The 69,162-nt window shown below is 46.6% G+C and overlaps 3 protein-coding genes across 9 annotated transcripts; 1 reads left to right on the forward strand and 2 right to left on the reverse strand.

Moving 5' to 3' along the window:
- Positions 1-3,462: 3,462 nt before the first annotated feature.
- Positions 3,463-10,574, reverse strand: ISCU (iron-sulfur cluster assembly enzyme). Its single transcript, XM_032847410.1, has 5 exons — positions 10,405-10,574; positions 8,483-8,596; positions 7,492-7,602; positions 5,459-5,537; positions 3,463-3,983 (listed from the first exon to the last, which is right to left on the reverse strand). Exons 1-5 carry the CDS (start codon positions 10,516-10,518, stop codon positions 3,889-3,891), a joined length of 513 nt encoding a protein of 170 aa, XP_032703301.1. The 5' UTR covers positions 10,519-10,574; the 3' UTR covers positions 3,463-3,888.
- A 1,318-nt stretch (positions 10,575-11,892) lies between these two features.
- Positions 11,893-49,183, forward strand: SART3 (spliceosome associated factor 3, U4/U6 recycling protein). 4 transcript variants are annotated; one of them, XR_004381394.1, is made up of 20 exons: positions 11,897-12,239; positions 21,362-21,488; positions 22,607-22,711; positions 25,998-26,182; positions 27,267-27,372; positions 28,644-28,768; positions 32,505-32,660; positions 33,379-33,517; positions 34,004-34,111; positions 34,531-34,608; positions 34,734-34,792; positions 35,738-35,847; positions 39,096-39,208; positions 40,732-40,808; positions 41,410-41,578; positions 43,976-44,430; positions 44,967-45,119; positions 45,974-46,164; positions 46,913-47,165; positions 49,112-49,183. XR_004381394.1 is itself a non-coding variant. In XM_032847437.1 (19 exons), exons 1-19 carry the CDS (start codon positions 11,916-11,918, stop codon positions 47,088-47,090), a joined length of 2,958 nt encoding a protein of 985 aa, XP_032703328.1. In that variant the 5' UTR covers positions 11,893-11,915; the 3' UTR covers positions 47,091-47,878. The 4 variants fall into 4 exon arrangements, 3 of the variants coding, with proteins under 3 accessions (XP_032703328.1, XP_032703329.1, XP_032703330.1); XM_032847437.1 differs by lacking the exon at positions 49,112-49,183 and having other exon boundaries at positions 11,893-12,239; positions 46,913-47,878; XM_032847438.1 differs by lacking the exon at positions 49,112-49,183 and having other exon boundaries at positions 11,894-12,239; positions 27,321-27,372; positions 46,913-47,878.
- Positions 49,184-50,203: 1,020 nt separating this feature from the next.
- On the reverse strand, positions 50,204-55,047 carry FICD (FIC domain protein adenylyltransferase). Of its 4 annotated transcripts, none has more exons than XM_032847407.1 (3): positions 54,976-55,047; positions 53,124-53,477; positions 50,204-52,124 (listed from the first exon to the last, which is right to left on the reverse strand). In XM_032847407.1, exons 2-3 carry the CDS (start codon positions 53,422-53,424, stop codon positions 51,049-51,051), a joined length of 1,377 nt encoding a protein of 458 aa, XP_032703298.1. In that variant the 5' UTR covers positions 53,425-53,477; positions 54,976-55,047; the 3' UTR covers positions 50,204-51,048. The 4 variants fall into 4 exon arrangements, 3 of the variants coding, with proteins under 3 accessions (XP_032703298.1, XP_032703299.1, XP_032703297.1); XM_032847408.1 differs by lacking the exon at positions 54,976-55,047 and adding an exon at positions 54,662-54,922 and having other exon boundaries at positions 53,124-53,476; XM_032847406.1 differs by lacking the exon at positions 54,976-55,047 and adding an exon at positions 53,718-54,461 and having other exon boundaries at positions 53,124-53,476.
- Positions 55,048-69,162: the final 14,115 nt, after the last annotated feature.

Below are 69,162 nucleotides of genomic sequence, written 5' to 3' on the forward strand. Positions count from 1 at the left end.
GCATAATGCTATGGAAAGACAAGAGAACAGCAAATTATGATGTTGTCTATGACACATATGTGATTAAGAAGTATAGGGGACTGTGGGAGCAGAGAGTGACACCTAGCTCAGCCTGGGACAATCTAGGAGGCTTCCCAGAGGAGGTGATGCCTGAGATGAGGCTCCCAGCCTGAGCGGAGGTTAAGGGAAGACCCCTGGTGAGGGCATTCCTGGCGGAAGGAATAACAAGGGGAAGTCCTAAGGGGAAGGTTCAGCATCCTGGAGCAAATCCATCGATGTGGTAGGAAAAGTATGAACAATTGCGGAGCCAGGGACAGGGTCACTTTTGTTTAGGAAGACCCCTGCCATAGTCATGTGCAACGTGGATCCCAGCAGTGAGGCTGGAGGCAGGGAGACCAGTGGGGAGGCCAGGAGAGAGCAGGAAGGTCTAGACTGAGGCAGATGCTAGGGGGGTGGGGGTGTAGGGTCGAGAGAGGAAGGGACTCAGGAGCTTTTTTGGAGATGGGCAGAAACACCAGCGCCCAGACCCCACCGCCAGGCCATGAGATTTAACAGGGTGTCGGGGTTAAACTGGGCTCCCTGGCAGTTCTGATGCATAGCCAGGTAAGGGCCCTGGTGCTTGGGGCCGAGATGGCTGAGTGAATGGACTGGGGCTTGTCCTGTGTTGGTGCATCTTCTTCCTGTGAAGGCTCAAGGCCCAGGCGAGCGTCTGATGTACGGTCGGTTGGAATCTTTGGTGTTTCTGCCAGAAGGAAACCAGGAAGGTGAAGCCTGGGCTTTGGCTTGAGTTGGTTTAAATAACGTCCACCTCGGAGGGTTGTCACGAGAGGGAACACAATACCAGTGTGAGGGCCTGGCCCAGGGCGTGTGTGCGGGATACACACATCTCCCTGAGGAAGTTTGACTCTGACACACTCAGATCTAGCTTTAAGCTCATTCAAGGGCATGCGATGCCCTCCTGTGGTTGAAACTAGATTTGTTTGGGCAAAGCGGGGTCAGGGGTGTGTGTGGGGGGGGTGGTAGTCTGGAATGTAAGTCACAGAAATTCTTTTAGCTGCACAACCGTGTATTTTGAGGTTTGGGCTGTTCTGGCAATACTGCCCGAGCTGTTTGGGAGCGGCCTGTGACGTGCAGAATTCTGGTTCAACTCTCAGAGGATACTCACCCTGGCAGAGAGATCTCGTTTTTTTAAATTACAAAGAGAAGCGGTGGGAGAATTGCAGTGTTGCCACATATGATGAAGCAGGGAAGGAGACCAGCTTAGCTTGGAGGGGCTGAAATGGCAGCATGTGCCACGCAGACCAATCTGACATGTCTCTTGACATGTCCCCACCTGGCAGCCCTAACCGGAAAGTCTTAGGAAGGCCCTGGCCCTCTCCACGGGCCATGGAGGGAATGGCCTTTGAAGTTCTGTGCACTTCTCCAGGACTCAGAGGACGTTTTGTTTTGTTTTCTTTTTTTTTTTTCCTTTTCTTTCTTTCTTTTCTTTTTCTTTTTTTAACAAAGGAGGTATATTTAAGAGAAGAGACAGCCAGCCCATGCCTGGACAAAAAAAAACCCACCATCAGAAAAAAGCACATCTCATTTTTGAAGAGTTTAAGGAGATCTCAAATGGTTAGCTGGTACTTTAGATCCCAGGGCCTCCTTTAGTGGGATTTTGGCTGATGCAGGACTGTGGGTGCCTTGGAGTGATATCTACAACCCTGGGGCGCAGACAGGGTTCGGGAGGGACAGTGGGTAGAATGTTAGGCATGCTGGGCCAGGGATGGCTGTTCTTTAAAACTCAGGTCACCGTAAACGGTCAGACCATTCGGAATGAACTACTCAAACAGCACACCTGTGCGGGGCAGGACGGAGCCTGGACAAAGCCAACTGCTCCCCTGTGGCTTGGCTCCCCTGCCCCCCAGAACTGCCGGCGGCCACCTGAAGTCACAGGCATTAGAATCACCTGCACAGGCCTAAAGCCAAATGCTGGGCCTAGAAATCTCCATTTTCAACTGACCCCCAGGTGGAGTTTTTTGTTGTTGTTGTTGTTGTTGTTGTTTTTAGGACTCCTACTGTTACAGCCTTTAATGTACGAAATCTGAATTCCATCAGGGATGTATATATACCTAGATCAACTTCTGGGGTCAAAGTTGTGGCTAAATTCATTCTTTATTTCAAGGTTTCAAGTGGCTGGGCCAGTTCTCTGAAAGCTCAGCAGCCTTTCCTCCCAATGAGAGGAGCAACGGCCTGTGCTAATTCCATCACAGTATTAATCACACTGGATTTTAATCACCAGCTTATCACTCTCGCACTAGATTGGGGGCCCCTTGAGGGCAGATGGGCACATTCACTTTGCTGTGAAGTAGGTACCAAATTACTTGCTACATAAGTAATATCCATGTTTCTACTCAAATTGCATACATTTACCCACAATTATTATGAATCTCCAAATATTCTATAATCTGATTGAAGATCCTCACATACAAAGAGAGGGACACCGAGGCTTTTGATGCAGCCGGTGCTACATCATTTTTAACATTTGTAGCTGAGGCATTTTAGTGTAAGAGCTGGTACCTCTATACATAAACTAGTAAAAATTTTAAATTCATCATCTGTTTGTGTTTTTAGCTTTGCCTTCTAGAATATCGTTAGCTCTGTCCCTTCTGGCTGCTGTGTGCGGAGGTCCTCCTGTTGGGGTGATTTTAAAAGCGTCATTTGTAGGTGAGCAGCTCCTTTGTCCTTCAGTGGCAGTAGGCCTTATGCCTGCATTCGCGCTGCTTCCTGTTTTGTCATCTGGGGTCAACCCCCCCTCGGTGGTGGTACTCTGAAAGCAGATTTTGGTAGACTTTGAACAGCTTGTTTTGCCCGAGGCTCCATGTGCTTCGTGGCCTGCAAGACCTAAGGGCCTGCCAATTCCACAGCGCCAGAGGGCGGTCTGGCTGCCACCGTGGCACCGGCCGTGGCTTGGTTTGCATCACTGCTTCCACTGAGTGCGCAGTTCATCCCAGCCTGGCGGCCACCAACTCCACACTTCTACCAGAAGGTGACAAGGCCACCAGCAGCAGGCAGGTGGGTGCCCCCGACACAGGCTCCACCCCCTCCCCCCAGCTGCTCCGTGACTTTCCGCGATTGTCAGGGCCAGGGTTTCTCAGGTTTTAGTGTTTCACAAACCAGTGAAATTATAGAGTATTCTGGACTCATGTTGATTTGTCAATCTACTACTTTGCAAAGAACAACAAAAAGAGATGGCACTCTCCTTTCACCTTCGCCCCCATTCTGTAAAACGTGACCCACGTCTGGCCGGCTCTGCCCATGGGCCTTATTGTCCGGTTTGCTCAGAAAGGTACGCGTGTCATCACAGCCCAGCATCTGGCAGCCCCAAGGGGGCTCCGGGCAGGACCCTGGAGTGAGTGAGGGATCCAAGAGACAAGGCTTTTCAGAGAAAAACATGGTCTTATATCCTTTATTTTGTATATATATATATATATATATATATATATATATGCACATCTGTTTTATGTACAATAATTGGTTCTATCAAATAATCATATCATGGCCTTCTATTGGTAATCTTCCCCAAGACAGTTTCAGGTGAAATTAGGTATTTGCACACTTTGACTACCACACTTGAGAATTTGTGACTGATTTCAGTTAGAGGCCATGCGCACAATTCAAAATATATACAAACGGGGTTAAGGCGCTAAGAGTGAGCCGAAAGAAAGCACAGGACTTACAAGTAAACGGTGTATTTTGCTGGCATGGGAGCCACCACGTGACCAGCAAGCGCTGCGCGTGACTCCGAGCTCTTTTACTGTAGTGGGGGTGGGGGTTCTGAACATCTGTAGCGACGGTGCGGTGGGTGGACACACAGCAGGTCTGACCGCTAGATGCTTCGCCGCGGGCTCATTTCTTCTCCTTCTTCTCTGCCTCTCCCTTTGTGGATTCTTGTTTCAGTTTGTAATCTGCTAGGGCAGCCTTGATTGCGTCTTCGGCCAGCACTGGAAGGAGCACAAGGAAAGAGCCTCAGTCTGTAGACTGTACAGAGAGGGTCTTGGGAATCACACCTTTAAGAGCTAGAGGGCAGCGGTGCTGGGGAAGGGCTTATCAGAGCCCCCCGGTTGGGGGAGTGGGGAGTGAGGAGCAAGCCTGGAAAGCCAGCCAGCCGTTTCCTGAGCCTGATTACACCTGCCCGTGGCTTCGGAGGCAGATTAGAGTTTAAATACCTGGGATTCTAGGCTAGCCTCAGCCTCCTGGAATCCCCTTTCTGTTCTATAAAACTGGGACATTCTCCCTTTGATGGGATAGGGTGAGGGCTTAATAAACTGACATGTTAGAGGGCCACAAGAGATGTCAGTTCTCATCTGCCTCCAGGGAAGTCCGGAGTAAATGTAGCGGATGCTGGCTGAGCAAGCTGGTGTAACGTGGGTCATGCCACTGGTTGACAGGTGGCAACTGCCACATCCTCTGGAGGGATCCCAACTTTGAAAACTTTTACTTTGGAGTCAGAATTATAAGGACTATGGGGGGAAATAGTAAGCAACAGGCAGAGAGGAACAGCTAAAGGTGGCGGTGCCCAAGAAGGCCAAATGAAGAGGCTGGGGGTTTTCTGAAAATGTCGACAAGCTATGGCCTTTATTTCTGCATACTGGGAATCCCAGCTCGGGTGGAAAGAACTCGGGTCATAGAAGACTTCCTGACGACTGTTAGCATGTCCCTGCCCCTGATTTTCCTTGTGAGTCTTACTCTGGCAAGAGGCCTGGCTCTCTGCTGATTTTAAACTAATTTGGTCAGTAAGTTAAGGCTACTGTTTCTCATTCCTCCCTCCCCTAGAAGGTTGAGAGAAGATGGAAAACACTTTAGATTTAAGACAAAGGCCAAACTAGAAAGCCAAGTATAAGTCTTAAGGCATCTGGGCTTTCTCCTAGGACAGCGTACAGGGGACTGTTGCACAACTGGACTTAGTCAATCTGTATACACGGACTCAGACTATATACACAGTAAGAGCACCTGGGAAGGAAGTGGAAACATGCAAAAGAATGATGGCAGAAGCAGAATTATCTCCTTTACTGGTCCAAACTTGACTCCAATGGGTGGGACCAGCACAGATTCTAGAATCAAAGATTGGGGCTTAGGGCCTGGCTTTCCCACTTAGAAGCCATGTGACTGGGGTGCTTTAAGCTGAGCCCCGCTTTCCTGGTAAGAGGGAGAGATAATGATGCTGTCTGTGGACTAGAGGACATTTCTGAGGCTTAGAAATGATGCCACGAAGTGCTCACATGACGCCCAGCACACCCCACCTCCTATTAAGACCCTCCTGGAGATGGGCAGTGAGGCCTGGAGGCTTTTGCTATCTGAAGGTTACGGACACCACAACCAAAACAGCCTCACCATTACTTCACACAAATGCCAGTTGATGCCATTACAGAAGTGCTCCCAGCCATGCAAGCTTGTGGGCATTAGAGGGGAAACTCACTGGAGCAGTGCAGCTTCACGGGGGGCAGACAGAGCTCCTTGGCGATGTCCGTGTTCTTAATTGTCAAGGCTTCTTCCACCTGAGAGGCATGGAGGAGAGCGGGACAGTCTCAGTGAAGCTCTAACTCGAGGAACAGGCAATCAAAAAGGGAGGCCAAAGAGGCCCTCAGAATGGGGTGGTGGGGATGACTGCCATTAAGAACCCCTGAGGACGCGCACTTGTGCGTCAAGGCTGTAGCTGGGGCTCTGCGATATGATGGAGTACACACTCCGTCGTGTGGCGTGGCTGGGGTAAGCACTGCCGGCAAAGACACTTCGACAAGCCAGCCCGTGAGACCGCTCTTAGGGGTCTGCTTCAGGCCAGCAACAGGAATCTGGCTTTTTTTTTTTTATTTATTTAAAGGCAGTGATTTCTCCTATTCTGGTTTTGTGAGGATCAGCTTCGGTGATGTCTTTATACCAAATGTTTAGAATAAATCCGTTCAACCAGAAGTGCTGAATGGTGTCAGGGCGGTCAGAGAGGTGGCAAATAGGCCAGTGGCACTCTAGCATTTGGCAGTGGCACAGACCGGTCTTGGGATCATCCTCTGCCGGAAGAGAATCTATCTTGGCCAAACAGACTGGAAAGGATGCCCTGAGTTTGCTCGAGTGTCCGAGGACACGTGAAGGAGGCCCACATGGAAGGAGCCCTGCTGCCTTAAGAAGAGCCAGAGTTCCCCTTCTGTCCCCCAATTTCCCAATTCTGCTGACTTCAAGGATAATGCTTCACGTTCTGTTCTTAGAAACTCAGAGAGGACCACAAAGTCAAAGGAAGGCCCTATTCCTCCTCTTTCTGATCACAGCTCAAAGGCCAGATCCTGGGAGCACAGGTGCCTTGTCTTGCTTCCCTTTTCCCGGAGCATAGGTCTTAACAAATTGCTTCAGAGGCATCTCCTCCAGATCAGGTTAGGTCTGTGCTCGCCCAGGGAGCTCGCCAGCCAGAAGGCCTGGAGCCACAGGAAGCCGGGGACACGTGGCCCTGCTCCCAGCATTGCTGTAGAGCTGCCCAGCTCCCCATGCACACTCCTCTGTGACTCAGCCCCTGAACCTGGTCCCTTGGGGCTACAAAGATAAGCAGCCCTATATTTTGGCTTTTCTGAGTGGTTTTATGACTGGATTTTAGAAACTCCAGTCCTTCACCAGGTTTGGGACCTTCTACCTCTGCAGCTTCTGGGAAAGAGGCTTTGGCAGAGAGAAGAACAGAAACGGTGTTCCAGCTTGTCTCATTTCCACCCTCAGAGGGCCTGCCGACCAGCCACCAGGATCATTGTTCTATTTGTTTCCTTTGTCTCCATCTTTGGTGTTTCTGATCCTTTAATCCCTTTTCGCACTGGCTAGTTTGTTATTTCATGAATCCTTATAAACCACCTGCAATCCTTTTTGAAACATGATAGAAAGAAATAAACAAGAACACAAACCACAATATAGCCTCTCCCACCCTTAGACTCCTAAGAAATTTTAATCAGCAGCCTTGCAGAAAGCCATAGAGTTCTTTGCCGTTCTTCTCTGTTAGTGGGGGAGGTGAGGATATTTTTCCTATTTAATTAAAAACAAAACTGAACGGGTGCCTGGGTAGTTCTGTTGGTTAAGCGTCCAATTCTTGATTTTTGGCTCAGTCATGACCTGGTTATGAGATTGAGTCCTGCCTTGGGCACTGTGCTGGGCATGGGGCCTACTTATGACTCTCTCCCTCTGCCCTGCCACCCAAAACAGAAAACAAAAAAGCCCTAAACAAAACACCACCCAAACCTCCAAACAAATAAAAATGATCGACAAAAAAAAACCCAAAATAAAAAGCTTAACAAAATTATCCATAATCCCCAATGTGAAGAATTTAATCAAAACCTGAGCAGGAGAAATTAAAGAAATTCTTAGAATATTTTGAAAAAAATCAGCCCTCCCTTCCTTCCCCCTAATAATTAGACCCTTCCCTTAACTCAGAGGCAGGTTTGTCAGAAATGTGATTTAATTCTGTCAATCTGCAAGCAAACTTACCGTCTTCCCTTTTACCCATTCAGTGGCTAATGAGCTAGAGGCAATAGCAGACCCACAGCCAAATGTTTTAAACCTGGCGTCCACAATCTTCCCCTTTTCATCCACTTGAATCTAGAAAAGAGACAGGAGTTAAGCAGTGGTTCCTGGTGCCGTCCCGTAGAACCTGCATTTATAGGGGGTTCACTGAGGCTCTCCCCAAGGGCTTTGGTCTTGCTTTCCATACCCTAAGTTTTAACATTAATTACTGCATTTGCTTTGTTCCAAAGGGCTCGGTGATGAAGAGTAAAATGTAGGAATGATCATCAGAACGAGACAGGCACACCGGGTAAAGATAAGCTGAAAAATATGCCCCCTACCCCCAATTTTTGGTTTTGTGACTCTAGTCTGCTCTTTGGCTACGAAGTTCTCTTGGCTGCTCAAACTGCATCTTTAAACACTGGTAGAGTCTGTAATAAGGTCCCTAGTTAGGGCTTTTTAGTTTGGTATGAAATGACATCTAGTGGTTTCCTCCTGCCTTGTTTGTTTTCCAAGGTAGGCATGGAGACCTCTGGCAAGCTGCCCCTTCACCACGATGAAGCAGATGTGGACAAAACTACAGATTACTCAAAGTGCCAGTCACTACCTTTGTGTTGTTTCCAATCAGGCGGAGGCTTGATATATGGCATTTCCTGTCTCACTGGGGATTGCTAACCGAATGGTTGTGGTTTTCTTTTGCTCAGTAAAATTCACAAAACTTTCTACTTGGCTGAAGTTGGAATTTAAGCTGATAGACTGAGTAGAAAACTGACACCAGAAAGGGTCAGCGCAGTGTATGGGACAACTAAGATTCAGTCCCTACCTAATAATTGATAACTTTGAACCATCCCATCATCTCACAGGAATCCAGGTAGAGACCAAGGGGAAAGCTGTGCATGCAAATGCTTTGTAAACAACGAAGCACTGTATGAGCAAAGGGATTACTGTCATTACCATTAAAGAAAACCAGAGGTACCTGCAGTTTCATTACATCACCACATGCTGGCGCCCCCACCAATCCAGTTCCGACATTTTTTGAAGTCTTGTCAAGGGACCCCACGTTTCTAGGATTTTCATAATGATCAACAACCTGAAATTAGAAGGTTAAGAGAAATCCAATGATTACTCTTTTTTGTCTCCCCAACTTGATGGTAAGCTCCTTCAAGTTTCTTGAAGTCAGCAAGCTGAACCTGGCAGGCAGTCAGTCGCTAAGCATCAGACATCACCTGGGGAGGAAGGCTTACACTTATGTCAGTGAGACTTTATGACCCAACCGTTTGGACCTCTTTTCCAACTACCCTCAGAAATTTGAGTTACTGGAGAAAAATCAGCAAAATCATGTCTTAAATCCATAGGTTTTTTTTTTTTTTTTTTTTTGAAGACTTTATTTGAGAGCAAGAGACAAAGCACAAACGGGGGAAGGGACAGAAAGGGAGAAGCAAACTCCCCGCTGAGCTGAGAGCCCAACCTGGGACTCTATACTAGGACCCTGGGCTCAAGACCTGAGCTGAAGGCAGAGGCTTAACTGACTGAGCCACCCAGGCATCCCTCTATAGAGTTTTTAAATCACAAATAATTAGCTGATCTTTACCACCTAAGTCACCAGATTTGGGCTCAAACAGCATTTCTGGTTATTTCCAAATAAATCCATCTTCAAAGGATGATTACTATTAAAAATTTTTCAAAAAACAAGTATGGTCCAGCAATCGAAGGATTTCCCAGAAGTCTCAAGGAGAATGTTATACGAGGAACAATGCTATGGAATGTATCCATTTGTGTATGATAAAACAGTAACCGTCCCATTACTGTATGTCAAGCCCGGAAATCACTCTGGTGGAGCAGCGCACCCTGGTGGCTGAAAGGCTGCTAGCCCACGTTCGTTGAGGGTGTTTTGTCAACAAAACACACCCCTAGGTAGGGGAGGAGCGAAGTCCCTGGCAGACGAGCTGAAGCCAGGACAGAACAGTATCTATTCAAACTGGCACACAGGAGACTTTAATGTAACTTTGAGGCGTGTCTACCAGTTAGCCTTAAGTCTCCCATCTTCTTCCAGTGTCTCTTCCCGACCGCGGATTTTGATTCCAAGCCCAAGGACCTACAAGATAATACCTCATCTGGACTTTTTGCCCCATGTTGACTCACCGCGTTCTTAGTCGTTTCCAGAGTGGGAAAGTTTCTGGTCTAGGGGACTTTACGCCCCCGGAAGGCAAGGGCTGCAAACTATGCACCTATTCCTATTCCCCGACGCTGTCCCCCCTACTCCCCACCAAAAAACAACAACAACAACAAAAAACCAGGACAAAATTAAAACACTGCAACTGTTTATTACGTGTCTGACTCCACTCGGAGACTGTGAATTCCTACAACAGTAACTGCACCGTAAATGATCTCCATGTGCTGGGCACCATGCCGAGGACTGCACAAGCACTATCTATCTCGTGTAGGGGAAAGCTAAGAACTCACTTTACAAATGGGGAAAACAGGTTCATCGCAGAGCAGGGACTTGCCCAAGGTCATCTGGCTAGGGCAACGGCCTCCCTGAAGCCGGAGCCCGCGCCAGTGTGTCTGTCCCTGGAGTGAGGCTGGCAGGTCATAACGGGCCCTCCTTCCTGGGCTGCTGGGTTTTGAGGCACGAAATCGCAGCCAGCGGCGGGGCCCACGGGCAGCGGTTAGTTTTATCCGTGCAGCAAAGGAAACGCAGTCCAGTCAGAGTCGCGCGAGGGGGTGGCCCCTATCCCCGCCGCAGTGGGGGCTCCCAAGGCCGCGCACAACCCCGCAGCCACTCCTCCCCAGGTCCGGCCTCCGTCGAGCGCCGGCATACCTGGGTACTCTCGCGGGTCCTCGCCATCCCGCCGCCTTACCAGTGCGGGTCCCGCGCATCCCCTCATCTGCCCCTACCTTCTTGTGATAGAGCCGGGCCGGAGCAGACAGTTCCCGGGCAGGCAGGCGCGGACTCCGCAGCAGCAGGGCAGACGCCGCCCGTCTCAGACGGCCCGCTCCAGCCGCCGCCATCTTCCCGGCTTGCGCCAGCTTAGGCCGAGCGCGAGACGGAGGGGAGGGACGCGCCCACGCGTCGGTTCCCGGCTTGGAGCGCGCACCCTTTTACGTCACCGCGACTTCGCGCCTGCGCCCTCCCCCTCCATGCGCGTGTCTGCCTTTGGTCCCGTCTTGACCACGCCCCTCTGGGGTGGGCGGGAAGCCGAACTCAAAGACTGAAGTTGGAGGGTTCGTTCCGAGCGCGGGGTTTTGAATCGGAGGGGTCTCAGGCAGGAGTGGGAGCCCAAGTTTGCGTTCACCAAGCCTACCCATCGCCGGAATGCGGCTCAGTGGATCAACCACTACTGTTCACGGCTCGATTTTGCAGCTTATGAAGTTGAGGGTCAGAGAGGTTTAGTAACTTCTCCAAGATTGCCCAGCCTTATTTGAGATGCAAGCAAGGACAATTCTGGGTTAGAATCCGGAGTCTGCTCCTTCCCGGCTGTGTGGCCCTAGGCGAATGACATAATCTCTTTAAGCCTTGATCCTCGCTTTTATACTAATTCAAGAGCAATTCAAGGAGTTATCCTAGGCTTTGGGGATCCAACAAAGAAAAACACATTAATTCCTTACACAATTAGCCTTGCTAATGAGGGAGAAAGGCAGCAAATAAACAATATTTTCCTACCTCAAAAATGGGAGCTTAATTGCGGAAAACGAACACGCCATACCCTGATTATTTTTAAAGTATGTATGTGTATGTCTACATCTATTTCTCTTCATCAGCATGCTGACATATTTATATGACCAATGCCTGGAAATGAAGAGTTTCTAATGAACGCTTAGTAATGAAATTTATTAATACTGGCTTGCAGAACATGATTTCATACAAGAAAACCCATATGTGTATTTAACGCTTAGGCACCAGGTATTACATAAAAAGGAGGAAGCTCTGTGAAATACGTTTTTCTCGTGAACGGTGCAGTCGATCCTTCCCCGGGTACTTGGAGTTTTCCCTGCGTTTTCGGTTCAGTTGCTGGGGAGACTGAACCACGCGCCTGATCGGACTAGGCTGTAAGGAAGGCTTTCATTCCTAGATTCCTTCGACCTTCTCAAGATGGCGCCAAACCCTTCCCTTCAGTCATCACTCCATGACTTCCTCTACGGCCTACACTTCCTGTTCAAAGACCCAACCTCTGTCCGAAGTTGCGACGGAACACATGCCGTGTTGGGGAGTTCTTATTCTGAAAGAACTTCTATACCTATGTAAAAGCAATACGAAATTTCACGGGTTCCGAGATTTTCCCGTCGTTCGAGGCTCACAGTTTCCCTTTCCGTCGCAAGGAGAGCGGGGTTTAGGTCAGGCGCACGCCGCGGGCAGCTCTTCCTTCAGCGGGTCTTCGGCGGCCGCGAGAAGACCCGGGAGTCACTAGATGCGCAAGATGGCGACAGCGGCCGCAACATCGGCTTCAGAAGCGGAGGCTGAGCCCAAGGCCGGGCCCACAGCGGAGGGCGAGGAGGATGACGTTAAGACGGCTAGGACGAGGAGGAAGGTGTTGTCGCGGGCCGTGGCCACTGCGACGTACAAGGCCGTGGGGCCGGGGTGGGACCAGCCGGAGGAAGGCGTGAGTGAGAGCGATGGGGACGAGGAGTACGCCATGGCTTCCTCCGCCGAGAGCTCCCCTGGGGAGTACGAATGGGAGTATGACGAAGAGGAGGAGAAGAACCAGCTGGAAATCGAGCGGCTGGAGGAGCAGGTCGGTCCGGGGCTGGGCGGCGGGCTCCTTCCCTCAGGTTCCCGGGTCGCGGCTCTTCTCCCAGGTCTCCGGCGGTAGTAAAGCCGCCAAGGCCGCAAAACCGCTATTAATCATCACAGGTCCCGTCAGTTGAGCGTTTATTGCTTGCCGGGTTTTTTGCATGCGATATCCCATTAAACGCTAACAGCGACCCGAGGAAGGAAGTAGTGTATTCCCCTTTTTTAGGGGAGGAGATTGAGGCTTCTCGTGGAGGGAATTCTCTTGCTGAAGATTAACACTTCTGCAAGTGGCGAGCCAGGTCTCGAACTTTGGAACGACCACAGAGCTCCCGCTTTTAACCACACCGTTAAATTGTGGTCAGCAATCGCAATGAAATTGTACTTAAAAGAGATATTTTTTTTTCCTTTTAAGTAGCAGTGCCCACAATGGTGAACTACGGTATGATAGACAAAGCAATGACCGTGACTGTGATGATAGAAATGGGATGGTAGAAATCTCAGCGTCTGGAGGCTGAGGCCCCAGTTGGAGCTAGTCCATGTTTGTGTGAGCTTAGGCACATTTCTTAACTTCTCTGAGCCTCCGCTTTCTCACCTGTAAATTGGGAGCAAAAAGTTCTGCATCATGTAGTTGTAACAGTAACTAATAGCCCAGTGCCTGGCACCTAATGGTACCATGATCTATAGTTTGTAACTCCTGTGTAATCCAGGATCTCAGCAGGAGAAAGGTGGTCTGCTCGGATTAGGATAATTTGAGAGAAGGTTGATAAAGGGACTGCTGTGTTTATTAAAGTGTGGTCAGAGAGATCAGGAGTGGATGTGCAGTACCTCAGGGCTAGTGACTGTGGGACCTTGTGTCTGCTTCTAGGCCTGAAGAGGTGAGGGGAGAGAGAAGACAGACCAGTTTTCTAAATAGCTGTGTTGAGAGGGCACCTGAGAGCAGGGGAGACCTTTAGGCAGGGGTATAGTCCCAGCTTCCCATCAGGGATTGGGGTGAGGGAAGGAATACCCTGACCTCTCTCTCTCCAAACATTTGCTGGTGCCTTCTGCTGGGCAAACCCTGCTGGAAGCGAGAGAGCCAGAGACTCCCTGGATGTGGTCCACACAGGAGGGCACAGGACAGAGATGAGAGGGGGAAGTAGAATTAGGAGGGCAGGGCACCTAGGTGGCTCAGCTGGTAAACCGTCTATCTTTGGCTCAGGTCATGATCCCAGGGTTATGGGGTCAAGTCCTGCATTGGGCTCCCTGCTCAGCAGGGAGCCTGCTTCTCCCTCTGACCCTCCTCCCTGCACACGTGTACTCTCTCTCTTGCAAAAATAAATCTTTGAAAAAGAAATTGGAAAGGCAAACAAATCGAGAACATTTTCGTCTTAGCATTAAGGAAACAGGCTTGGAACAGATGATGAAATGATTTGCCTAGAGTCACTCACAAGGGGAATTGAATTTATCAGGGTTGTCTGTGGGCCAAAAGCCACATTGATAAGAAATCACTTAGCTGTGTGAAGTTGTTAACCTACCTTACTCACTTAACTTTGCTGGTGTGAGATTCCTTATAATGTCCTCTTTGGCAGTCATACTTTTGTTGTGAAATAGTGACGATACCCATCAGTATCACTTGTTTCATTCATCATCACATTTGAATGTCAAAGGAGCCCAGTAGGGGTAGGCAAGTAGTTATCTTTTCTACTTTTTAGAAATAAGTACTCCAGTGTTTACTCGTCTTTTATTCATTCACAGTCTTCTATTCATTCACTACACAAAAGTGTAACAGAGGGTGCCAGGCTGACTCTGTCCCTGTCCTGATGGAAATCTGTGCTTCTGACTTCTTTGGAGCCTTGGGCTTTTCCACAAGCCATTCGCTTACTCTTCTGTGAGTCAGGGGAAATAGGATTAGCTGTTTGAGCGGAAGGGGAAGCTTGGAAGCAGAGTAAGTCCTTGGTCAGAGTAACTAGTTAGCAAGAGAGCAGGATGGGTCAGAGCAGAGATCTCCTGGTTACTGGTGTCCTCTAGTTACGTGCACTACCTCAGGTCACAGAAAGTGGTTTGGAGCTCACATGGTGACCACACTGTGATGTGAATTGAAGAGCCTCTGGCTCTTATTGACCTGTTTGTCATGGGGTCTGGAGATTGATTTTTCCAATTTTTGCATACCTCCCTCCCACCTCATCCCGATCCCATCGCCTCTAGTTCCTGCTGTAAGTGCTCTTACGGTGGAGTGTGACGATGGATAACATCAAGACAGGCCTGTGAAAACCTCAGCCTTGTCATCTCTGAAAATTCCAGTTCTCTGAGTGTATTGTATGGGAGCTCAACATTAGTTGTGGTAGCCATCCATGTAACAAAAGCAAAGATTTCCCTTTATCTGTGTTTGTGTCCTGAAACTAAAAGTGGCACCTCCTGGTGCCTTATAAGTTATTCCAGCTCCCTGAGCCTGCGGTGTCCTCTGTGGTCGAAACAAGGATTGTAGGGCTGTAGTGGAGCTTAAGTGACCAACGCTTATAAAGCTCCCGGCAAATTTGACACACAGTAGGTGCGGTGCCGCGGCCTGCTGTGTGCTTCCCCCGCCCAGTCCGGAATTGCGGTGGTTGTGTCTTCTAGGACCAGGCCTCGTTATTTCTCTACCACCGCTTGGGATCCAGGTTGTTAGGGGATCAGGAAAACAGCACATCGTTGTGTGCACTGGCTAAGCCGTCTCTTTCTTTAAGTCGTCCTTTGTTGTTCATGATGTTCTGAGACCAGAATAGACCAGTATATGTTCTCACTTGTGGGTGCTGAGTGAACTCTGTGGAAAGTCTCATAAATGCATCTCAGTATGCAGTTAAATACACATACTTTCGGAGCACCTCTTACTCTTTATTATTTGGGCCTAGAAGTCAGAAATTTAGACCAAAAGCCATCCTGGGAAGCAGTTTCTCTACTTCGTTGACTTTTATACCTTTTTTTTCTGACCTACAAATGGTATTTGTGTAAGGGGAGCTGTATAGACGTTAGTCACTCTAACAGGACTGTCTCACCCCCCTTCCTGCTCCAAAACCACCTTCAGACCCAGGTGACTTGAGAGCATTGGGTGACAGGGAGAGCCTCTGCCTCTTGTTTAGCAAGACATTTTGGGCAAACCTCACTTCTTTAGTTAGTGTGACTTGGCTGCACACTTGACAGTCAGTTGTGAAACATGAATGTGTCAGGACAAACCACTTGAGAAGCAGAGGTTTACTCTGGCTCCTTCCTGGTACAAATGAAGAAGCCAAGAACCAGGGGAGATTAGAACGCTTGTGTCCTGACCTAGTCCAGTCCTTTTTTTTTTTTTTTTTTAAGATTTTATTTATTTGTCAGAGAGGGAGCACAAGCAGGCAAAGTGGCAGGCAGAGGCAGAGAGAGAAGCAGACTCCCTGCTGAGCAGAGAGCCCGATGTAGGGCTTGATCCCAGGACCCTGGGATCATGACCTGAGCCGAAGGCAGAGGCTTTAACCCACTGAGCCACCCAGGCATCTCTAGTCCAGTCCTTTTTAAACTCATCATGTAATCATGGGATGGGCTTAGCTTGTTAAAATTTATATCTCATGAGCAGGAGAACATTGCTAAAAGTCTTAAGATAAAAATTTTAGGTCAGACTCTTGCCTATTATTGAGTATTGTCTTTTTGCATGTAATTTGATACATACAAAGCAGTTCAGGCCTGTAAATTGTGAAGTGTGGTGGTCAAGTGAACACTACTTACCTCACCACTTGGTCTAAGAGTTAGAACCTGATCAGTACAGTTGTACGTACCTAATAGGCTTTTCCCCTATTCCGTGGTCCTGCCTCCCCTCCTTAAAGCCCAAGTAACTACTTTTTTGAACTGGTGTGCTTCCTTCTCTTTTAAAAAGTATATATTTTTTTCAGCTACATATGTGTCCCTAGGTAATATATTGCCCACTTTTGCTAATTTCTGAGTGTTTGGGAAGTGTATCGTGTGGCGTTTAATCGTTTCGGACGGCTTCCCGCGCGGCGGTGTGTTTTGGGGCTCCTCCGTGTTGCTTGTAGCTACAGTTCATTCATTTTGCCTGCTGTGTTTTTACTACGCCGTTGGAGGGTGTTATCACTTCTTCTGGCATTAGGATTGCTCACAGTTTATTTTTGTTTTATTTTCTTTTACTTTGGTCCTGTTACCAACGAGCTACAAGGAACATTGTTACTGTTGAAATATGCTCTTACTCAACATGTATGTTGAAGGATTTCTGTATATAGGATTTCTCTCTCTATGTATATGTACATATATATGTATAAGGATTTCTCTGAGTGTTTTTCAAACTGGGGTCATAGTCGTGAGTCATGAATTCATTTTGATAGATAGAACCAGTGTTGTTCTGTCATATGTTTTCTGTCTGCATGGGTGTGTTTCTCAGCGCTCTCTTTTTGTTCTGTTGGTCAGTTTGTCTGTCCTGTGTCATTTCCGTGCTCTAAATCATTGTTACTGAGTCTTGCTACCTGGTGAGACAGATTCCCCTCTGTGTATTTTAATACAGTACCTCGTGTCTAGATTGTTGAGTACATTGTCAGAGTGTTAGTTAAATGAAGGAGAGGGAAATAACTTAGTGCTGAAATGTGGCAGATGTTGGAAGAGTAGACCCTGGTGTTCATATGTAGACTTAAGGGAACCCCATATCCCAACTCATACGAAAGCTTTTTGAAAAAATTAAACTTTTCATTTTGAGATAGTTGTAGATTCCCTGCAGTTTTAAGAAATTCTACAGGGATCCTGTGTATCCTTTACTGGTTTCTCCCAATGGTAACCTTTTGTGAAACTATAGTATAACACTACCACCCAGAGGTCGACGTTGATACAGTCAGCACAGATCAGTCATCACAAGGGTCCTTCCTGTTGTCCTTTTATAGTTACAGTTCCTGACCTCTGGCAACCACTAATCTGTTCTCTATTTCTATAATTTTGTCGTTTCAAGGATGTTATGTAAATGGAATCATATAGTATGTAATCTTTTTGGATTAGCTTTTCTTATTCAGCATAATTCCCTTAAGATTCATCTGACGTATGGGGCCCCTGGGGGCTCAGTCAGTTAAGCATCTGCCTTTGGCTCCGGTCAAGATGCCAGGGTCCTGGGATCCAGCCCCATGTCGGGCTCTCTGCTCAGAGGGGAGCCTGCTTCTTCTCCCTCTACCCCTGCTTGTGTCTCCCTCCTGCCCCCGACTCGGTCAAATAAATAAATAAAATCTTAAAAAAAAAAAGGATTCGTCTAAGTTGGATACATGTTGTTCATTTCCTCATTCTGGCTAAGTAGTAGTCCACAGTATGGATGCCCCACGGTTACTGGAACCATTCACCATCGAAGGACATCTGGGTTTCCAGGTTTGGCTACTAGGAATAAAGCTGTTAGGAACATTCACATACAGGTTTTGTGGGTACATAGGTTTTATTTCTCTGGAAAAGTACCCAAGGGTGCACTTGCTGGGTGATGTGATAATTGTGTGTGGAATTTATAAGAAATGGCCCAGCTGTTTTCCAGAGCTGCCATCCAAATTTTACATTCCCATCAGCAGTATCAGCAAGTATGAGTGAGCCAGTTCATTTTTTTTTTTCTTATCTTCTCCAGCATTTGGTATTGTCACTATTTTTTATTTTAGTCATTCTAGATGTATGATTTCTCATTGTGGTTTTAATTTGCATTTCTCGGATAGTTCATGATGTTGACTACCTTGTGCACTTAACTTGCTGTCTTGTGTCCTCTTATGTACTTGTTGGTTCATGTCTTTTACCCATTTTTTAATTGGATTCTTGGTTTTTTAGTGCTGAATTTGGAGTTGGATCTTTTAGATACTTGTCCTTTGCTGGGTAAAGGACATGTGGTTTGTACATATATTTTTTGAATTCTGTAGCTTGTTTTTGCATCCTTGGTAGAATCTTTCATAGAGCAAAAAGTTTAAATTTTAATAAGGGCCTAACTGGTATAGAATTTTATCACAAATGGTTGTTAGATTTTGTCAGATGCATTTTCTGTATCAGTGATACCGTGATTTTGGTTTAGCCTGTTGAGCTAGTGGGTTACAGTGGTTGGTTTTCACAGACTGCGGTATGAACTCGCCTTCTGTACCTGGAACACATCCAACTTAGTCATGGTGTGTGATTCTTTTTATACATTGAATTTAGTTCCGTAAGTTTTCCTCTCCATATTGTGGTAGCTGTATCCTTATTTTGCTGTATCTTCATTTTCTTTTCTTTTTTTAAAGATTTTATTTATTTATTTGACAGAGTTCACAAGTAGAGAGGCAGGCAGAGAGAGAGGAAGGGAAGCAGGCTCCCTGCTGAGCAGATAGCCTGATGCGGGGCTCGATCCCAGGACCCTGGAATCATGACCTGAGCTGAAGGCAGAGGCTTTAACCCACTGAGCCACCCAGGCACCCCTGTATCTTCATTTTCATTCAGTTCTACATATTTTTAAGTTTTCCTCAAGACCTCCTCTTTGACCCAAGTGTTATTTACAAGTATATCGCTTAATTTCCAAATGTTTAAGGATTTCCCTACCATTACAGGGTTGTTGTTGTTGTTGTTGTTGTTGTTGTTGTTTTTACAGAAATCACAGGTAGGCAGAGAGGCAGGCAGAGAGAGAGAGAGAGAGGAGGAAGCAGACTCCCCGCTGAGCAGAGAGCCTGATGTGGGGCTCGATCCCAGGACCCTAGGATTGTGACCTGAGCCAAAGGTGGAGGCTTTAACCCACTGAGCCATCCAGGCACCCCTCCTTTTTTTTATTTGCCATTACAGATTTCTAATTTAATTGTGTTGTGATCAGAAAACATCTTCTATATGATTTCACTTTTAAAAATTTGTCAGAGTTTGTCTTACAGTCCATGCTTTGGTCTCACTAAACCTTCCATGGGCTCTCGAGGAAGAAAAAGCTGTGTTCTGTTACTATCAGATGGAATGTGCTGTATATGTTAATTAGGTCCTGTTGGTTGATGCTTAGGCTCTTCTGTTTGCTGATTTTTCGTCTAGTAGTTCTAGTTGCTGAAGTGGAGGATTTTGAAGTCCCCATTATAAGTGTGTATGTCTCTTCTTTTAGCTTGAACAGTTGCTTAATCTATTTTGAGGGTCTGTTGTTTGTTTCATACACATTTAGGATTTCTTTGTCTTGCTGGTGGGTTGAGCCTTTCATCATTTTGTGATGCCCCGTTTTATCCTTGGTAGTTATATTTTTTCTGAAGTCTGCTTTATGTGATATTAATATAGCCACTTCTTTTTTTGGACTAATGTTTATATGCTATCTGTTTTTTTATCTTTTTACTTTCAGCCTTCCTAGGTCCTTGAATTTGAAGTGAGTTTCTTGTAATCAGCATATAGTTAGGTTGTGTTTTTTCTACTCTCCCATTCTGTGCCTTTTAACTAGTATATATATTTTTAAAAGATTTATTTGTTTATTTTTATTTATTTATTTATTTTAAAGATTTTATTTATTTGACAGAGAGCTAGAGAAAGTAGGCAGAGCAGCAGGCAGAGGGAGAGGGAGAAACGGGCTGTCCACTGTGCAGGGAGCCCAATGCGGGGCTCCATCCCAGGGCCCTGGGATCATGACCTGAGCTGAAGGCAGCCGCTGAACTGACTGAGCCACGCAGGTAGCCCATATTTGTTTATTTTATGGAAAGAGTGGATGAGTGGAGGGGCAAAGGGAGAGGGAGAGAAGCAGACTCCCCACTGAGCATAGAGCCCCAGGTGGGGCTCAGTCCCATGACCCTGAGATGAAATTAAGAGTCAGATGCCTAACCAACTGAACCACCCAGGTGCCCCTTAATTAGTATATTGAGACCATAAATATTTAAAAGGTATATTTTATTTATTTGTCAGAAAGAAAGGGGAATAGTACGCTTGCACAAGCAGGGGGAGTGGCAGGAGAGAAGCCAAGAGAAGGAGCCCAATGTGGGACCCTGGAATCAAGACCTGAGCTGAGGGCAGATGGTTAACCGACTAAGTCACCCAGGTGTTCCAAGAGCATAAACGTTTAAGATAATTATTGCTATGTTAGGTCTAAAGCCTGACATTTTATTATTTCCTATTTGTTTCCTGTGTTTCTTATTCTTCTGTTTCTCTTTTCTTGCCTTCCTGGGAAGGACATTTTTTAGGATTCTGTCTTGATTTATTTGTAGTGATTTTTAGTGTATTGCTTTGTATAGTTTCTTAGTGGTTGCCTTAGGAGTAGTTGATTTGACTTACACGGTAGCTGTGTTCTACCACCGGGTGAAGTGTGGAAATGGTCCTTCCATTGAGGACGTCCTTGCATTTAGCATCCCCACTTTTAAGTATCATTGTTTTGAGTATCAGGTGGTCTTAATTTTTTTGTGTCAGTTATCACATACAGCTTAGAAAACTCATGAGAAGGATCTTCCAGGATACTTGTCTGTATTTCATGCTTTTTGAGCTCTTCCTTCCTTCCTGATGCTACAAGATTTCTTTGATCATTTCCTTTCTCTTCCTTTCACTGTCTTTAAGAGAAAGTCTGCTAGTGGTAGGTTCTTTTAGTTTTCTCTTGTCTCAGATGTCCGATACCTTTTTAAGCAGTTATTTTCATTTGTTTTAACTTTCAGTTTGAAAAGTTTCAAATAATAGAAATAAATCTCTAATGTACCTATTGCTTAGCTTCAGCAGGTGCTCCCATTCTCGCTCCTCCCATTAGGGGTTTCCTTTTTGTTGTTTTTGTTTTGTAAAAGAGCTCTTACCTACACAGCCAGCAGGTGCTAAAGCACATTATTGATCACATTTTAAAATCCTCACAAGAACCTTATGGACTAGACCCTAGAGATATCCCCATTTTACAGATGAGAAAATAGAGGCTGAGCAAAGTTAATGACTTGCCTGAGGTCACACTTGGTGTTTGTTTCATCAGAATGTTTCCTGTATTTCAGAGAACAACCCAGCTGGGTTCTTACAGGGACTGGAACAGAGTGGAGGCTCTGTGTGTTTATTAGAGAAAGGCTTGTTCATTGATTTTTCTTCCTCTTCCTGGGGGTAAATGTGGCCTTGCTGTTTCAGTGGCACTCCCAGATAGCACATCTCTTATTTGTAGCGTTGTCACCATTGGTGAAGAATGCTAAGTTCTTTTGATGGTGGCGTTTTAAATTTCACCTTGTGCTCTTTTCCTCTTAGCTGTCTATCAACGTCTATGACTACAACTGCCATGTGGACCTGATCCGGCTGCTCCGGCTGGAAGGGGAGCTTACCAAAGTGAGAATGGCTCGCCAGAAGATGAGTGAGATCTTTCCTTTGACTGAAGGTAACATATCAGCAGTGGGCCTGCTTTTGTAAACACAGAGAACTGAAGAGTATACATTCTTTTTTTCCGTGCTGAAACTTGGATGTGTTCCTTACAGAAATGTGGAACATAGATATAACAGTGGAAAGAAGAAAACTCATTATCCAGTGTCAGTGATTTCTAGTTTTTCATCTTTTAGTTTTTTGCAAAACATAATTGTGATTGTGTAGTACAGACTCATGTTTTGGATCCTGATTTTTTTTTTTTTAATCCTCCGTCATGATTAATCTTTCCCACATCTTTCTGTTTCCCATTCTGGTGTTTTCTTTAATCCATTTTCTCAGGACCAGTTAATTGTATTACAGTTAAACTTTAATAAATGATTTTTAGTGTAAACATTTCATACCTTGTTACATGGTAGTTAGGATTTAGATTACTTTTACTTACTTATTTGAAACAGAATTACCCTGTGCGTCTTGTAGACCAGTCATTCGTGAGTTTGTAATTGATCTTTTAGGGAGGGGTTGGGAGAACACAGGTCCCAGATCCAGCTCTCTCCCCTTCTCCCTGCCCAAAAGCATAACTGCTGAGTGTAGGAGCTGAAATCAGAGTGCCCAGATTCGTTCCTGACAGTACATCTTACTAGTTGTGAGACGTTCAGTGAATTACGTAAACATTGTAAGACTCAGTTTTCCCAGCAGTAAGATGGGCTAGCAGTAGTTTCTACATTATAGTACATGGATTGGATGAGGTATTGTGGGTACAACACATAATAAATGCCATAGCATGTCATAAATGCTTAGATAGGTGCCATCGTTACTCATTATTATGACTATCATCTACAGGAGTTTAAAAAAGATTGAATGAGAAATATACATACGTAAGTACTTAGCAAAAATATAAAATGCCCATAAAATACAGGTGTACGGTGTTATGATTTTAATTACTTGGTCTTATTTGGAAGCATAAACTTTATATGTGCTTGGTACAAGTTTTAAGAATTGAATTTCTGTGAACCGTGGCAGGCTGTATGAGATGGGTGAGACGTGGGTGCACTGGTGACTTACAGTAAAGTCCCTGCTGTCATCTTGCCCTTTGGTGAAGGAGATGGTCATGCAGGAAGTGCTCTTGTCTTGCAGAGCTCTGGTTGGAGTGGCTGCATGACGAGATCAGCATGGCTCTGGACGGCCTGGACAGAGAGCACGTGTACGACCTCTTCGAGAAAGCTGTGAAGGATTATATTTGTAAGTTCCCTGCGTTCTTTTTCAAGGTGTCTGCAGATGCTTCTATCTCTGCTGTCCGGGGTTGCCTCATGAGGGGTTTCTCCTCAGAAAGGAGAGCGTTAGTCCAGCAATTAGAAAGATTTGAGTTTACTTATTATGCTCATTTTGGCTTTCTTTCTTTTCTTTTTTCCTTCCTTCCTTTTTTTTTTTTTAAGATTTTTATTTATTTGACAGACAGACATCACACGTAGTCAGAGAGGCAGGCAGAGAGAGAAGGGGAAGCAGGCTCCCTGCTGAGCAGAGAGCCCGATGCGAGGCTCGATCCCAGGACCCTGAGATCATGACCTGAGCCGAAGGCAGAGGCTTAACCCACTGAGCCACCCAGGTGCCCCCCACTTCCTTCCTTTCTTAAAGATTTCATTTATTTGAAAGACAGAGATTGAGAGAGAGCATGAGAGCAGAGTGAAGGGCAGAGGAAGAAGCAGACTCGCCGGTGAAAAGAGAGCCCAATGTGGGACTTGATCCCAGGATTCCAGGATCATGACCTGCGCCGCAGGCAGCTGCTTAACCAACGGAGCCACCCAGCCGTCCACGCCCACTGTCTTTGGTTTTCATCTGAGGATATTTGGTTTTAAAATACAGTTAGGAGAAATGTTTGTAGTAAGGGAGTGAATATACTCACACCCAGCATTTTTTTGGTGGGGAGAACTTATGTGGTATTTTCAGATGACTAAAGGTTGCCTTTTCTTTGTTTTTTAATTTTTTAAAAGATTTTATTTGTTTATTTGATGGAGAGAGAGATCACAAGCAGGCAGAGAGGCAGGCAGAGAGAGGGGGAAAGCAGGCAGAGAGCCCGATGCGGGGCCCGATCCCAGGACCCTGAGATCATGAACTGAGCCGAAGGCTGAGGCTTTAACCCACTAAGCCACCTAGGTGCCCCTAAAGGTTGCCTTTTATACATAGTTTGGATTTTTAGAAGTTTTGGACAGAATGCTTAAAATTTTTAAAAAATATTTCTAATATTAAAAATTAACATCAATATTAATTTTTTAATTTTTATTAATTAATATTAATATTAAAAAGCTTTTTAAAACTTCTTACTTTAAAATAAACGATTTATAGGGCAGTAGTACAGAGAGTTCCTAAACTTCATCCTGCTTTCCTCAGTATCCTGTAACTACTATACAAAATCAAAACCAGAGAATTGATCTTAGTACAATGTGCGTGTCTGCTTCTGTGATGTTTTACTCCACGTGTAGATTCTGGTAACCGCCACTGCAGTTGACTTAGAGAACCTCCATCACCACACAGGTGTATGCTGTGCATTGTCTGCTCGTGTTGAATTTTTGCTAGTGCAAGTGGAGTAGACACCTTCTCTCGAAGTTTCTTTACCCTCCCCTGTTGGCAGTATGATTCTCTAAATATGCTTTTTACCTATAGGACACATCAGAGAATGCTATGGACAAAATGTTTTTTTTTAAAGTTTTAAAAATTTCTCCCTTTTAAAACATTTAAAAAAAATTTTTTTTAAAAGATTTTATGTATTTGAGAGAGAGTGTGCACTTGCAAGTGTGGGCTGGGGAGCGGGGAGGAGCAGAGGAAGAGGAACAAGCAGGCTCTGTGCTCAGCCTGACCCAGAGATCATGACCTGAGCTGAAATCAAGAGTTGGATGCCCAACCGGCTGAGCCACCCAGGCGTTCCGCCCCCCCCCCCCCAAATTTCCTCCTTTTAAATTAAACATTCTTCTTCCATATCTGGTTTTCCCCACTGTGGGCATTTCCCCTTTTGACAGGGGCTGGAACTTGAAGATAGACTGCCCCGAGGAAGAGCATTTTCCATGTGCCTTTATCAGCCAAGAGAATTGTTTTTAGTTTTTATAATCTGGATACTGAAAATTACAGGTGTTTTGTAAATAGGAAATTCCCCTATTATGTACTTTTAGTGTTCTTGGGTCTCTGCTCCAATCTGTCCGTGTGGCTTCTTAGAACCTTTTGACAGTTCCAAGGGCTTGATGCTTCCATGGTTTTTGATGATCCTGGAACCCCTCTGTGAATGTCTCAGAGTCATCATTAACAGTACCTCCCCAGACTGATGTTTTTCGGTCCTTGATGGTTTACAGTCACCCTGCTGTGGGGCTGCCACTGTCAGTGCTGAGGTCAGTGTGCCTTTCGTTCCCCAACTGCATCAGGGCTGCTGGGGGTCTAGAAGCCAGATAACCGTGCTTCTCAGATTAGGTTTCTTAAAGTAGTTTTGAATGGGGGCCCGTGGGGTTCTTATGTTAGTTTCAGGAGCCCTAGAGCATGGAAATTATGTCCCTTGTTTTGTGAATGTTCAGAAGCCACTTTGGCCTGCTTTAAGAGTCGCATGCTCTACCAGTTGAGTCAGCCAGGCGCCCCCTCTTCCTTTTTTGTTTTGCATCCCATATGGCTGCTCTGTATTGGTGAGCTAAAACAGAGTAGCTAACAAAGTTTGGCTAAGTTCTTTGAAATAAACCTGCTTCATGAAAAAAGCAGTCCTTGGGAAAACATACAGTAATTGTCAAATCAGCTTTATCTTCTAAGTATTTTTATTTTACAAGGTTAATGGATAGACCTATGAAATATTTTCAGATCTCTGAAAAGTGACTTAATATGCAAAACGTGTGCATTGGGAACCACTGCATTCCTAAAGAGATTAATATATGTGCTGCCCAAGGAAGCACTCCTAAAGAGTTTAATTCATTAGTCTGCTCTTAAAGCTTCAGGGGTGAGTGTATATAAAGTTTAAGAAGAAAGTGACAAAAAAAAGGGTGATCGGGTCTTTTCTGTTGTTGCTGTTTAAACATCATTACAAAGAGAGACTTAAAATACAGACTTCTGGTTACAGAATTGGTGGTTTTAATTTGTTCTTTGATTTTGACCAGAAGGCTTAAAAAGATTCAAAAGTTAAATTCTAAGCTTTGAAATCTTTCTGAAAGTACTCAGATTTGTAACTATTTGCATTGAATATTTTCACTGAATTGCTTCTATTTTAATAAATGGGCTTTTTAATCATGAGCATATTACATATTACCTGCTGGCATATTCTGTTTATGCAGTAAAATGGCAGTAATTGTAACCTAGTAGAGACATTGTTTAAGATATATTTTCCTTTCTAGCGGCAGTATTAGTAATTTATGTACATTGGATGCTTGCTGATGTGCTCTTGCCTTTTTGCATGAATGAGTATTGTTTTGGTGGGCATATTTCTTTTGTGACTCAGCGGAACAAAAGTTTTAATCTTTGGGTATTTCATATCCTGAATTAATAAAGCACTTATCCTTCTTAGGTCCTAACATTTGGCTGGAGTATGGCCAGTACTCAGTCGGTGGAATTGGTCAAAAAGGTGGCCTTGAGAAAGTCCGTTCTGTGTTTGAAAGGGCGCTCTCGTCAGTCGGCTTACATATGACCAAAGGACTCGCCATCTGGGAGGCTTACAGGGAGTTTGAAAGTGCCATTGTGGAAGCTGCCCGGGTGAGTGGCCTGGTCTCTGTGACCAGTGCTTGCCTTCGACTAGCTGGGGCTGTCTTTGTAAGTGGCCTCGGAAGAACATAGTTAATGAAATGGTCCTCGCCAGTCCCTTAGTGGGTAGGCAGTAAAATAAAATCAGTAGTGTTTGTGGAACAACAAGAATGATTTCTTTGACTAAAAACAGATGACCTTGTAATTTTTCTGATATTTAAAAATACTACTTCAGTTATTGGTTCCAGGTTAATACACCAGAATAACTATGTATCTTAAAAGAAATGTATATATATTAGTCATGTCCAATAATAACTGGCAAGAGGTGTAAGAGATTTGACCCCATCATAATTGGATTTTTTTGAACTCTGATTCAAGGGTTTACAGTCCCCTCCCAGTGTTCCCTCTCCCGTGTGTGTGTGTGCGTTACCATCCTTAACTAGTGGAGCCCTCTAGTAGTTAGATGGTTATTATTGAAGTAGCCCAGTCCCTTGTTGATTACATCCCTGTTGAGAAGTCTGCAGTGGTGCCTTCAGCTCACTCTGATGGAGGCATCGGGGCTAACTCCTTTGGCTGACTTTTGTGGCCCTCCAGCATCAGATATAACCCTGTGTGGACGCTGCTCCCACGTGCCCCTCCACAGTTGTGCACTTGCTGGCCACTGTACTTACACGGTTCCTTCGACTGGAAGTCCGTTTCCTCCTCTTACTATGGCAGGAGAGCCTGTAGATGCATCCCAACTGCCTGCTCCTCCCGGAGTCTGCTGCTTTCCTCCCTTCATAAAAAAACTCAGCCTTAAACACCAGCCGAAAGCAAGCCTTGTGATACTTTCTTTCCTGATGTTTCATTATAGTCATTTGTGCATATGTTGTTAGTATATACATTTCTAACATTCCTTTTTGCTTTTCACCCAGTCAGAAACACTTAGTAGCAAAGACGTTTATTTTTGTGCCTCTCTCAGCATTTGACACAATACCTCATGTATCAGAGGTCATATAAATGTATTTTTAGTTTGAACTAAAAAATTTGTTGCAATATTTTTTTGAAGTAGGAAGGACTGCCAAGTTTGTCATTTACTACAAATTTGCTTCTTTAGCCCATAGCTGGCTTCCTTTCCCCTTTTGACCGGGAACAAACCTTTGATTCACAGCTGGAGAAAGTCCACAGTCTCTTCCGGCGACAGCTGGCGATCCCACTCTATGGTAAGAGAAACGGACCTGTCGACAGCTGGCCCTCCGTGGTTTTTAAAATGCTTTGGGGCATGTCCTGTCGTTAGGTCTTGCCCAGCACCCTGTGAGGCAGATGTTGCTGGTGTTCTTACTCTCACTGGACAGTGTCACTGTGGATGAGGCCTTTGGTTAAAAAATGTACCTTGAATTGTTAATGGTCAAGAGGATTGAGGGTCAGTGGGCAGACCTGGAAGCCAGACTTCCTGACTCGCAGTTTTCTCTATTAAGACACTGTTGGAGAGGTAGAGTTACTATAAGGAATAGGGAAACGAACCTCCCTTTGTTTTCTGGGGAAACTTAATTGAGTAAGAGCTCCATGGTGAGCATTTTCTCTTTAGCAGTAACCTCTTCCGTATCAGAATGAGGATTTCCCACAGGCTTGTAGCATTCTTCTGTGGGGGTGATTGGTTCAGGAGCCCTGTTGGTTGGAAGTGTTCATACCTGAATTTCTTGGGGGTTTGGTAAGGATTTTCCTGTTTGGGTGAATATATTTTGGTAAGCCAAGCCTTGAAACTCTCGAGCTAGAGCTAGAGCATGAGCAGCGTCTGGAGCATTTTTCTGGGCATGGGAAGAGTTTTGTGCTGCCATCTTGTTTGTTCTCCAGGCGTAGTTTCACATTGTACGCCCTTGGCACCTCTGGACAACTGCTTGAGCCCAGACGTAATTGCTTTTTCTACTTCGTGGCTTATTTGGATTTGATTTTAACAAATTATAAAGTGGCTTTCGAGTTGAATCCTTGGGTGATTCAACTGCAGAAAAGGCTAGAACTGAGCAGCCTGCAGGTTTCCTCTCCCATACCAATGTGACGTGGCATAGTACAGTGAGTAGAGCATGTACTTGAGCCAGACTGCCTGGTTCAAGGCCTTGCTCTACTGTGACTTGCAGACAATTGATGTAACCCTTTACTTGCGTTTCCTCAACTGCAAAATGGAGATGATGGTAGAATCTACTCTCTAGAGCTGGGAGGATTGAATGAGTTAGTGAATGGAAAGTTTAGAACATAGGAAGCACTAGGTAAGTGTTGCTATTATTTAATTAACTGATGGATTAATTGGTAGGGCTTCCGGGGGAATTGCTTTGAGACAGAATCTAAGGTCAAGTCTGGGCCCAGGAGAAGATTCGAGCATAAGAGTTGTTGTGGTAGCTCGTGGGAGGGGCTGGCATCCTCTGAGTCTCATGGTTTAATCTCTGGGTTGATAAAACTCAGTGGCAAGACCTATGGGGCTGAATCCATCTCTCAATAGATATGGAGGCCACATTTGCAGAGTATGAAGAGTGGTCAGAAGACCCAATACCAGAGTCGGTAATTCAGAACTATAACAAAGCACTACAGCAGTTGGAGAGATACAAACCCTATGAAGAAGCACTGGTAAGTGTCGGCCTCTTTACAGTGAACTTCTCGCTGCAAATTTTTCCCTAATCAATAGTTGCATCTTTAAAATTTGTTTTGTTGTGAAATCTATAGAGTGTATAAATGTGTGCATACAGTTTACATACTAATAATAAAGTGAACATCCATGTACCCACCACCCAGGTTAAGAAATAGAACATTGCCAGTACCTTAGAAGTCTCCTATGTGCCCCTCTCCGATTGCCTCCTCTTCCCTCTCCCGAGAGGTAATCACTTTCCTGACTTTTGTGATAATCGTTCCCTTGCTTTTCTTTATAGTTTTACAACCTATGACCATATCCTTAATTAATATATTGTTTAATTTTGCTTGTCTTTAAGCTTTTATGTAATGGAATCATGCTGTGTATTTCACTGAACGTGTTTGTGGGTTGTACTCATACTGATCAGTATAGTGTGTTTTCACGGCCATGAAGTCGTATGTGTATGCCACACTTTATACATCCGTGTTCCTAGCCGGGTCGTTTTCCAGTTTGTTGCTAGGAGGAGCAGCATGTTTCTGGCCTTTCTTGTGCATGTCTCTCGGTGCACACGTGAGTAGGCTTTCTCCAGAGGGCATCCCCAGGAGGACTTGCTGGATCAGAGGATTGTGCCGAACTGTTTTCTGTGTTAACAGTTGGCACTCCTGCCCAGGAGTTCTCACTGAACCGAGGGTTCTCTTTGGTCTCTCCAGCCTTTGATACTGACCTAAATATGAGCCACTGAGATGGGTCTGAAGTTATAGTTTTAATCACATTTCCCTGATCGCCAACAAAAGTTAAGCGTTTGTTCCACATCTGTTGGCCATTCGGATGTCCTTTTTTTGTGAGGTGCCTGGTGAAGTCTCTGACTCATTTTTCTTTCATCTGTATTTTTTTCTCATTAATTCTTAGGAATTCTGGATCATATTCCTTATTTTGGTTGTATGTATTGTAGAAGCTTCTCCCAGGTTGTGGTTTGTCTTTTTAGTTTTTTATTGGCATCTTTTGACGAGCGGTTCTCAGTTTTACTCTAATTGGGTTTATCATTGTTTCTCTTACGGTTTCTGCTTTTACGCTTAAGAAATCTCTCCAGGTTCCAAACTCATGAAAATTCTTAGCTCTGTTTTCTTCCATAAGTTTATAGCTGTGTATTTCATGTTTAGATCTTTATATGGAATTGATTTTTGTGTATGGCGTGAGGTGAGGGCCAGTTTCGTTTGTCCATATGACAACCAGTTGTTCTAGCACTGATTTTGATAGTTCCATCCTCCCCGCGTTGATGTGCTGGCCCACATCTGTCATAGATCAGCTGTCCATCTGTTTCTGGGCTTTCTCTTCTGCCCCACTGGCTTAAATTACACTGTCCTAATAATGACAGTTTTGTAAGTTTGTTTGTTTGTTTTAAATTCATTTGAGAGAGAGAACACAAGGAGAGGTCAGAGGCAGAGGGGGAAAGCAGATTCTCAGTTCCCCGGGGAACCCAATGTGGGGCTTGATCCCAGGACCCTAGGATCAGGACCTGAGCTGAAGGCAACGCTTAACCACCTGAGCCACCCAGGCGCCACAGTTTCATAAGTTTTGCTTGTAGGTAACATGAATCCCATCCACGTTGTTCCTCTTCAAGAGTGTCTTCCCTTTCTTTCTTTAGTTCTTAATAACTTGGATTTAGAATCAGCTTTTCAGATTTTATTGAAAAAAACCTGTTGAATTTTGTATTGGAATTGCACTGATCAATTGGGAGAAGACTACATCTTAGAAATAGGGAATCTTCTAATCTATGAATGTGGTATAGGCCTTTGCTACTTAGGCCTTATCTTTCTCTGAAGTTTTATAAATTTATAATTTCATCTGGTCCCTTGAACACATTTTTTAGACCTATTTCTAAGATATTTTTGATTGCATAGAAAATGCCACCTTTTTAAAAAGATTTGCTTTTCTAATTGTTCTTGCTATATAAATTGTAATTTGGTTTTTATACTAATTTTTTTTATCTGTTGAACTTTCTAAATTTTTATTAATGATCAGTAGATTTTTTTTGATTTTTGGATTTTCCATGTTGACCATAATATTTGGTTTTTGACCATAATACTGTTTGTAATAAGTGGTGTTTTTCTACCTGTCTTGGTCTTAGAATACTTTCAGCTACATTTACCATGCCTCAGACTTATCCTCGTGTTTTCTTGTCCTGTTTGACCTGCAAGTCATCGTTGTTAGCAGTTCATCTTGAATTATACAGCCCAGCTTCCTTATATTCACTACATGCATTTCCCACTTCCTTTGCTCTTCTTCCCTTGTATCCCGGAGCTTTCATCTGGAATCATTTTTATTTTGCTTCAGGTACACCCTTTAAAGTCACCTGCCCTGGATATTTGCTGGTAACATTTTAATTTGAAAAGGTCTTCACTTTGCTCTTCTTAAAAGTTCATTTCTCAGGATGTAGAATTCTAGATCGACAGTTACGCGTCCTGTCTTCCTGGCTCCTGCTGTCGCTGTTGAGATGTCCGCTTCTGTGATGGCAGTCCTTGTTTTCTCTCTGGCCCATTTTAAAATCTCATAGGTTTTGTTTGATGTCCCACAGTTTCAGTACAGTAGGTCCAGGGGTGGATATCTTTGTATTTATCTTGTTCGTGGTTGGTTGGGCTTCTTGGCTCTGTTTTTGGTATCTTGTGGTATAGTAAGAACAGTGACTTTGAGAGCCCGGCCACCTCAAGTTCGAATGTTAGCTCTGCCAGTTGCTAGCTCTCTGACTTTGAGCTTGTCCTTACCCTCCGTGTGTTTCAGTCCCCTTGAATGTAATGTGGGATGATAATGATCCCCACTGTGAAGATCAAATCCTTAATATATCTTATACCAGCAAAAGCTTAACCTTCACCTAGATTTTGTCCTTAGTATTTCTTGTGTCTTTGCCAGTTTGCTGATGATTTTCAAGATGTTTTTCATATCGAATCCAGCAGTTTTTGTAGTTTTCAGTGGCAGTCTCTCTGGGTAACCCGTTTGTCATTAAAACTAGAAACTGAAACTAAGACATCCTCTTTTTCTACTCAGAGCATGTGTGCTCTCCTGCTGGCTGGCCTGTGAACCCTCTCCCTTTTTCACATGTAAATGACTGGTAGGTAGTTGTATTTATTAAAGCCTCTTTAGTGAAATCTTCAGCTAGTTCATTTTGTTACGACCATTAGAAGAGTGTAGCTGAAGAGGAAGGTTATGTAGGGATTTTGTCTGAAAAGAATTTCAATTGTAGCTCTTTGGCTCAGTAAACATTCAGCCTAGCCTCTTTCATGTTCTGCATGTGCCTGCACGCTGGCAGGAGCTGATACTGGAATGAGAAGCCTCGGAATGAAGGCAGCAGATCGCTCCAGTGTGGATGTGTTCACTCCACTCAGTAGGCTGAGAAAGTGACTTCTGTTTCGGAGGGATGGCTGTCCATGGTCACTGGCAAAGGTGTTTCTCTTTCATTTAGTTGCTGATGGATGTTCCCATCAGAAGCCCCCTGTGGCCTGAGGGTGGGTTTGGAAAAGGGTTCGTGGAACCTTTCTAACTGTTGCCATGAAGAGGCGCTGTGGACTCAGTCTGCCCGTTGTGTTGTAGACCCCGGCATGCCAGAGGTTCTGCGAGTGGGAATGGGGGACTTTTACTGACATAGCCAGTCTTGCCAGAATTTACTATGAAGATATGTTGTGCTTCCTAACAGTGTCAGGTACCTCATTTCAATCTCATTATGCTTCCCTTTTGCCTTAGTTGCAAGCAGAGTCACCCAGGCTGGCTGAATATCAAGCGTACATTGACTTTGAGATGAAAATTGGCGACCCTGCTCGCGTGCAGTTGATCTTCGAGCGTGCCCTTGTCGAGAATTGCCTCGTCCCAGACCTGTGGATCCGCTACAGTCAGTTCCTCGTAAGACCACTCGACTTCTACTTTCTCTCCTTCTTACCGATTGGGAGCCTGTTCAAAGAAAATCAGCAGGAGTGTCGGGAGTTAGTTCTGTGCCACCCCTCTCTGCTTCCTCATTTTCCCCTCATCTTTCTTTCCCCTCTGCCAACTCACTCAGGGAGTTCTTCCGGTGTTCCAAGTCATTTCAGACTGACACTGTAAAAAAATTTGCACAGTCTTCTTACTGAGGACTTTATGACCGATTACTTTTTTTCTTGTAACTTTTCATTATGGGAAAAAACGTAAGCATTAGAACATAGATTAATAAGGTGAAACCTCATGGGCCCATCACCCAGCTCTAACAGTTAACTCATGGCATTAGTCTAATTTCGTCTATGTCCTTAATCTTCTTCCTCTTCCATGGGATTTTGAAGCAGATCCCAGAAGTCACATTTCATTGGTAAATATTTCAGTATATGTATATAAAAGATTTGAATCAGGATCCAGGCAGGGTCCATTCATTAGGATTGGCTGATGTCTCTTAAGGCTGTTTTCATTTGTTGGTTCCCTCTCTACCTCTCTTCTTCTACCCTAACTCCTCATAATTTCTTTGTTGAAGAAACCAGTCATGAGAGGCATTTCTAAAGAAATTTGTCAGCTGGTTGTGCTGGGGATGTGTCACGGATGGTAAAGTCTGTAATGGTAGCACTTTCTCTCCTAACTCTGGACTTCTTTATCGTAGGATCGGCAGCTGAAAGTAAAGGATTTGGTTTTATCTGTACATAACCGTGCTGTTAGAAACTGCCCCTGGACAGTTGCCCTATGGAGTCGTTACCTCTTGGCCATGGAAAGACATGGAGTTGACCACCAAGTGATTGCTGGTGCGAATGTTTTTGTGGGAAGACTCGAAAGCTTTCTGTCCCAGGCCAGAAACCTAGTGCTGTGACAGTCTTTAAATCAGCCTTCCCCTGGGTGTTAGCTTTGGGACATTGGGTGTTAGTGACAGAAAAGGCCCTAAGTGGGAGATAAACTGATCGTAAGCTTTATGTTAAATGTAAAAATGCTAACATTTCATTGTGATTTTCTGGGAAGTTGGCATCTTTTCTCCAAACCTACTGACCCAGAATTCTTTTAGTGCGGGGCATCTTGTGGAACATGCCCTTTCTAGAACAAAGTTCATGTAAATCCTGGAGGCTCTTTTTTTTTTTTTTTTACATTTCTCTCTAGCTCATTTCACTTTGTTTCCCCCTGTCATTATTATGAAGTCATATAGTATTGGATAGTAGAGGTTTTTATAACAATCTCGGTAATTTGTATTAACTTCTTTTTGAACTGGTAACAAATCCTGGCTTATTCTTCATTTCCAGTAACCTTTGAGAAAGCTTTGAGCGCTGGCTTCATTCAGGCCACTGATTATGTGGAGATTTGGCAGGCGTACCTTGATTACCTGAGGAGAAGGGTTGATTTCAAACAAGGTATTTAAATTCAAGTGTCAGATTCAGTTCCGAATTTTTTCCTAACATGTCTTTCAGTGAGTTATCCTAGTTGCCCAGATACATCATGATGAGGCAAATGGTGTAGACCAGCCATTGACAACTGTTTCCCCCCGTAATTTTCACTTCTTAAATCCTTAAGTCCTGTTGTGAATTGTAAGGGAAGATACTTAGGGTCCTTATGTTCTATACCGAGTCCTGCCAGCACTGTCCATAATGTGCTATTTGTTCCATTGTCTTTCTCCCCAACCACATGATGAGGGCAGGACTGGCAATTTTATTTCTGTGTCCCCAGCCTGATGCCAGGTGCACAGCAGGCTCCCAGGAGTTTCACTGTAGCATTTAAAAAAAAAATGGTATGCAGTTTCTTGAAGCCAAACCTCTCTTGCAACTCATGACAGATTCCAGTAAAGAGCTGGAAGAGCTGAGGTCTGCGTTCACTCGCGCCTTGGAGTATCTGAAGCAGGAGGTGGAGGAGCGTAAGTGCGGCTTCACCCGCTCCTCCCTGCGGTTGTCTTTCCCCTACTTGGTGGGTGTGCCTTCTCGGGCAGAGGCTCTTTGTCTCTAAATTCTTCTCTAATTTTGGCTGCTTCTCTTCTTAAAGGTTTTAATGAGAGCGGAGATCCAAGCTGCATGATCATGCAGAACTGGGCTAGGATCGAGGTAAGTGTTTTTGACAGATGTGCCAGTGACATGCACCTTTGAAGGACGTGTGTAACGATGTGGCTGCGGTTGCGTCAGCATCCCTGGTGATAGTCTGGGGTCTGTAGGGATTTGTGCTCTGTATCTAGCTTGGTGCACATTCATCTGTATCTTAGAGAAGACACTAGCACTCGGGTAAGAAGTACGCAGCAAACGTCGGAATGCCAGGCATTGACTCGTGGACTTCTGCCCCCCTCCCCTTGGTGTCTGCTTTGTGAGAGGATCCCGGGTATGTACCGTCTGCCAGGCATTTTACTGTGTGCTGGCGAGATGAGGGGAATCCTGCTCGGTGCTCCCACGTCTTTAATCTCCTATGGGAGACAGAAATTTGACAGATGATTAAGGGATATAATGAATTCAATGTTGTTTTTGGACCAAGGACCCCAAGTGAGTAAGGTATGGAATCTGCCCTTAATCATGTAACAGAGTTGGGAATTCTCATCCTGTTTTATTTTCTGAGGGAGTCAGGTCAAAGAACCAGTGTCTGTCAGGTTCAGAGGGGTTTACTTGCCCAAGTCACTTAATAAATGGCAGAGCTGGGACCTCCTCCTAGATGGGTCTTTCTTTTCTCCACATTGCATTCAGATTAAATGCTTGTAGTTAAGCTTGATAAAAATAAAAAGTGACTAGCCAGTTCTGTTTTAAGTACCTGTGGGCTCCTGCTCCTTGCTCTCAAATAGACAGGCAAATAGGCAGACAGCTTGAGGCTTGTCTCCTCTCAAAGCCTGAAGTGGTTGAGCTGGGCATGCTGCTGTGGACAGTGGCTGGGAAATATCCAGGGAGTCAAGGAACACAGATCGTCAGTGAGGGGTTTTAAGGCACGTCCCTTTGAGGCATGCTTTGTAATGGGTGCCAGTGTGCTAAGGTTTGCGTCTTTTCCTAATGGAGCCTGTTAATGCGTTTTAGGCTCGACTGTGCAATAATATGCAGAAGGCTCGGGAACTCTGGGACAGCATCATGACTAAAGGGAATGCCAAGTATGCCAACATGTGGCTCGAGTATTACAACCTGGAAAGGTAATTGGCTTGGGGGCGGGGTTGGTGGTGCCTGTCAGGGGTAAGCTGTGTTCAGTCCTGGCTGACTCCTATTGGCCTTGGCTTTCCCCTCTCCACAGGGCCCTGGCCTCTGGCAGCCTGTCCTTTGTTCGAGTCTCTGTGTGTACTGGGAGAGGCTAGGGAACTCAACCTGAAATTTTGTGTCTGGGCTTGTCATACAACCATATGTTTCTTTCTGTTATTTTGGTTTTTGGATAGAAATATTTAACTTTTTGGGGAACTATTTTTTGTATTTGCTTTGTATGTAAAAGTGGAAAATACTAAAAAGCAAGGAGAAAAACCCCAAAATTAATCTACAGTGGCAGACTCAGAGACATAACCCATTAGCTAATGCTTTCGGTATATTCTTTGAGATTTTTCTATGCTTAATTTTTTTTTTCCTAAAGAAAATACAGTGACAGTGTACATGTTAGAAATCTCTAAAACTACTTTAAATAAATGTAACCAGTAATATTTATATCATGGGGAAGATGTAAAGAATATGACCAGCCTTTCTGTTCATTGTCTCTTGAGCGTTGCATCTCAATAAATACATTTTCAGGGGTGCCTTTGTGGCTCAGTAGGTTAAACCTCTGCCTTCAGCTCAGATCATGATCTTGGGGTCCTGGGATCGAGCCCCACATCGGGCTCTCTGCTCAGTGGGGAGCCTGCTTTTCCCTCTCTCTCTATCTGCCTCTCTGCCTACTTGTGATCTCTCTCTCTGTAAAATAAATAAATAAAATCTTTAAAATGTGTGTGTGTGTGTGTATATATATATATATACATACATATATATATATTTATTTATTTTCATATATTTTTTTCATTTTTGAGTGTTTTGGTTTTTTTCCCCAATTTAAAAAATAACATATGCTCAAATTTAAATGAAACATTTGCCAAACTATGTGGTAGAAAGTTTATTACCATCTCACCCCTAGAGATGACCACTATTAAAGCTTCTTGAAGGGGCACCTGGGAGGCTCAGTTGGTTAAGCATCTGCCTTTGACTCAGGTCATGATCCCAGGGTCCTGGGCTCCCTGTTCTGCAGAGGGGGGTCTCCTATTCCCTCTCCCTCTGCCTGCTGCTCCCCCTGCTTGTGCTCTTTCTCTTTGTCAAATAAATAAATAAAATCTTTAAAAAAAAAAAGGTTCTTGAATATTCCTCTGGGTTAGCAGTTCTCAAATTTTTTGGTCTCAGGACCCCTTATACTCTTAAAGTTTGAGAACCCTGAGAAGCTTTTATTCATGTGAATCATACATATTTAATATTACCATATTAGAAATGCTGATGAATATTATTAAATATCAATATCAGCATATTAGAAAACTGAGAAATAAAAAGTTATTTGTCAAAATAATAAATTGATTACATTTAACGTAAAGAATATATTTTTTACGAAAAATGTTTTCCAAACCCGAAAATAATTTAGGGAGAAAAGTGGCATGGTTTTGTTATCTTTGCAAGTGTCCTTAGTCTGGCTTGGAAGATAGCTGGATTCTGATGTCTGTTTCTACATTCACTGTTGTGAATTCTCATTGAAAAATATGAGGAAAATTTGGCTTCATACGTGTAGGAGGTTAGAAGAAAGGGGTATTTCACCTTCCCAGATAATTGTGGATATTCTTTCATACTAGAGCAAAATTAGCAAGTGGTTGTTTCTTAAATAGTTGCAGTGTGGAATCTGAAACCATTTAACATTGACTTTCTTTGTACTTTCAATAGACCTTTTACCCACACACAATTCTGTGACAGCCATTGTTCCATTTGGAGAATACTCATTCACTAAGTCATGTAGCTCTTCCCAGTATGGACACATTTCATCATGCAGTATTTAACAAATTACATTTGTTCATATCCTCCGTGATCTTAGAAAAGCTGTTTTTTTTGTTTTTTTTTTTTAAAGATTTATTTATTAGAGAATGTGCATATGCAAGCGTGAGGTGCAAAGGGAGAGTAAGAAAGAGAATCTCAGGCTGACTCCCCACAGGGCACGGAGCCTGACTGAGGTGGGGGTGGGGGGGATCTATCCCACGACTCCCAAGATCCTGACCTGAGCTGAAACCAGGAGTCAGACGCTCAACCCACTGAGTCACCCAGGTAGGTGCCCTAATAGAAAAGTCTTTTAAAGTAGGAAGCTGTCAAACTGAAAGTGGCAGATACAGATTTTCCAAAATTCTGATTTTCACTTTTTTTTTAAGGTTTTCCTTGAAGTGACAGACTTCCTTCATTAATTTTCAGAAATGTCTGCCAAATACTCAGGTCTACCTAACCACTGTTTTTGTTGCTGAGCTGTTTGCTCAAGTAAAAATTGTGTTCCATGAAAAAACAAACTAGTACAGCTTACACCCCAAACAAAAAGATAGGCTTTTCTTTGTGACGACCATTTTACTCTGGTGTGCAGAAAAAGTGCTTTATACATATAAAGCACATCTACTTCTGTCGCACGAAATGTGAGAAATATGTGCGCAGCCTCGATTTGTGCCAGGGGCCACCGCAGCTTTTGCACCATCAGTGCAGATGTCAACACAGTGAAAAAGTCAATGTTCAATAATAAAGTAGTTCTGACTTTGCAGATCGCCTGAAAGGGTCTTAAGACCCTTAGGGGTACATGGATCCTACTTTGAGAACTGCTGGTGTAATTTTTTTTTCCAGTATTCTAATATATATTTATAATTTTTATGTGTATTTTTAAGTTTTTTTAAATAGAAATGGGAACATAGTGTTTCGTAACTGTTGTAAGAGAACATAGTTTTTAATTACTGTGATGAGCAGTGTATCTTTCCATGTGTGCATCACAATGTGTAACTCTGGGCATGAAATCTGACTGTCCTCTGGATTGGTGATTCTCCCCTTGGATAGGATGGCCTTCTAGAATTTCTCCCAAGTTATCAAGTTAGTGTTGCATTCTTGGATTCCCCCACCTGTGTTGCAAGTGCCAGTGCTATAAAGGCTGGACACCTGGTCTCAGACTACTGTCCCAGGTGCATTTTCTAGTAGCATCTCCTTGCTAATGGAAAGAGTAACTTAGAAGAAAGCCTTGGTTTTGACTGGAGGACAGAGGAGAAAACATTTTAAGTGGTGTAGTACAAAAAGCTGTGGATAATTTTGGAAGCCAAAGTCGCTGCAGAGCTTCTGATCTCGTGACACTACCTGTGAGAAGACGGCGCCTCCCTTTGCGTGCCTTCTGCTTTGTGTCCTGGTGGCAGCAACGGTTTGTTTTCTGTCCTAGGGCACACGGTGACACCCAGCACTGTCGGAAGGCCCTGCACCGGGCAGTCCAGTGCACCAGTGACTACCCAGAGCACGTCTGTGAAGTGTTGCTCACCATGGAGAGGACAGAAGGTGGGGACCCTCAGCTCTCTGATGCTGGCTTGGCGTCTGTCCCATCCGCCCTCTTGTCTTAAGACTATAGTCTGTGAGGACAGACTGCATACGGTATAGCCACTCAAGTGGCGCTCGGTGATTAGACTGTCACGGGAGCCCATGAAACTCCTCTCCTCAGAGTCTCCGAATGCAAGGAGGGCTCTCTGTGATGTTCCTCTGCAGAGTTCTCTTGGTTCTTTGTGGTGGATGCTGTTCTGTCTACTCGCTAGGTACCAGTAGCACCCTTCCCTTGCTCCCAATCATGACAGAAATGTCTCCAGACTTGTTGCCTGGGGATCCAGATTGCTGTAGCTGAGAATCTGCTGTAGCACAGTGTCATGGACACCAAAGGCACGCGGAGGCAGAGGGCTTAAACACGGGCTTTGGTCATGTTGCGTCCCTTATAAAGTTTAGAGCCTCGGTATTAAGTTCTTAATAGGGAAATAGTGAATTTATCCATAGGCAATGATCTAGATTTGGGGTTTGAACTCCTCAGAACTGGAAGTAAAACACCCAAGTAACAACAGCAAATTAAAAAACACCCCAGGGGCACCTGGTTTGCTCGGTGGGTTAAAGCCTCTGCCTTCGGCTCAGGTCATGATCCCAGGGGTCCTGGGATTGAGCCCCACATTCGGCTTTCTGCTCAGCAGGGAGCCTGTTTCCCCCACCCTTTCTCTGCCTGCCTCTCTGCCTACTTGTGATCTCTGTTTGTCAAATAAATAAATAAAATCTTTAAAAAAAACCCAACATTTATCATTTGAGCAGCTTTTAAAACCCTTCAGTCCTTCTTATACATGTCATGTCTTGTACCTTTTACATGAGAATGTCTTTATAATCTTAGCTAATGAGAATAACATCATATTCTGGTTTTCAGGTCATTTAAAAAAAAAGGGATTTTTTTTTTTCCCTAAGATTAGAGGGAGAACGCGAGCACACAGGGAACACGCTTGAGTGGAGGGCATGGGGAGAGGCAGAGGGAGATACACGGGGCTCAATCCCAGAACCCTGAGATCATGACCTGAGGTGAAATCAGGAGTTGGCTGCTCCACTGACTGAGCCACCCAGGTGCCCCAGGAGAGGGGATGTTTTAAATACACCTAGAGTGGGGTGCTTGGGTGGCTTAGTTGGTTAGAAGTCTGCCGTCTGCCTTCAGCTCAGGACGCGATCCTGGAGTCCTGGGATCAAGCCCCACATTCCCCCTGCTCAGCAGGAAGTCTGCTTTTCCCACTCACTCTGCCCCTCTCCCTCCCTCCGCTCATGCTTTGTCTCTTCTTTCTCTCTCAGATAAATAAAATGTTTAAAAAAAAAAAACACACACATCTGGGAGAACTTTTCAAATTCTAAAAAGTTCAAGCCCACAGTAAGGAAATCTGGAAGTGGGGAGCGAGCTCTACAGTTCTTATTCCTCATGGGAGAGATCTCTTGTGGTGGGGAATAAGAAAATTTTCTATTCTATCCTTTAAAATTCTAATATGTGACGGTTTGCTTCTGTTTCTGTCAAGGTACCCTAGAAGATTGGGATATAGCTGTTCAGAAAACCGAAACTCGACTAGCTCGTGTTAATGAGCAGAGAATTAAGGTAACGATGCTATTCAAGTTTTGAAGCTCTGGTAGCTACTTTGCGTGTGGTATGAATGTTTGTCAGAACCTCTGAGGTCTTCCTAAGAAGTATCTTTTCCTCAGGGAGTATTCATGAAATACTTGAATCATTGTATTTAAGCCTGTCTTATATCATTTACTTGGTTTGGCTTAGAACTTTAGCCCCGACAATAAAAACTTTATATAGTTGGGGAATTTGGGACCTAAAGTTTACTGGGATGTAGATGGAAAAGTTAAGAATGGAGCCTCACTCAGCCCTGTGATTGGAAGGTAAACACATCCAAATTAATCAGAGCCCCAGTTTTATACTTTGTTTCCTTTCTTTTGGTGAGTAATTACTGGAGATGTTGCAGAACATTCTGTAGATGTGAGATACGGAATCCCAAGAAGCCTGAATAAGCCCTGGCAGGGAAAGTTGTGAACATGCTGTCCTCCTCTTCCTCTTCCTCATGACCTCTCCTTTCTCTGGGGCAGCCAGTTTCCACTCCCTGCATCCCCTTTCCTCACTGCTCGTCATGGGCCCGTAGACTTCCCGCAGTTGCTGTGTCCTAGTGACGCGTCCAATATTCCCATCTTCCCAGGCTGCGGAGAAGGAAGCAGCCTTCGCCCAGCAAGAGGAAGAAAAGGCCGAACAGCGGAAAAGGGCACGGGCCGAGAAGAAAGCGTTGAAAAAGAAGAAGAAGACCAGAGGCGCAGACAAGCGCAAAGCAGAAGAGGATGATGAGAAGGAGTGGGGAGATGATGAAGAAGGTAGAGCTTTCTGGAAATGTTATTTGGGAACATCTCTAACTTCCAGAGGAGTTAGAGACACTGTACAGAGAACTTCTGTCTTGAACCAACTGAGAATGAGTTGCTCACCTGGTGCCCCGTCTCCCTTCCTTTCTCTGCCTGTCATCCACGTGGGCGTCGTCCTCCCCCTGCTCGGGTTCCCTGCCATCTGCCTGGCACTGCCCTGTAGCAGCTCCTGCCCATCCACCCAGGCTCCACTCTGTCCACAGTGCCATTGCCCCCTCCACCCACCTCCTGTGTGGTGCCCCTTCACCCTGCTCAGGCTCCCACAGCCTGGCTGTCCCTGCCTTTCATCCACTCAGGTTCCAGCATCCCACACTGCAGCCTGCGCACACACCTGCCTTGCTCAGCACACCAGGTGGTTTTGACTTGGGAGTTTCCAGCTGGGGCTTCTCTCACCTCTGCCATTTCAGGGGTGGGCAGGTGTAGGTCAGGAACATCCGGCAAGGGAAAGCATTGTTTGTGGACATTGAAGGACTGCAGGTGTTTTCCTAGTACAAAGGTATCAGCCAGAGGGGCCGTTCTTGTGCACCTTGAAATGACCATGGCTGGGTAGCTCGCTGGTCTTCAGGGCTGCAGGGGAAGGTAGATGTGGGTTTTTTTTTTTTTTTTTTTGGTTGTTTTAAAAAAATATATTTATTTATTTATTTATTTGACACACAGAGAGAGAGATCACAAGTAGGCAGGGAGGCAGGCAGAGAGAGGGGGAAGCAGGCTCCCCGCTGAGCAGAGAGCCCGATGTGGGGATTGATCCCAGGACCCCGGGATCATGACCTGAGCTGAGGGCAGAGGCTTAACCCACTGAGCCACCCAGGCACCCCATGGGGAAGGCAGATGTGATGTGTGACTGCAGTGGTGTATGATCAGGATCATGGGAGAGGGCAGCCTGGATTGCTGGTGGAGGCCAAAGGATGCTCTGGTGGCTCAGCTCCCTGCAGGAAAGACTTCATGCACTGCAGCGTCTGGAGGTGGAAGTGGGTGGCTGTCAAGTGCAAAGGAAAGGAAGGGTAAGCCAGACAGAGTGCCGCTGTCAGCAATGCATGAGGCACAGAACACCCTGGAATTTTCCCTGAGCAGCAAATGAGTTTGTTAGAGCCCTGGTGCATGCTGAGGGCTGTGTGCTGGGGTAGGTGAGGCTGGGGTAGCCGGTGGTGTGCACTGGTTAGACTTCATTAGGAAAGCAGTGGGGAATTGAAGGAAAGATTTGGAAGTGGGTCCAATGCAGCTGGCTTTCAGTACTGACTCTCTGCAGGCCGTGGGGCCGATGGATTGGTGTCGAATATTATTCCACTCTGCTGAAGGACACAAGACAACAGTGAATATAGAGGAATTACAGTACTTTGCAGGGTGTGGCCTGTGGAGTGCATACGTCAGAATTACCTAGGTGCCTGTTTAAATGCAGTCCCCAGGGGCGCCTGGGGGTTCAGTTGCTTAAGTATCCAACTGTTGGTTTCAGCCCAGGTCATGATCTCAGGGTTGCAGGATTGAGCCCCATGTTGGGGTCCTTGCTCAGTGCAGAGTCTGCTTGAGGTGCTTTCCCTCTCCCTCTGCCTCTCCCCCGCTCGAATGCCTGCACATGCTTTCTCTCGCTCTCTCAAATAAATAATTAAAATCTTAAAAAAAAGCAAAAAAAACCCTTAAGTCCCCAGGCTCCATCCTTCTCCTGCTACCCCAGGCTTTCTAGGAGAGCAGTACTAGAATTTGCCATCTGAACTTTGAGAACTGCTGACCTTTTATGCAATTGACCCTTGAACCTTGGGGCTTAGGGGTACTGACCCCCCCTACTCAGTCAAAAATCCATGTTGAGCCATGTTTACCTTTTGATTCTCCAGACACTTAACTGCTGATAGCCTGCGCTGACTGGGAGCCTTAGCAGGACAGTGTAAACAAATAGTTGGCTAACACATTTTATATGTTTTTACGCGTTCTGTACCGTCTGCTCATAGTAAGGCTCGAGTCAAGGAAACACTGTTGCAAAAATCACAAGGGAGAGAAAATACAGATTGTATTTATCCAAAACAGTCCGCATATAAGCGCACCTGTGCAGTTCAAGCCCGTGTTGTTCAGGGGTCCACTGTGCAGTTAAGAGTGGATAGCTGGGACTTGTGTTACTACCTCCCTTGATTTAGTCCACTTACATCAGTGTACCTGGGCCCAGAAAGTCAGAGGACGAGCTGAGTGGGTCAGGCAGGAATCGACAGAGGGCGTGGTGGGTGCTGGGCTCAGAGACGGGAATGGGTGTGTCCCATGCAGCCGTCGCAGGCCTGCTGTCGCACTGGGGGGAGGGCGCGCATCAAGCTCCTCACGAGGAGAATTAGCAGTTCATCCACATTGCTGCTTTTCTTCCTTATCCTGTAGAGCAGCCTTCCAAACGCAGGAAGGTGGAGAACAGCACTCCTCCAGCCGGGGAAGCACAGGACCTAGAGGCAGAAACCGGCCTCTTTGGGAAGAGTGCGCCTGTAGACGTCGACCCCCCCTCCAAGCAGAAGGAGAGGGCAGCCGCCCTGAAGAGGGACATGCCCAAGGTGCCCCATGACAGCAGCAAGGACAGCATCACCGTCTTCGTCAGCAACCTGCCCTACAGCCTGGGTGAGCCAGACCTGAAGCTCCGGCCGCTCTTTGAGGCCTGTGGGGAGGTGGCGGAGATCCGCCCCATCTTCAGCAACCGGGGCGATTTCCGAGGCTACTGCTATGTGGAGTTTAAAGAGGAGAAGTCCGCCCTGCAGGCACTGCAGTTGGACCGGAAGACTGTGGAAGGGAGGCCGATGTTTGTTTCCCCCTGTGTGGATAAGAGCAAAAATCCTGATTTCAAGGTGGGTCTGCAGAAAACACCTTCCATGTTGGGTTGTGGTCGATAGACTGAACGCTCTTTGCCTCCTGCAACTAACATTTAGAATTTATGTGGGATACCTATAGTCCGTTAAGAGCTAGACTTTAACCAGGGTCTCTTCTGAGCTGGGTAGGTGAGCCCTGACTCACAGCTTGGTCACTTTGAGCTCATGCTAGTTGACAAATGATGAGAAAATTAGAAATTGTAATGATAGCTACTTGCCACTGAATGTTGCAAAGTGGAAAGGGCCGTGCAGAGTATTTACTGTTTACCTTGGCGGATCCTCACCCCAACTCAGAATAGCGGCTTTCATTCCTGCCATGTGTCTGGGGAGGGAGTGGGGGCTTTGAGAGGTTAAGTTACCTGCCCAGGGTGACCCCATTAACAGTTCGCAGCACCCAGAGTCAGCTCTGATCTCCGATTGGGGCAAAGCCTGTGGCCACGTCTGGTACCGGCTACAGTATGGTGCACTGGGTTGGGCCGTGGGAGTTTGACTCTTTCCCTCCCTTCTTCCTGTAGGTGTTCAGGTATAGCACCGCCCTGGAGAAACACAAGCTGTTTGTCTCAGGCCTGCCTTTTTCCTGCACCAAAGAGGAACTAGAAGAAATCTGTAAGGCTCATGGCACTGTGAAGGACATCAGGCTGGTTACCAACCGGGCAGGGAAACCGAAGGTCAGCGTCTGCGCAGACAGCATTAGCTTCCCGAGGCTTGGGCAAACCTAGTTGTCCGTCTGTTCGGATTACTAGGTTCTGAGTGGGTTCCTCGTTTGCTGAGAAACAGACAAGTTAACAATAGGGACACTTGGCTCTACTTGCATTTGGAGTCAGATTAGCCTGTTTCTAGCTAATTATACTGAAAAGAGCAGGGCATTGGGGGAAAGAAAACTTCCCATGAGTAACGGGTCACAGTGCAGACCCCTGGCTGGGTGTGCCCTCCTGCCCAGACTCGCCTCTTCACCAGGCCTGCAGGCACCTCCTCCAGGCCAAGACCGCATCCTGTCTGCCCACTAGCTCCCCTCGGCGTCCTGTGAGCTCTTCTCGTGCAACATTCTGACTAGTTGTTCAGGCACGAGTTTGGGTTACCTGTCTTTCCCCAGCCCCCAGAGGGCTGCTGGAGAGGAGAGTTGAAGAGGATTAAGTAAGGAGCGGCCAAGGCCCAGACATGAGATCTCACCCTGTGTCCCACCGCCTCATTCATTTGCTCTTGCTGGATTTATACTGGTCTGTCCCTCCCTCCCTCCCTCCCTATTGTTCCTTTTTAATTTTTTTTTTATTTTCCTTTTTTTTTTTTTTCCTGGAGCAAGCACAAGGTACACTGACCTCACAAAGGTTATCTGAAGTTACAGTCAGTTGCAGAAACAGGGAGGAAGAGTAGGGCCAGTGCATAAACCTATAGACGAAGGATGGTGGTGGAGAAGGGAACCCGATGTCGGGGTGCCTGCCCAGTACTGGCTTCTGGACTGAGGCGGAAAGTTGGGTCCTGGCTCACCCGCACCTGATCTGACTCTGGATCTTGCCTCTTTCAGGGCCTGGCCTATGTGGAGTATGAAAATGAGTCCCAGGCATCACAGGCTGTACTGAAGATGGACGGCATGACTATCAAAGAGAATGTCATCAAAGTGGCCATCAGCAATCCCCCTCAGAGGAAGGTTCCAGAGAAGTCAGAGGCAAGGAAAGCTCCAGGTGGCGCCATGGTGCCGAGGCAGATTTACGGAGCGTAAGTGTGTGCATGTGCCCTGCACGCGCTCGGCTCTGGCCGGCAGCACGGTGGATTCGTTTCCTGCCAGTACAGCGAGCTGGGGCGGGAAGCCAGGGCCTGCCGCTCTGCGATGCTCACTGCCATTCCCCAGAGCGGGTCCACGCAGAGCGCAAGCGCGGAAGTGGAACCCTTCCTGGTGTTTGCCAGTTTACAGGTGTGGCTTGTCTGAGGTCATTGGTTTCTAGGCAGTGATTATTTTAGTCTCCTTTGGCAGTAGAATCCGTATGTGTGGATTCTGAACCTGACAGCTGTGTGCTTGCTGCGGTAATCCGCACTCTGGCTAACCGGAGAAGACCTGGCTTTTCACCTGGTTGGAAGGAGACAGCGAAATCGTGAGGTGGTTTGGTGAGGTCTGAAAGAGGATAGCGTTTCTGTCTAGCGTAGCTACATGTGACTGTTGCACAGGGTTGGTCTTTCCCCAAATTGTGAAAAAGGCAGTTAAACTGGTTTTTGCCTATTAGTCAAAGTTACGGAGGACAGGAATCATCTTTCCTCTCTGGTTTTTACTCTTCACCTATTAACTTGATACTTTACACGCTCTGAGAAACTTCTCTACTACTAATAAACTATAGAAGTGAGCCCAGAAAGTATGGTCTTCACTTTGTAACTTTGGGTGATTGAAGACCATCCTTGCTTATTTTTGCAAATGAAGCAGGGACCACGAGTGGTTGCTTTGCAAGGATACATCCAGTGTTTGTTCTTCCAGGCGGGGGAAGGGGAGAACCCAGCTCTCCCTGCTGCCTCGTGCCCTGCAGCGCCCAAGTGTGACAGTCGCCCAGGCCGAGAACGGCCCTGCTCCGCAGCCAGCGGTCACCACCTCAGCAGCCACTGAGGCACCCAAGATGTCCAATGCCGATTTTGCCAAGTTGCTTCTGAGAAAGTGAATGGGACTCTGGAGAAGGGAAATGCCTTACTGCACGCTGGCCAGGAAGAGCAGCCGGCACCCAGCTGTACTCTGGGTATGGAAGGGCCCGGGGCAGCACCCGTCCTGTGTTATTTTCCTCGCGGTTAGACAGAAAGGGATGAGGGTGTCCAAGGAAAGAGGCTTGAAGTGCTCCCTCATATTGAGGGCAAGGGGAGGAAAGTGACCACTCTACGGGTTGAGCCCAGTGTGTAGTTTCTTAAGCTATTTTTGTGTCTTACAGAGTGAGAAACAGAAGTGAAACTCAAACACACCATTTTGAGACCTACTTGTCCGAACATTTTTGGTCAGCTCTGGCCCCCTTTTATAAGACACTTCTCTTAACAGCCTGCACAGCTCATGTGCCCGTCACTCTTTTAATTTTAAAAGACAAAATGGCAGATGCTAGTAATTCACCAGAATGGCCTATTTTAGTAAAGGGGTGGTGGGGACTGGGGAAGTCACATAAAAAACATTTGATGGATTTTTGTTGGGGGGGGGGTTGTGCGTTTTTATATTATGTATTTGTAAATGACACATCAGCCCACTGTTTTATGTTTCCTAAAAGCAAAATATTTGTGACCTTTGTTTTATATGGGAGCTCTGTGTGCCACCTGCTCTGGACCATTTTCTTTGCCTAGTGATTAGTGAACCGTGTTCTTTGTCTAAATACTGAGTTTCAGCCCTTTGGTTTTGTTTAAATACCACGTCAAGTGCAAACTTAAATTCTCCCCACTTAGCTTTGTTTATTAAACTGAAGTTCTCTTCAAAGCTTCTTGCTGAATGGTACTCAGATGTGCATTCAAACATGGATGGATTTTGAAATGGGTGCACTCGTGTTACCTAACAGATGTGTAAATAGAACTTTTGTAAGTCAGATCCCATTGTCCCTTTGATTTCAATCATTTCAGTTCTGGGTCTTCAGTTTTACACTTGACCTTCCTGCATTTTGGCCCTTCAGTTTCGAGGGTTTTCTTTCTTTCTTTCTTTACTTTTTATCTTTCATCTCTTATCAAATATTTATTGCTTTAAAAGCCATGTTCCCAGTTCAGTAGGGAAACACAACTTTTTTATAAAGACATTCCGGGAGAAGAAATCAGGAAATGCTTTCATGCGTGCTAGAAATCAACCCACTTTATCTGTTTTTTAATTTTGTACATCAGCCTTTACTACATTTTTAATGGGAAATTGGAAGTGTCATCCAGAAGTGTTGACAAAAGAGCAAAAGGAACTCTAGTGCCCGTCCTTGAGCTTCAGCATCCGTCTAGCACAGGGTCCTTCATCTCTGCTGCACCCGCCCTCCCTGTTACATTGAAGGCTGTGTCAGACATCACAGTACCCCACCCCCTGCCTGCCAGCCCTCCCAACCAGGGAGTACAGCAAGTGCCTCCAAGAGATGAGGCCCTACAGGCCATGGTTTTGTCATTACTCCTAGAAACATGAGCAGTAATGCCTTAAGGTCCTCAACTATCCAAATTCCTAGTTTCCTGTTTTATAAGTGCATCCCCCCACCTACCCTGGGAAGTTAGGGTAGGTTGATAAACATCTGAAGTCTTTTAATCTGACAGGTCCCCTCCACCTTGTCTCTCAGTTTCACAAAACATTTTTTGTTAGGTGTTAGTTGTGAATTAAATTCACAGTGGCCAGAAGAACGCATGCTGTGTCCCTGGTCCCTCCTGTGTTCCTTGGAATGGGCACCAACCCCTCCCAACCCCCCACCCCCACCCCACGGAAGCTTGTTGGTGAGGTGAGCAGATGGGGGACATGCAGGGCCTGCAACCGAGGAGCCCTTAGTCCAGGCTGACGTGGATTCACTCCTGCCGCCGCCCATTTCACTGTTTCGCTCTCTTGCTGTTGGCCCGTCTTTGGCCCTTACTTCATGCTTTCTTGTGTCAGCACAGGCTCATTACAGAATTGAACCCACTCAGACTTGGGCTCAGGGTGTGGACGGTCCGCGAAACGGACTGTCAGGAACATGTGAGTGGGTTTATGTGTTTTCCCCAGGAAATCAAGAACTGATGGTAAAGAGAAGCATGAAACACCATTTGCGTTACTGGCGTGTTAGCAGAAGACCAGGCCTGCCAGCGCAGGTAGGTGGCGTCCCCCCACAGTTCCGTCTCATCTGCTGGTCGAGACGGGCGCGTCATACCACAGTACAAACGGGGCTTAATGTTCCAAGAGGATTCCTCCTTCATCCTTGTGACAGACGGGAACACTGCCTGAGTAAGATGGCAGGGTCTCAGGCCTTTATGTAATAAAATACTTTATTAGAGTCAGTAATCTGTTCAAATAACCTCCTTTACAACAGAGCTAAAGTGCACAATTCTCTCTATGACAAAGCATGTACTTCTGTCAGGCTTTCTCGGTGTGCTTATAAAACCAAGACGATAGGAGAGTTCAGGTTGCCGAGAGACCTTATGGCAGCATACGAGTATGAAAATACTTTTTATAAAGGTTTGAATATCCCTTGGGGCCACTTCACACAGCTTTTTCTTAATCGTTCAGAAAGCTACTCTGTGCCTATTACACAGTTAAATAACTATAGAAACACCTGCCACCTCAGAAGCGTGACCTCCTTGCTGTCAGGGTGTGACTTTGCATGTGTTCACCACATTCTGACGCCGACCCAGGGCACGACAGCATGCTTTGCCGCTGGGAAAGGAGCCTGTGGCCATTTGGAGTCTGAGCAGCACAGCAGCGGCCATTTCGGCACCTGGGCCAACATGCTACTGGTAGAGAGGAGGCTTCTTCCATAGAATGAAGACTTGGAAACTTGGCCGCGTTACATGGGACATTTTATCATTTTACAAGTTGCTAGAAAAATAAGGCCACTCCAAGGCAATCTCTTCAGCTTCCCCTAGGGGACGCGGGACAGGACCAGGGCTGGGGGAGGTGGGTGCGGAGTCAGTAAGTGGGGAAGACTGCGTGACAAAAGGGACACCTCCTGGCTGGGTGAAAGGTTTTTCTTGGTTTGCTAGCAGCTCCCTCTAATTCATTATCGAAAAGGCTTATTTGGTGTTGACATGGCAGCTGTTTTCTCAGATGTGTTCTTGAATATCTACCTACACGAGGCGTTCCACTGAAGGGTTGGTGAGGGCGGACTTGGCTACTCGTACAATACCTGATCTGTTCTAGGACTCAGTTGCGTGACAAGTGCAGAGGACTTGTAGACTAAAACGTCTGGTCTGAGTTGCTGCAAACAAAGTGCAAGAAACATTTTATACACAGAAAAAACCTAACTGGCCACTCCCCTATTCTTAATTAGAAAAACAGTCTTGATGAGGGAATGTTAACAGCATCTGGTACTAGAGTCTTCGAACTAACTAGGTAAGGACTCAAGGACCTCCTTGAAATGAGCAAGGTATCTAACTAGAAATGTTGTCAACATTAATTTTATTTTGTATCTCCAAAGTTTGCTCTACCAGTGAGAATTAGTCACAACGCCCATCTCTTTGTAGAAGCAAGCTTTCAGTCATTTCTCAAAACCGGGACCAGGTTCTCCCCAAGAGTGCTGACCTCTCAGGTCAAGTCATAGGGCACTTGGAGGAGTTTCTCCTATGGCTTCTGGACCGCCTTCCATACTTCTGGCCTCTCCCCACTTGAGTGCAAATTCTGTTCCAGAACTTGTGTTCTGATCACACACACAGCACTGATGCCCCCAAAGCCTCCTTCGGGCCACCAGTGCAGACAGCGGACACCACACAACATTTACTAGCCCCACAGAAGAAAATAAATAATAACTTGGGCTGAATTATAAGTTACCTTAGAGATAAGGCTTAATAATTTAGGTTTTCTTTTTCTGAACTGAAACATCTGGAGGTAAAGAATGTTTAAGTTCTTTTTCTGTCTCCTTTTGCTTTAGGAGACAATTAGGTTTCTAGAAATGCTAAGGTTTCCCCTGCCTTGGGACATCCCTTGTCACCCAGGGAGGATTTCCAGGGTTAGGGCTTCACAGGCAGGGTCTCCTTAAACCCGGAGTGGTTGGGTTTGGCTTCAGGCAGTGCCACCGGGTACTCCGTTGTGGCAAAGAGCAGGGTGTCCAGAGTGGTCTCCGTACACTTGGCAATGAAGCGGATGAATGGCCTCACGTCGCCTTCATTGGCGACCTCCAGTACGTGGTAGTACTCAGACCTCTGCTCCTTGCGGATGGTGATGGGTGGGTAGCCTGCCTGCATCAGTATGAGGTTCATCAGCAGGCGCGAGGTCCTTCCATTGCCGTCGATGAAAGGGTGGATGTAAACCAGTTTATAATGGGCCAGGGCTGCAAACTCCACTGGGTGCAGATTCATGGCATCCTCAGAGTTGAGCCATTGGATGAACTCCTGCATCTGCTTTTCCACATCTTGAGGATGGGGAGGGATGTGGTGTCCCACGAGGACCTGTGTCGTCCGAAACCTGCCAGCTTCCACTGGATCCACGTAACCCAGCACCCGCCTATGGATCTCCAGCACGTCGCTGATGGTGACAGACCCGATGCGGGAGACTAGTGTTGTGTTGATGTACGTCATGGCTGCGTGCATGCCAATGACCTCGTTCTGCTCCTCCAGGCTTTTCCCCGGCACAGCGTAGCGGGTCTCCAGGATGTGCCTGATTTCTGAGAGGGTGAGGGTGTTGCCCTCGATCGCGACCGTATGGTAGATGTGATGGTAGTAAGTTTCCTCCATGACCCGGCGCAGCGCGGAGTTGCCCTTGGGGATGGACATGACCTTCTTCACTTTGCTGTCGATGATGCTAAAATACCTCTGGTCGATCTCCTCGACCAGCGGCAGCGTCCGGTCCCGGTTGACCAGCGCTTTCTCATGGTAGGGCGATATGGTCAACGCTCTGGTGTATAAGTAATCCGCCTGGATGATGTCCTTATCCTCTTCTGAAAAGATGCCAAACTCGTTGAGCGCATCCACGAAGTCCGGGTCCATTTTGAGGGCGTGCAGGAAGAGCTTGTGGGCCTTTTCCCGCTTGCCTTGGCGTTTCATCTCCAGGGCTTGGTTCAGAGCTGCTTTGGCTTCCAATTTACCAGCTAGAAAAGAGCCAGAGAAGCGTTGGCAGAGAGGGTTGCGGGATGGGCAAAGAATGTTCGGGGGAGCTGTCCCCTGTGCTGGGCTTTCAGTGTGCTCGTTCCAGCCCCTCTGCTCACCGTTCCACACTACACATATCGATGCATTTGTGCCCCGCAGCTGGTCTTTGTGTGTCCCCAAAGCCATTCTGTGCCCTGGGAGATACCGCCTGGATTTCCTGGCCCCCTGCCTCTGAGTGCCGCAGTGAGTGGCTGTGGCTACAGCTCCTGTTAGGTGTTTCTCCGTATTCTCCGCTCTCTGCTGTCCTGTGTCAGTCCTGGTGATCCTGGCCCTGACCCCTGGCCCCTCAGGCTTAGGCTGTTAACAGCTCCCCCTGATGCTAGGCTCTGGAGGTTTCTCCATCTCTGGGCTGTTCTTCAAACCTTTTAACCCAGTGGTTCTCAACCAGGGATGACTCCCCCCCCCCCCCCAGGGGACAGTGTCTGAAGACTAGTTGGGTTGTCACAGTTGGGGGGGAGGTGCTACTGGCATCCAGTGGGTAGAGCCCAGAGATCCTGCTCAGTATCCTGCAGTGCACCCCAGAGGACAGTGTGCAGGGAGAGAAACTGCTCTAGATCTAGCCCTCCCATCACCAGCCCTCCACCTGCTGTGTGTCCGCCACACACTGGGTTGCTTTTCCTCACATCCTCAGGCTCTCTCACCCTCTGGTCGCCACCTGGTTGTACTTGCTCCCCATTCCTTTTCCTTTGGGTCATTTTCCTGTTTACAGTGGGGTCTCAGCTCAGGCATCCCCTCCAGGGAACCTACTTGGTGTGCTCCCTTGTCTCCCCATCACCGCTGGTGATGCTTATTATCTTAGCTGACTGTCCGTTTGTCTAGGCTGGGAGCTCAGGGCAGTCTTGTTCGCTGAGTACCCTGTACCCTGCACGTGGGACACTGCAGGCACTCCACACAGCTATCCAATTAAGAAGTGGTGAGGAGCGGTGTCTGGTCTGCCTTACCTGGAGAGGCCTTGGTCTTGACCGCCAGCAGTGCCTGGTCCCTGGAGGTGACACTGAGCTCTGTGGATGGTCTGCTGCACTTGGTGACGGCATGCTGCACCCTGTCCAGCTTGCTCCTGAGCAGGTAGAAGCCCTTGAGCACGGTTAGACACTGCTCTTCTAAGGCTCCCAGTGGTAGCAGCAGCGCCAGCAGGGACCCCAGCACCATGCTCAGCAGCATAACCCACAGGAAACGGCCCCAGACAGAGACCCATTTTGGTTCAGTCACTGCCATCACTGAAGCCATCGGCATGAGTGTCATCTGGACTCAGGGGTGGGCCCCCTGCACATATTCAGTTGCCTGAAAACAAGATCTGCAGGGAACCAAGAGTTGTAGATGAGGCAGGGGAAGCGGGCATGTTCCAGATAAGTTTCTGAATTCAGTGGGGGCTTGGAGGCTCCCACACCTCCTATTTCACTATGACCAGGGGGTTGGGGCAAGGCGGGAAGTGGATATAAATGGGAAGGGGCCAGCCTGGAGGGCAGGTGCCACTTCCAGGGCCCCGTGACTCTGAAAAATAATGCCATGACACTCAACATTTACTGAGCACTTACTGTATGCCAGGCCCTGGGCCAAGCACTAAGGACCTCACACTATCTCTTGCAATCTTCAACAGGAGCTGATGGCTACAGTCATCCCATTTCTCCACATGAGGAAACAGGCTCAGAGAGATGAAGCCCCTTGCCCAAAGTCACCCAGTGAGTAAGTGACAGCCTTAGGACTTGAGTTCAGGAACCCATGGCTCTGAAGTCCCCCTCCCTTGACCACAGGTCTCTGACCACACACATACCCAGATTGGCCAAAGCAGTTCTGAGGTCTAGTCTTTGATAAACACAGCTGTTTGGTGGCCTGATTTTGCTGCCTCATGGTGGCTGTCAATTCATGCCCACATCCTGGTATTAGCTGCAGTGCTGCTCCCCTCTCTAGCCTGCCTTCCCTGACCTGTCCAGAAAGGGTCTCACCGAGAGCTTGGGCAGTCCAAGCATCTCAAAAGGAACTCAAGCTGCGGGCCAGAGTGGGTGACCACTCACCCCCCACATGACAGTGGGTATGTGCTTTGGGCTGGCAGTGGGAGTGGAGGGGTCAGGTATGCAAGCACCATTATGCTAACAATAAGCATTTATTGGGCAACTATGGTATACTGAGCACTAAGCTGAGTGCTAGCCATGCATTATCTCAAACATCAATACCTTATGAAGGAAAGCTACCCCCAACTCCATTTTACAGACAAGAGAAACTAAAGCAGAGTAAGCCAGTCTCTAGAAGGCCACGGGAGTAAACAGAAGCGCCATGAATGAATGGCATCCCCAGTACATCTGGGAAGAGCACCCAGGTCTTACCAACCAGGACCCATGCACCCCTGCTCCAGCCTGCTCCTGGTGCTGGGCCTCCAAGACCCAAAAATGACTGATTAGGTTTCTGATCGCCCAGGGCTTGGAGTCTAATGAGGGAGCCTGGCTCGTTGATACACCTGAAGTGGCCCGGTCTGCGCTCTAACCGGGGTACGCTGGGCATGCTGTCGGGTTTTAGAAAAGGGTATGGGTCACTCCTTCGTCCAGGTGCTCTGAGAGGCTCCCGGAGCGACGGGATCTGCGACAGGTCTGGAGTTCTCCAGGGACCCAGGTCTGCGCGGGGGAGGCAGGAGATAAGAACGTCTCACCCCTCACTACTCTAGGAAGGGGGAAACTGAGGCCCAGAGGGGCGAAGTGGCTGGACTTAGGTCCCTCTGAATTCCGCCCAGGCCTCACTTCCCCGCTGCCCCCTGCCCAGCTTGCCCCTTCCGAGCCCCTGGGGCTCGCCCCCTCCTACCGCGCGCGCTGCTGCCCGACCCCTGCCGCCGCCTTCCAGGCGCTCGGAGGCTCCGCAGCCACCGGCTCCCCGGCCCTGCTCCGCCGCTACCCCTCTGGCCCCGCCCCCGGCGACTCGCAATTGGTCGGCCCGCCATCCTCGTCGCGGCGGATTGGTTTACCCGACTTGTGGCCGCTTCGCACTTCCGGGTTCTAGCCCCTGTGTCTGCTTCCCCGGGAAAGACGCGCCGTGGGTCACCCCCATTGGCTGACTCCTGTGTTGGTCTCGTGCACTCAGCAGCCAATAGGTAGCCGTAGGGGCGGGGCTCGGCGGCAGGCGGGAGTAGCGGGCGGAAAACCCGCGGGGCGGCTATATGGGGGTTCGATAGGTTCCGCGACCGGAAACTCGCAATTCCACCTGCTGTGAAGTGCTGTTCTTCTGCTCATTGTGTGGGGCCGCTCTCCTGGGCCTCGGTTTCCTTAGGTGGAAAATGAGGATGATCCGCACCCTTTTTGTCTGACTTCAGAGCTCCTGTTCTTAGTCACCACCCTGTGATACCAGGCTTGCCCCCTTACCCCTCTTTCTCACCTCTCTTTCCCTTTTTCTCCCAAACTTTTTAATTTGTATCCACTCGAGAAGGAACTGGCTGGTTTATTTAGCTTCTCAGAGAGACTGGTATTTTTCCTTGAAGCAGAGAGCTGAAACCCGCATCCTCGTTCACAAATACTGGAATTCAACATCCAGGACGTGCCCAGAAACGCTGAGCAATTAAATGTTAGCCTATAGTTTCTGGAGGCAGAGAGACCCTGGCTTCAATCCAGACTTTGTCACCTAAGCTCTGTGTGATCTTGAGTGTTGCTCCAAGCCTCAGTTTTTTCATTTGTAAAATGGGGACAAACAGCCAATCCCACCTTTGGCCTGACCACCACCAAGTTCAGGATCTGCAGAAGGCCTGACCTTCAAGATCTGACCTCTTCCACCACACACATTCCCTTGGGAGCCCCTATCAGGCAGTGGTTGTGGGTGTCACACTGAAGCCACACAGCCCTGGGTTCTAATACCAGCTCTGCCACTTGGAAACGGAGTTACAGTCAGCAAGTGACTTGATTTCACTGGTCCCGTCTGCTTTTCTGTAAAAGGGGGGCAGTGTGATGACATTCCCTCCTCATAAAGTTTAGTGTGACGGGGAAGTGAGATCCTACATGTCTGGCACAAAGCAAACATTTGATAAGTATCTGCTGTTGCAATTATTCCTAGGGAAGACATAAAGTCATTACTGTTTTGTTATTCACAGAAGAAATTGTCAGAGCTGCAGGTGGCTCCAGTCCCTGGGGAGTGACTCCGTGTCCTCTCATAGGTCTCAATCTGCTTCCAGTTTAGGCAAGTGTGCTGTCGTAAAAGACACCATGGGGCGGGGGTGGGGGTCATTGCAAAGTGAAGGACCAAACAACTTTGGCCCTTGCTGGTTGTGCTTCCTGTTTATATCTTGTAACCATTCCCCATTCCCCCAGCTCCCAGCCCTTGGCATGGAAATTGGCATCTAGTAAATGCTCGAGAAATTTTGTTGACTCAAATAAGAAATACCCAAAGCAGGACAAACCATATTGTTTTTAAGAAACAAAATCAGGATAGTGGTTACTTCTGGGGCTTCTTGTTTCTATTTTTTAAACAAAGAATCCAACATTGTTCTCTTGAAGTCTTGTGAATTTTGCTTCTGATGGCCCAAGCAGTAGTGTTGTAAAAACTTTCCTCAGAAAATGGCCTACTATGCAACCAGCTAGTTATGGGGGATGGTTGGTGGAGTAGAAAGAATTGAAGCTCAGGGGTCCAGCCGGTAGGTGTTCAGTTGCAGGGTGTATCTCTTATTAGCTCTGTGTCCTGGAGCAGGTCACTTACCCACTGAACTGGGTATCCTGGGCTTGTGGACCTCTACCCCTCCCAGGCATAAGGTGATGTCATCATTTGCTTATAAAGGCACTGTCTGGGGCACTTGGGTGGCTCAGTCAGTTAAACATCTACTTTCCGCTCGGGTCATGATCCCAGGGTCCTGGGATCAAGCTCTGTGGCAGGCTCCCTGCTCTCCCACTCCCTCTGCCCCTCACCCCTGCTTGTGCTCGCTTGCTGTCTCTGTCTCTCAAGTAAGTAAAATCTTTAAAAAAAAAAAAAAAGAAAAAATTAAAAAACATAAAGGCACCATCCACTTTCCACATTCTGAGGTGCCAGCGTCGCCTCTTCAATGAGCTTAGAAAGATGGGTAGCAAGCCCAGAGGAGAGGCTACACAAGAACCATGGATGAGTAAAATTGCCTGGGCATGAGACAACAGGGGGAGGTGGGGAGTGTGGAGAAGGTGAGAGTACCTGCCTCATCCAAAAGGGGCAGCAACTTCTCAGCTCTAGCCTACATTTATTGTGTAAAAAATGTATTAAGTCCAAAAGTTGACAGATTTTCTAATTTTTCAAGAGAGATGTCAGGCCTAGATTTTTAAGCAAACTCTCCAGATTTTCAAACAGTTGGTATGTCTGCCCACTGGCTACGGAGGGCTGCCAGACCGTAATCCCCGTTTTAGGCTTTTAAAATGGGCCGGAGATGGTGGCTGGTGGAACACAGAAAGGAACGTCATAGATGCCTCTCAGCAGATGATCGCACCACTGCCTGTGACCACTAGGGGGTAGTAATTTCACGGGCATCACTTCCCCCATCCAGTCTCTTTGTCAGGAGACCTCAATTTTCTTGACTGCCTTCAGCTGCATTGAATGCACAAAACAGGGTCCCTGAAGGATATTCAAAAGTTGGCTTGCTCCACCTTAAGCATTCCATGTTGAAATGGCCTCCTCGCGGGCTGCAGAGGAGTTCTCTAAAAGCTTACCTTGACAACTGCAAAACAAAACAAAACAAAACAAACCCTTATGCATCTTTAAGAAACAGCAGTCAAGCACTTCTTGGAGGCAGAGTCAGATTCTATTGCTTAGGAAGCACAAAACTCCCCAAATGGAGGCTATATTGCCTTGAAATGGCTCCAGAATGACTCAACTTCATTTAAAAGAGAATGCACCATACTGGTCCCCCCTTCCCCTGACACCCCCTCTTCCTCTCATCTCCTAGCCTGCTTGGATTTTTTTTTTCTCTCCTAACTTAGAGCTGCTGCCGAAGAGCAACCCCCCCACTCCCACCCCAGCAGCCCTTCTCCCTGACTACTGACATCTTCAGTTTGCATACCCAGTGCGGTCAGGCCCAGTGCCTGGGGCATCCCCAAGAGGCAGGGTTTGGGGGAACACCCTGTAGGTGTCCTTGGGCCCAAGGCTCCTGCTCTGGATTCAGGATGATCTCAGATATGCCAAGTGTTGCTTTCAGAGCCAATCACTTGGGGAAGAGATGTTTCTTACTTTCAATAAATTAAACATAACTCTTTTCTTGTTAAATAGCCAAAATAACCAACTACTTTAGTTCCCCCCCCCTTTTTTTTTAATTGAAGTGTAGTTAACATACAATATCATATTAGTTTTGGGTATATGACATAGTGATGCGACAATTCTGTACCTCACTCAGAGCTCACCACAAACAGTGCAGTTACTGTCCATCACCTTACACGGTTTTTACAACCACTTTATTTCCTAAAAGCAAAATGGGATCACAGATAGAATAGAAGCAAAATGGGGTCACAAACAATAATAAGAAAAAAATTCCCATGGGCAGTTATACTAGATATTTTTTATGCATGTCTACTTTTAAATTATGAAGTATTTCAGACATCCAGAAGGCATAAATAATAAAATGGGTACCTGTGTGCCAAGTCTCCAGTTTAAGAAATACCATATTGGGGCACCTGGGTGGCTCAGATGGTTAAGTGGCTGCCTTCGGCTCAGGTCATGATCCCACGGTCCTGGGATCAAGTCCCTCATTGGGCTCCCTGCTCAGTGGGGAGCCTGCTTCTCCCTCTCCCTCTCTCTCTCCCCCTGCTTGTGCTCTCTCTGCCTCTCTCTCTCTCTCTCTCAAATGAATAAATAAATCTTTAAAAAGGAAAAAAAAGGACTAGAAATGATCCAAATACCTATCAACAGGTAATGGGAAATCGTAAGTGGAGTACAACACAGCAATTGACAGTTGCTGAGCTCAAACTAACTGTATCAACATTAATATAAATCTCTACAATATAATGCTAAACCAAAAAAAAAAAAAGCAGGAGGATACACAATGTATATATAACGTGTAAAAGCGTGTAGAATATTGCTATATATTATTAAGAGTATATACATATGGTTAAAAACAAGAAGCCATGTATGGATATAATAAGCAACAAATTCAAGACAGTGATTGTCTCTGGGAGGGAAGGAAGGGGAAGTGACACCAGAGAGGATGCCCAGGACTTCAGAGTATTGGTAATATGATCTATTTCTTTTTTTTTTTTTTTTTAAGACTTACTTATTTACTTATTTTAGAGACAGAGAGAGAGAGAGCACGAGTGGGAGGGGCAGAGGGAGAGGGAGAGAGAATTTCAAGCAGACTTGGTGGTAAGTGTGGAGCTCCATTCCACGACCCCAAGATCATGACCTAAGCCAAATCAGGTCATTTTCTGTTACAAACACATGGCAGTGAAATTCTTGTATGATTTTTTGGGCATGTGTGTGGAAGTTTCTCTAGGGCAGAGTTTCTCAAAGAATGAATCATCTAGGGAGATTTAAAAAAAAAATCCATACCTGGGCCTGCTCTAGACCAATAAAGTCCTTCAACCTTTGTGACCCTCCTGTATTTTGACTATAAGTGGAAATAATTGTACCTGTCTCTCTATCTCATTATTGGTAGTGGTAACAACCACTTATTAGGCACTTACTGTGTACTAAGTAATCTATGTGTATTGTTTTACTGGATTTTTGTAACAATACTATGAAGTAGAGATCATTAAACCCACTTTACAGAAGGGGAAACCAAGGCTCAGTGAAGTTCTGTAATTACCCTGAGTCACACAGCAAGCAAGTGGCAGAGCCAGGGTTCACAACCAGTATTCCTAACTCAAAACTTAGAGTTTTAACCAGTATCAGACCCTATGATTTCAGGGCTGGTGGGTGAGCTCTTCAATTTTACATATAGAGAAACTGAAGTGGTTAGAGGGCAAGGGCAGAGCCTGGACGCAAATCCAAGTCTGCAGACTCACAGTTCACCAACACATCACTTTCTTTTGTAAAAGGGTGGGGAAGGGTATGAGGAGCAAGGAGGGGAGAATCTTTTTTTTTTTTTTTTAATTGTATTTATTTGTCAGAGAGAGAGAGAGCACAAGCAGGGGGAGCAGCAGCCAGAGGGAGAAGCAGACTCCCCCCTGAGCAAGGATCCTGATGTGGGACTTGATCCTAGGAACCTGGGATCATGGGCCAAGCTGAACTAACCACCCAGGTGTCCCAAGGAGGGAAAATCTTTTCTTCTCAAGACCATCTTCTCAACCGTCTTTTCTTCTCAAGACAATTTCTGGCCATCCTAGGGGCTGCTGGACCTACACTGAATCAGTTATCCACTGCTGTGTAACAAATAGTGCCCAAAATTAGCAGCCTAACACAACAACACAAGTGTATTTTATTTTATGTACTTTGTGCGTGACAAGAGTCCAGGAGCAGCTTAGTTGGATAGGTTCAGGATCAGTCTTAAGATTGTGTCACCATCTTGGCTGGGGCTGCAGTCACCTGAAGGCTTAACCAGGCTGAGGAGCCATTTCCATGGTGGCTTGCTTAGGCAGCTGGCAGGTTGGTGCTGGCTACTGGGCAGGGGCTTCAGTTTTTCTCCACGTGGGTAACTCCATTAGGGCTGTCTGGGTGCCCTCCCAACATGGCGGCTTCCCCCTGGTATGAGTGATCTGAGAGCATGATGTCCTCTACTACATAGCTTTGGAAGGCACATAGTGTCTGAACTGTCTGGGTCATGACACATGGCAACCTAGGTACACTGTGGAAGGGGACTGCCTCCTGTTCAGCCAGGTGAAGGTGAGGATCATTAGGGGCCATCTTGGAGGCCACCTATCCAGTGCCCACTGTGCCTGACCCTCATCAACCCCAGTGGTTCCATCTGACAGCCCAACAGCCTGGACTTCAGGACCCTTTGGCCAAGTCTTGGGGGGGTGGGAAGCTTCTGCATCTGTGAGACTCACCTTCCATAACACTGGGCTCCCAGTTGACAATTGCCTTTCCCCCAGATGTTCCATGAGAGCTTTCCAGCTACGTTTCTCTCATTGGCCAGAGAAGCTGCCTCCCCCTACCTAAAAATATGGCCGTGCCGACAATTGGAGACTGGCTCAGGTGTCAAGATGCCATTTTAGTCACAGCCTCTATAAGATGTGCCTAAAACCCTCTCCTCTTCCTGTGTGGTGATAGTGACTCAGGGTGGCCACTAGGCCAGCCTGGAGTGTGGACCCACAAGACCCCCTGTCTGCCTCCCTCCCGATTTCCCTACTTCATGGGATTACGGGCTGTCCCACCCATCAGCAGGGCAGCCAGCACCTGGGAGCTACTGGACAGACGGGAGGCAGCCACCCTGGGTCCAGATTACAGTCCCTTTGGACACGCCCCAGAAGCTCTCTGGAGGAAGCTTTCTGTTGCCATAGTAACATGGAGACAAGGAAATTAGCAAGGGTGTCTGACTAGGCAAGGAAGCCAACCCTTTACTATGCATTCCCCTCCTCTAACTAGATAAGAATTCTGAGTGGGCTCCAGACGGACATCAAAGAGTCTTCCTGGCATCGGGGAAATGCTCTTTAATGAATTGTGAAAAGAGCGTTGCCCTTAGAGTGATGGTGTTGGCTCTGGCATTCCTAGAGGAACCGGAGGAGGAAGTTTAGAGCCAATGCAGCTTTCTCTTGTTGTTTATTGTTGTTTTTAAGAAGACTGCCAGGTTTTTTTTTTTTTTTTTAAGCTTATTTGTTTATTTGAGAAACCTCTACACCCAATATGGGGCTCAAACTCACAACCCCGGGATCAACAGTCTCATGTTCCACCCACTGAGCCAGCCAGGTGCTCCTGTTATTAATATCAACTTTACTGAGCTGTGATTCTCATACTACACCATTCACTCATAATCACAGTCGATTTTAGAGCTGTTCATCTCCCCCCTTCCCCTCAAAAGAAACCTCCCGCCCTTTAGGTTTTTCTGCCCTCCTCCCTGGCAACAACTTTGTATCCATATAGATTCCTCTTCCTATAAATGGAGGCATAGAATGTGTAGTCTTTGGTGACCGGCTTCTTTCGGCATTTTTATCCTTTGCCCCTCCTTAAGGTCTTCCACAGTCTCTCTAACAAAAGCCAAGGCCACCAGTGCTTGCCCTTCCTGTTCCATCTGGAGCCTTCCCCGCTACTTCGAGACTGTAGTGGGGCAAGAGGCCCCTTCGGAGCACGGCTGGCCAGGTGTCCCGCCTGCTCTGAGTTGGACATGCTTCCCCACGACTCCCTTTTATGGAGGCCGGGGTGGGACAGTTATCATCACAACCGGCAAGTGCTTCCTAGGTTCCCGGCACTGTCCTGCGAGTGTCACGCGTGTTAGGACTAGACAGGACTAGTCTGTCCTTGTGACAGACCTTTCTTTCCCCTCCTTTTCTTTTTGTGGGATTCACTGAGAAGCCACCTCTTTGTGCACCTGCTTTGCCGAAGCTACGTTCTGTTTTCTGTCTTGCAGCCCTAACAATGCAGGTAGAAATCATCTCACTTTTTGCCTTGCGCTGGTCTAGGTATTTGACTTGTTTATTTCATCAGCATTATTATTGCATAAAATGCACATACTGTAAGATTTACCATCTTAACTATTTTGAATTGTGCAGCTCAGTAGCATTAAACACATTCACATTGTTGTCTAACCAACGCCACCATCCATTTCCAGGACTTTGTTCATCAGCCCAAACTGAAACTCTAGCGCCCCAGTCCCCCTCCCCCAGCCTGGGGGACCCCCTTTTACTTTCTGACTCTCAGATTCTGACTACTCCAGGTGGAACCCTACGGTGTTTGTCTCTTTGAGAAGACAGCCTGTGTCCTCAGGGGTAATCCCCATGATAGCACGGGTCAGAGTTTCCTACCTTTTTGAGGCCAAATACCATTTCCTAGGGTCCACTTTGAACATGTCCTTGGGTACAGCTGAGATGTTAGTCTGCTATCATTTCTTTTTTAATTTAAAAGATTTTATTTCTTTCTTTGTTTTTTAGAGCAGCTTGAAGTTCACAGCAAAATTGAGAGGAAGCTACAGAGATTTCCCTTCTATGCCCTGTCCCCCACCCCCCGCTCCCCAGGCACAACCTCCCCCTTTACCAGCACTACCACCAGAGTAGAAGTCTCGTTGTAATCGATGGACCTACACGGACACATCGTCACCACCCAGAGTCCATAGTTTCCCATCTGGGTTCTCTCTCCGTGTTGTGCGTTCTGTGGGTCTGGACAGATGCTTAAGGACAGGCATCCAGCATCATGCAGAGTATTTTCACTGCCTTAAATATCCTCTGCGCTCTGCCTGTTCATCCGTCCCATGCCTCCCACCCCTCCCCCACCCCACTTCCCGATCCACCAACCCAGGACAACCTGATCTCTTTATTGTCCTGGAAGTTTTGTCTTTTCCAGAATGTCATATGTTGGGATCCTACAGTATGTTGCCTTTTCAGATCTTTCACTCCGTCCTATGCACTGATGGTTCTTCCATGTCTTTTGTGGCTTGATAGCTCATTGCTTTTTAGCCCTGAATATTTCCATGTGTGAATGGACCCCCATTTATTCATCTTGGTTGCTTCCAGGTTTGGGCAGTTACGAATAAACCTGCTGTAAACATCTGTGCACAGGTGTTTGTGTGGACAGAAGTGTTCAACTCCTGTGGGTAAATACCAGGGACAGCGATTGCCGATTCGTACGTTGAGAGGATGTTTCACATTCTAAGAAACCGCCAAACCGCCTCCCGAAGCGGCTGTTCCATTTTGCACTCCCAGCAGCACCGAGCGGGAGCCCCTGTTGCCTCACTTCCCTGGTAGCATTTGGTGTTGTCTGTGTTCTGGGTTTTGGCCGTTCTCCTACATCTGTGGTGGTGTCTTCTTTTAATTTGCATTTCCCTGATGACCTGTGACGCGGAGCACCGTAGGATTTTCCCATTGACTCGTGTCTGGGGAGATTAATTGGAAAATTTTGTGAAAGCAGAAAAACAGAAGGTTTTATATCCTAGAATACTTTCTCTTTTATATTAGTGTCCTGGCACAGGTGTTCTGTTTGTTCATTTGTATTCTGTACATTAATTTTCCAATATTAATATTGGGTTAATTAATATTAGGTCAATTGAATAACCTAAGTAATTAATTAATATTGGGTTAATTAATCAATGAGGGTTTAATTGATTCAAGTCTCCTCTCATCTTTCCTGTACAGATCAGATGATTATCTCTTTTGGCTTACTTCAGTGTAACGAGAATTTAGACACTTGCAGAGCAGAATATAGGACCCTTCCTGATTTTAATGGTGGCCCCCACCTGAGGCTTTACAGTGCCTACCTCGATAACTAATTCTTTATCAGTTCCTATTTAGAGATTTTATTTATTTGACAGAGAGAGAGAGAATGAGCCCAAGCAAGGAGAGCAGCAGAGGCAAAGGGAGAAGCAGACTCCCTGCTGAGCAGGGAGCCAGACACAGGGCTCCATCCCAGGACCTGAGCTGAAGGCAGATGCTCAACCGACTGAGCCACCCAGATGCCCCATCAGTTCCTATTGAGGAAGTTGATTTTCTTAGGGCTTTCCCAAGCACTTCATGTTTCATAGACACAACTTTCTTTTCCCCTCCTATTCTATCCTATCCGCTTTGTACCTAAGATATGTAATTATAATGGCATCTACAACAGACATAAACAGGTTTGGGAGCAAACGGCCGCTTTTGGTAAGCGCGCCGCTCACCGGTGGCAGCTAGCGGCATACTGTTCTGCGGTGGCGGGTGTGCCGTGGACAATCTAATTGAACGATCTGACTGAACAGATGGAAACTGAGCAAAATCCTGCCAACTATCTGGCCAGTACTTGTCAAAAGTGTCCTGATCTCAAGAGCCAAAGAAAGACTGAGGAACTATGACAGACTGGAAGACACTGAGGAAATGTTGGGATACCTAAATATGTCCTGATTCTGAATTGTTTCCTTTTATGATAAAGGACTTTATTGGAATAACTGGTGAAATTTAATTGGGGTCTGAGGATTAATTGATGATGATACATAGATGTTTATTGCTTGATTTTTTTTTTGAAGATTTTATTTATTTATTTGAGAAAGAGCAAGAGAGAGCATGAGCGGGGTGAAGGGCAGAGGGAGATGCCCCGCTAAGCAGGGAGCCCGATGCGGAACTCAATTCCAGGACTCTGGGATCATGACCTGAGCCAAAGACAGATGCTTAACCAATTGAGCTACCCAAGTGCCCCCATTGCTTGATTTTGTTGGTTGTCTTACGATTCTGTAGGAGAATTACATGCTGCAGGCCCCTGCTTCCCAGCTCAGAGTCTCTCCCTGAATCAGGGAGGAGCAAAAGGAGCACGCCTGGACCATCCATTTCACTTCAAGAAAGATCTTTTGATCCCCAGTGATGTGCAGGGTGATGTCAAGTAGCAAAAAAATCCATGAGGGAGTTCAGGGACTACCCAGAACACACCGAGAGCCATCTAGCCAGAGGACTACTTCACTTTCTTTTCACCTGGAATGTTCTTTCCCACATCTGTGCTTCCCGTAGCAAAGTCCTGCTCACCTCAGAGCATCTCAGCTCCTTTCTTGGGGAACTTGCTCAAGTCCTGACCCCATTTGTGGTCTCTCCTTGGGTGTCAGTCCCTCTTGTACTGAATTATTTGTCTGCCGAAGCCCTGGCAGCCTGCGGACTCATGAGGGCAGCCCTTGTCTGCAGCAGTGACAACACACAGCTCGAACACCCAAATAGTTCCAGCACGAATGGAACGTTCTTGTAAGCATCAAGAGCTCACCTTGTTTCAGGGCTGATTAGATTTTACTGAACCTTGCTGCTTCCATTTATAAACATCTTCCCCGTGGCTCCCCCTCACTGGGCTAAGTGTCTCTCTTGGGGTGTGGACCTCTGCTCACCCCATCCTGGAGTTCTGAAAATGCGGAGTCAACAGGGGACAAATGAGTGGTTTCAGGGCTCCAGGAGAGAACAAAAGCGGGGTTTATGGACAGGGTCGCTGGTGCTGTTGCCATATCACCTCCAGGCACCACACAGAAGTTAATTGTTCAACATTTCACTTTGTATGGCTGAGTCTAATTACTCGGGGAATGGAGTGTTAAATCTCACACGTTGGCCCTTATGGCTTTCAAACTGGAGGGAGTTAAGAGGCTCAGTCACAATGGAAATGGAGGACAGATGAGTTTCCAGTGAGATGGGACGGCATAGAGGGGCCCTTAGAAGTAGTAGAGAGAGCCTCTGGACAATGATGCCTAATATTTTCTGTGCCTCCTGAAGAAGTAGCTGGAGGCCCCAATTATAGCATAACAATAATTGCATTTGGACAGGGATGATCTTATTAACCGTCAGCATGCACTTCTTCCCTGGATTGTCCTAGTAAGCCTGCAGAGGGGGTGTGTGTGTGTGTGTCTGTGTGTGTGTGCGTGTGCGCGCGCGCGTGCGCACGCGTGTGTGTGCGTTTTCTGTGTGTGCCATGCGGGTGTTGTTTTCATTTTACAGTAGAGGAAACAGGACCAGGAGGTTACACGGTTTTCTCAGGGTCCCACAGGATTCACATCCTGATTTCAAGACCAACTGATCATTCATTTGCTTTTTCTGTGATGGGTGGGTGGCTCACGGTATATCCTTTGGAAATGACAAAAGGCAGTGTCGTGCAATGGTTTAAAGTAGGGGTTGGCAGACTACGGCTTGTGGGCCCAATGTGGCCCACTGCCTTTTTTTTGTAAATAAAATTTTATTGGAACACAGCTGTACCCACTCATTTATGTATCATCATGGCTGTTTTAGTCTACACTGGCAGATTTGGGTGGCTGCAGCAGCAGCTTTATGGCCCACAAAGTCTAAAATATTTACTCCTGGGCCCTTCATAGCACAAAGTTTCTGACCCCTGAGCAGATGTACGACCTTGGGCAAGTTACTTAGTTCTCCTTGGCTCTGTCTTTCCATCTGCAAAATGGGAATGATCACAATGGTTGTCACATGGTTTTTGGAGGAGTGAATGAGCTCTTGGCCGGTGACACCTGAGAGATGTTCTTGCTCCTCGGGCTTGTGGTTGGAGATGAAGATGTTCTGAGTTGCTTTCCTGGTGGTGGGGGAGGCTGGGAGGTTTGCATGTTGGTCACAGACACGATCGCACTTGAGATCAGCCCTGCTGCAGCTGAGCAAGTAGCTGTGGGTTGTCAGAGGGTCTTCCCTCCCTGTAGTGGGTCCCTGGTGGTTTCCACAGGCCCCTGAGCTAGGCTATTGTGTGGATGGGGGGCGGTCCTGGCTCCCAAATGAAGGAAGGGTATAAAATAGGCTGCACTGGATCCTCCTTAACCCTAAACCATGGGCAAGAGCCATGGCATAACCCCTTGGTGGGATTTTTGTAGAGGGGGTGTAAGCCATGTGCACAGTGATTTGGGGAGCTGGTGGTAGGGAGCCAAGTGGTGGGATGAAATGGGCCACCTGGTATATCTCCTTAGCTCCGAGTAGTGGTTAAAACACGGGCTCTGAAGATGAACCTGGGTTCAAATCTGAACTCCACCATGTCCCATGTGACCTTGGGCAAATGATTCCACCTCCCTGACCCTCAGCTTCCCTGGCTATAAAACGAGACTAACGATAAAACCTGTATCATGGTCCTATAGGAGAAGGAACCCCATCATGCTTTTAGCCCACCTGTGAAACCACCTGTTTTATTATTTATTTAATGCTTTTCTTAGAAAATCTTTTTTGTTTCTTAAAGATTTTATTTACTTGAGAGAGAGAGGAAAAGAGAAAGAGCACGCACCTGAGCAGGGGAAGGGACAGAGGTAGAGGGAGAAGCAGACTCCCCACTGAGTAGGGAACCTGGCACGGAGCTCGATTCCAGGACCTTGGGATCATGCCATGAGCTGACTTCAGATGCTAACTGACGGAGCCACCCAGGCACCCCATTTAATGCTTTTCTTCGAATCAACTTTTAAACCTAGAACTTCATCCTAAGGCAGTAACGTTGGTGACCTCATAGAGTGCGAAGTGTCTAATTCCTAACACACATCCCTGCTGTATTTTAAAGATGTGCCCCACCAGAAACTAAACTTCACGCGGCCAGGCATTTGTATGTATCTCGTTTGCTGATCCAGTTCCCGCACAGTGCCCAACACACAGTAGGTGCTTAATAAATGCTTGTTGAATGAATGACTAGATGAACTTCAGTCATCCTCCACACTTTGGGAAACACTGAGATAAAGCACAGAAGGCGGTTCATTTGGCTCCTGGCCCAAGGCAAGCGTTTAATAAATGTTTGCTGTTAGGATTGTTAGCTTGAGCAGTCAGGGTAATGTGGAGCTCCCCAGGTTGGAAGACCACCCATCGTCAGCTGTTGGCAGCAGGCATCTTCCCCCTTTTCTGGTTCCACGGCGCGGGGGCGGGGGGGGGACCCAAACCCCGTGAGCCTGGACTGTCTTTTGGCTCCTTCTAAGCTCTCAGTCCAGATTGCAGCCAGGCCCAGCTGAAACTTGACAAGTGTGGAGAGGCCGTAGGGTCTAGAGAGAGACGTTCACAGTACATGGGGGCTCAGGGTGTGCAACGCCCACATCGGTCCTTAGCCATTATTTATTATTGCCACCAACATTTTCATGAAGGAGATGGCAGGCATCGGGGTCCATAGCTGCTTCCAGATGTCCACCATAAACACTCCCCTCTTGCTGAGTTCCCAGGAACATAAAACCCGCTGTCAATGGACTTGCCCAGAGCCTGTCTTTGCTGCGTTTTTGTTCTTGTTTAGTTATTACATTAAGTCTCCTGTGATTACAGAGCTGACAGCTGGTAAGGATTTGCATATGGCATGAAATTAAGTTAGTTCATTTTAATGTCTTAACTGAGCGGGGCACGAATTTGTCTGGTGAAAACCCTGCCTTCCTTATCTTTGTTTGCACATCTGCTTTTGGCCCTAGTACTGTCTTGAAGTTTGATTTCTCCCCACTCCAGCCAGAGAAGGCTGGGGGATTGGCTTCCCCTTCTAGAACTGCAGCAGGGATTATGCACTCGGGGCTTAGAATGTTCTCTTTTAGGTTTAGGCACAAAT

Source organism: Lontra canadensis, unplaced genomic scaffold (assembly GCF_010015895.1).
Source record: "Lontra canadensis isolate GAN:19392208 unplaced genomic scaffold, GSC_riverotter_1.0 scaffold187, whole genome shotgun sequence".
Taxonomy (NCBI): Eukaryota; Metazoa; Chordata; class Mammalia; order Carnivora; family Mustelidae; genus Lontra; species Lontra canadensis.

Bases quoted from the DNA above. Each gene is read 5' to 3' on its own strand.
- FICD (XM_032847407.1), bottom strand. From the start codon at position 53,424: ATGACACTCATGCCGATGGCTTCAGTGATGGCAGTGACTGAACCAAAA. The intron at 52,125-53,123 runs GTAAGGCAGACC...GCTCTTTTCTAG, and splicing joins CAAGACCAAGGCCTCTCCAG to CTGGTAAATTGGAAGCCAAA.
- ISCU (XM_032847410.1), bottom strand. From the start codon at position 10,518: ATGGCGGCGGCTGGAGCGGGCCGTCTGAGACGGGCGGCGTCTGCCCTG. The intron at 7,603-8,482 runs GTACCTCTGGTT...TCTCTTTTCTAG, and splicing joins GTGATGTAATGAAACTGCAG to ATTCAAGTGGATGAAAAGGG. The intron at 3,984-5,458 runs GTGAGTTTCCCC...TGCTCCTTCCAG, and splicing joins CGTGAAGCTGCACTGCTCCA to TGCTGGCCGAAGACGCAATC.
- SART3 (XM_032847437.1), top strand. From the start codon at position 11,916: ATGCGCAAGATGGCGACAGCGGCCGCAACATCGGCTTCAGAAGCGGAG. The intron at 32,661-33,378 runs GTAAGACCACTC...TCTTTATCGTAG, and splicing joins TCCGCTACAGTCAGTTCCTC to GATCGGCAGCTGAAAGTAAA. The intron at 44,431-44,966 runs GTGGGTCTGCAG...TTCTTCCTGTAG, and splicing joins GCAAAAATCCTGATTTCAAG to GTGTTCAGGTATAGCACCGC.